Consider the following 54,472-nt stretch of genomic DNA (forward strand, 5'->3'; position numbering starts at 1 on the left):
TTTTTTTTTGCTTTGGCGGTTTGGCGGGGAGAGCCGAAGCGCGAGGTGGGGAGATGGTCTGCGCGAGAAGCCCTTCTTGAACGAGGGACTCCCTACAGGTGTAGCAAGTTGAGGGAATAAAGTATCCCAACTCTCAAGCCAAGAGGAGGCCTTAGCAGGCGACACGGGTTGTCAAGGGAAGGACATCGTCATGATCGCCGACCGACATCGCAGTGACCACAAGATTATAATTAAGATGGTAATTTGGGCCAGTTGGTTCATGATCGAAGATAGGCGTCGAAAAAAGGACAAGAAGAGACGTAAACACTGGCGCACTCGCAACTAATGTTTATTGAAAAACGAATTCCTTATATAACCGTGAAGAAAACCCTTCGTTACGACTAGGCACGGTGTAGACCCGTTTCTAGAAAATCAAATTCCTTTGTTGATAAGGTCATGGACGCGTCACTTGTGCACATTTTGCCTGTTGAAGTGCCAGCTGAACGTTCTAAGGACACACACACACAGACGAACAAAAAAGACAGACACACCGCTGGACTAGCAACTGTTTTAATGAAATCTTAAAACGTTCAGCTGGCACTTTAACAAAGCATGAACCAACCAGCTCAGTTTCAAGCCTTCACATCTTGCCCTTTGCTTTGATTTCAAAAGCCTCGTGGAGCTCCCTGGATATCTTATCTGGGTATCTGGCTACAATTTTTCTGTCTTTAAATGACGGGGAGCAATGGCAGCAGTTGCAGTGTGTTGCCAGATGTCCAGATGGGGTTGCTCGTGTGGCCGCGTCATGTTCACGTGCGCGATCGTCGGAGCATCGGCCAGTCTGACCGATGTATACTGACCCCCATGACATTGGAATTTGGTAAACAACTCCCGTTTCGGGTCAGTATACATCGGTCAGACTGGCCGATGCTCCAACGATCGCGCACGTGAACATGACGCGGCCACACGAGCAGCCCCATCTGGACATCTGGCAACACACAAACCAAATTCTAGAGCCCACCTCTTTGCTTGAACATAAAGAGGGTGAAAATAGGACTTCACCGATACCAATATTCCGTAGGATAACGCGAGAAAACGAATTTTAAACTGAATAAAACGATAACCAAAAACCACCTCGTGGATATCTGTGAAGCTTCGATGGAATGTCGTGACGACAACATGCCCGTAAGAGCAGCGCCACAACGGGAAGTACGGTCATTACTTAGGTCTGAACGTAGTACCGAGGCGTTTCAGTGAAGAAAGCAACAGCAGAGTTGGCCACCGTTCGTTTTAGTATCAGGTGGTCTTTCCGGCAACGCTTCTTTGGGGTGGTTTGGAGATTGTGTACGTGCGATGCGATATTCACGCTACGAAATGTCTGTTTAAACGGGCCCGCATGCCCACCTTTCCTGATCACGAGATAGCCGCCTTCGTCGACCGCAACTGATAACGAACTCGATCACAACTACCGTCGTTGCTGAAAGGCGACGGCCCGTATACGGCTCAGCAAAGCGGCGCGCGTAAACAAATCCCTGCGGCGCTTTTCGGGGATGCGGGAGGGAGCCAACGTCCAGGAAGATACGTTTGAAGTAAAAGAGTGTCAGCAAGATCCACGTAAATACCTGTTCGCACTGGGAGCAGAACCGCACAGGCATTGCGTTCTTGGTAACCGCATCGGGAACGGTCTTTTACAACCGATTTTATGAACCGCTGGGCCTCTAGACAATCGCAACTCGATGCTGACGAGACGCTCGGCAGAGAAAGATTGGACCGGCATTGAGTCGCTCCCAAGAACTCCTCTAACTCGACATGTGTTGGCGTATCATGTCGAAATAAAATGGTCATCTAAAAAAAGTGTACGTTCCCAAGTTGCGAAGGCAATTCATATGGCATTTATTTGAGCTCTATAGCACACACACACACAAAAAAAGGAGATTGAATCGAGGAAACCCAGTTAAAAATACCCATGGGTTCCAATTGGAAAGTCAGTTGGTACCAATTGGAATCTGAGAAATCCCAGTTGGAATCACAGAATCCAATTGGTTTTGGCATTACCAATTGGTGACTCCAATTGGAATTGAGATTTCCAATTGGAACCTAATCCACCCACTGGCCATTCCAATTGGGATGCATTTTTCCAACTGGTCATCCCAGTTGGGATAGTTGTTTCCAATTGGTATCCAGTGATACCAATTGGGTTACATTTTTCCAATTGGTGACTCCAATTGGAATTGAGATTTCTAATTGGAACCTAATCCACCAACTGGCCATTCCAACTGGGATGCATTTTTCCAACTGGTCATCCCAGTTGGGATAGTCGTTTCCAATTGGTATCCAGTGATACCAATTGGGTTACATTTTTCTAATTGGTTATCCCAAATGGAATGTTTCCCTTTAGCATCTCTTTCGTGAATGGTAAATAGTCTTATTGGGATTTAAACCAATCATCAGACATTCCAATTAAAGGAGGACACTATTCAAAAGGGTCAGCCTTGAAAATTTTTATCTGTGTATACATAAATTGTACAAAAAAATTAGTTGTATTTATTAGGAACGCACTGGCATTGTTAGGAAAACTATAACTGGGAACTAAACTAATGTAGTACGCAACATTCTTTTTCAGTGCAACTGAGAAAACAAATTTTTTTAAAGTAATTTATTTTATACTAACATCACATTGAAAAATCAAATAGAATTTTATATTTGTAAAAAAAAAAAAAAAAAAAAAAACTCACCGTTGCGTTGCCCATTAAATTCCAGTTAGCAAAAACAATGAGTGAGCCTTTCTTTTTGTGCCATTGCAAAACAATTTTGCAAAAGTGAAATTTATGCCAAGAAGTGGACTGGAGAAAAATGTGTTCAAAGTGCTTGAACCTCTAGCTTTTCTTTAGCATTGGTGGACCCAAAATAATTTTTAACAAAATAGCTATGCAGTCAAAACAAATCAAACTTTCTGGGAATATTCTCTAGATGTTGGGGAATGTAAAAATGGCCTTTTTCAAAAATATTTTTTTTTTTGTATCGAAGGCATTGAAGCAATCTTCTAAAATTTCTATTGAAGAGTTTTAGTTGATCATTTCGATGCCTCCAACAACGATACCCGATACTCTACATTTCCTTTGCGCATGCATTATATCGGGTATCGCTATCGGGTCTGATCGGATCACCTGCCCATACTTTTTTAAATCTCAAAATGAGGACAATTTGTACATGAAAATTGAAAGCGGAAGGATATTTTTATTTGTTTTGTATTGTGTTGTAATCGATTTCTTAAATATCGCGTTAAACTTTTCTCCCCCCCTAAAATCGGCGGGAATCGTTGGAAGCATCTGTGCACACTGGGCAAACAAAGATGGCGTCCGCGTGTGATCTCTATGCGCCATGGAGAATAGAAGGGTAGGAGAGGGCATGACGTCGGCCGCGTAGCCTCCACAAGCCATGCTCCCTTGACGCCTCGCCTCTTTCTCATTTTCCTCCTTACTCTCCTCACTTACCATGCCGACGTGACCACATCACGTGACCGTAGCTAGCCTTCGTCTTGCTATGGGGTACTAGAATACACCACAGTCTAGACTTCGATCTGATAGAACCTACCGGACGGATCGCGCGCAAGCTTGCAAGGCGTCCTTCTACAATCAACCATCCATCTCACACGTGACATGTCACGCGCACCAATCGGCAGAGAGATCTGCGGTCACGCTGGGCACAAAATCGTTTAAACTTTTTATGACTAGGCTTCACCAATATTGCAACGTGCCCCCTCCTAGTACTTCTAACCTCCTTGCTATGCGCACATGGCTCCAATCATACCGATGGCACGCGCTACATCTGTTGCATGGTTACAGTAGAGATTCAACAAGTCATGTTTTATTGCTGCGAGTGCTGAGTAGTATGGTTATGCCGCCTCGTTGGAGCGCGAAGGATGGATAACAAAGTTTAAGGGCGCAAGGTAAGGAAACTTCTTTGTTTCTTTTCTTGATGCTTGCTGCATTGCAAATAGGCGATTTCTGATTAATAAATATCCTGAGACACTCCTAGCTATATGGTCAGTGCAGGGTAGGAGCCTGAATGAATGAAGCTCTACAAAACAGACTCTTTTGAGCTGTCCACTTGAAAGTCTTTGTTACCCAGTGTAATGAAATGTCAGTGAAAAAAAAAGTGTTTTAGGCGCATCTAAAAAAGAAACTATGGATTCCTCCTGAAAGCACTGACTTGCCACAGTTTACCTTAATATCCATAATTTGCTTTTGAGATTATGTCTTAATTTTACTTTTTGTATTAGACAGAGTGAACACATTAAGTGTCATGCTTTCAGAAGTTGTAATTGTGGTGTGAGCAGTTACTAGCTAATAATCTTGAGTGCATTGTTAATGAATTACAGGTTTCAGTTTTCAGTGGAAAATGGAGTAGGTGTCAATTTCAGTGGGAAAATGAAGTACAGGTGTCACTTTTAGTGGGAAAATGGTGGCTAACAGCTCTCGAATACATGCAGCTGAATGGTGCCGTTACCAAAAATGGGTCCCATTCTCGTAATATTTTTTGAAAATTAGTTATAACTTTTAATTGAGATAAATTAGTTCTGAAACTTTGGCATTTGGTTTCAAACCGCTGACGCTACATTTGGGGGGAACGCTGTACATAAAGGAGCCGTGTAACAATATTATGTTGAATGTTTCTCACTCTACACAAGCTTAATGGCACCAGTGAGACTTGAAATACTCACACGCAATGCCACTGACCAGGGAGCTTCTTTTTTGCCGCTAAATTTAAAGAGTAAAAGCGAATACCTCTCTTCATTCTCTCCTTTGGTTGTGGGGATAGTGTTGTCGTCATAGTCAACAACATCAATCCTCAGGAGTTTGCCATAAAGCTTTGTGATACCCGCGGTGACAATATTCAGGTGTGGCTCTTACAGTGGACATGAGCACAGCGTGAGCATTCTATTTGAGCTTAAGACAATACCTCGACACGCACTCAAGTAGTGGCGGGTGCTCAGTTACTGCGACGACAGGAGTAGCCGAACCTTAGCAATCTGTGGAATTCATTGTGTGCCCTGTGCTTTGCCAACTACAGGGTGTGGATATGATAAACATAGGTGGCATGTAATCAGCTTCAGATCATGTGGTCACTTGCTCTGTCTGCGAGTTTAGGAGGTAAACGCTGGTAGTTTTTTTTTCTTCTGAAACTGCCATGCGTGGATAGAAAATCTATGTGTTTTATAGGTTGTAAATGTCAATGAATAATCAAAAGCTGTATTTACTGAAAGTACAAAGTTTGTTGTACTGCCCCTTTAATGACGCGTCGAGCATCATACAACTTTGACCTCATGTGAGCCAAGTGTTTACCCATTTGTTGTAGGTCTAGACTTTGCTACATTCTTTCACAATGCTTCTTAGATATGCAACTTAACTGGTACACATGTTCGACATGCAGGAGGCAGAGCTGAGCATGAATGAGATGGCTATCCTGTCATCAACTGCATCCAAGTTCCGCTGAACATCGGTCTCAACGTTCAATCTAATATTTAGGTATCCTGCTAGTCAAAATAAAGCTTTCATTTGACATATACTCTTCACTGTTGTGCATCCTGTGCATATAATGAATGTCCAGTAAAGCTAATTGGTTGTTCTTGCTTCAAGATTTGTGCCAGTGAATGCTAAAAAACAAGCAAGTGGGCCCTTTTTGCAGTTTCGAGTTTGAAAGTCCCAAAACACAACTTGTTACACTTCCAATGGGGAAAATACTAATTGGTATTTTTATAATTGGGAGTCAGAAAATAGATGGTTATGGTTCCAATTGGAATACAACCAATTACGGTTACGGTTCCAATTGAAAAAAATGCCAATGGGTATTTCTCCAGTTGGGAGTCCGAAAACACAGATGGTTACGGTTCCAACTGGAATAGTACCAACTGGTAATGGTTCCAGTTGGTAAAATTCCAATGGGTTTATTTCCAATTGGACAAATACCCATTGGTATTTTTCCAGTTGGGAGTCCGAAAACACAGATGGTTACGCCAGCTGGTACCAATTGGAAAAACCAATTGGACCCGATGGGTATTTTTAACTGGGAAGTGTCCCTTCTCGACGAGATCGTTCGTCACCGCTGCATCTGAAAACAAGCTAGGTACAACGAGGGGAAAGACTGGCCTTCTTACCCCAAATTAGAGGTCAGGGTTCAAACTATTCATTCGAGGAGGGTCCACAGAGGTCGCGTGGGCGTATTCCATTCATCAAGCCAGCCGATCGAGTGCAGATGGTCTTGCCCCGGATCGTCGAAGTGTTTTGCTAAGCCTAGCGTCTGTGGTGGTCGCTTGGTCGGTGGGTCCTTGTCGTTGTAGCTTTTTCAGGTATCCGTGGTTCTAGCGTTTGTCTCCGCCGCGGCGTTCAGTTTCAATTACTTTTTTTTCTTCTTTTTTCTCGTTGGGACGCGCACAGAGAGCACATAGAAATGCACGTTGGTCGTTGCGACGACGTAAGCGAGCGATGTAGCCGGCGATGTAAATTTGATCATAAAAAGTTCGTAAAGCTTTGTGGCTGTCGTAGGCGTGGTCGTAGGATCTCATCGTGCGAAAAACTTGCGATAATTTTGCTTCGTGAATACGGCACTTTTCTCAGGTTTTGCTGTAAGATCGTTTTGTGAATAAGCTCTGTTACCTGTTGCGGACGACGAAGACAAGAGAGACGGGTCGCACAAATACGACTCTAGGCAGAATCGCTTCTCGGCCATCATGGCCTGGTGATGTAGCGGCGTGGCGGCATCTTCGTCCTTATTAATGTCATCTAACCACCGCTCTCGTCGCGTTGGTCGGCTACCATTTCACTCGAAGCCGCTCCGCCGGCTCCGCAATACGCTACTACAGCCGTCGGGTACTTCGACTATGCGAGATTGTAACACGCTGACGCCAGCAAGTGGCAAGACTCGTAACTACGGTACGCTTGGCCCTCCGAGGCATGATGACGTCAAGACCGCGCCGGATCTCCCGAGATGCATCGCGCTCTTCGACGGCTGATTTTGAAGCGCTCGCCGAAATCCAGGTATTTAGAACGAAAAATACAGCCATCCGCTTGAAATATGACTATGCGATTACCAATTACAGGTTAATCTGATTCCATTTGACTTATCTTTAGGTGTTTCCTGTATATTTTAAGTTTCAATTCAGTATCCCTTTAAAGGGATACTTCAACGAAATTTGAAATATTCCTGTCGTGTTCAAAAATAGGTTGAATATGATCCCAATATCCGTAAATGACAATCGCACGTTTGTATTTTGAGCCTGGTGGCTGTATTTTTCGTTATAAACGGCCCACTCTGGCAAGCGCTCGGAGAAGGCCCAGCGGAGACCACGTGACATCCAACGCAATCGTGACGTAGGTCGTCTCAAGACGAGCAAAGCTACGGCGAGGCTGACGTCGAGAGGATGGCCTAGTCGTTCCAGCCACCGAAGCGGCTGCTTTTGTACGAATTTTGAGTGACGGGTTAATCTTCTGTAATCTTGTAGGGGGACAATAGCGGCTTCTGCGACACACAAAAGGCATTTTCAGGAAGAGGGGAGTTCCTCCTGCCCCTCTTCTCTTGAGGTGGCCGGAGGCGAGACAACCTCCGTCACTAGCTGTCAAGATTCCTAGACGGGCATTACAAGCGAGGCGTTGGCGACATCCACCAGGTACTTTTTGCTAATCGTTCAATTCGTTTTAAAATTACTTTTCGTGACTTTTTTAGCAAGATATTGGTATGTTCGATGTGATGCTGCTCCTTTGAACACATATAGACCAAAAAATGAGCGCCGAAATTTCGTTGTAGTATCCCTTTAAAGACACAACACTTCTGGCCAGATGCCCAGATAAGATATCCAGAAAGCTCCACGAGGCTTTTGAAATCAAAGCAAAGGGCAAGATGTGCACAGGTGACACGTCAATAACCTTATTGACAAAGGAATCTGATTTTCTAGAAACGGGTCTACACCGTGCCTAGTCGTGACGAAGGGTTTTCTTCACGGCTAAATAAGGGATTCGTCTTTTTCAATGAACATTAGTTGCGAGTGCGCCAGTGTTTACGTCCCTTCTTAAGTCCTTGTTTTTTCGGCGCCTATCTTCGACCACAAGATTGCTGCACGTGCCGCATCAGCTGGAACCACCTTACTTGCCTGGAACGGATGCTACGTCACAACGCATGGCGCCACCGCTCTCGAACGCCTACGAAAGGGACGCGGCCACTGCCGTCAAGCGCACAGCTGACACGCCGCTTCTTTTTGTCGGCAATCAGGTTGGTGTGTATTGCTGTGACGGTAGCCTAAAAACAATAACAATAGATTTATTGTTGTCGTGCCGTGCCCTTAAGTTGTTTGCAGTGAGATGTTAGAATATTGGAAGGTGCTCCTATTGCTGCTTTCGGGAGACTTAGAGCAAAACCCGGGACCAACGGCTGTTGAAAAATCGCTCGAAAAATTGCTGCAAAGACAAGCTGTCATAACTAGAGAATCGGGCTCAAATCAAGTATAAATTTGAAAAAAAAAAAAAGACTTCAAGGCCGTGGAATTCTGCGACGAAGTTGTCCATTGCTTACAGAATACTGTGAAAGAAATTCAAGGAGAGTTAGTTGAACTGGAAGGTAGGTGCCGCAAGAATAATCTTGTACTCGGTATCCCTGAAACGATAAACGAGTAAACGAGACAGAAAAAGACGTAAAAGATACGGTTATCAAGGAACTGTTTTTCGAAGGGTTAGGAGTAAGGGTGACGTCTGTTGAACGAATTCATAGGCTGGGGGCTAAACGTGGAAACAACACTAGGCCGGTTATCAGAAAACTATAGATTATAACTAGGGCTCCGTGTTTTCGGAGTTTATTTTTCGTGAAATTCGGAGGGTGTTTTTCGGAGTTTATTTTTTAGCGAAAATTCGGTGTCTATAGGACTTTATTTTTCGTAAATCCCCAATTCTCCAAAATTCGGAGATTAATTTCGCAGTGTTTCTTATTAAAATAATGAATAATAACCGGATGTAAACGTATGCCAGATAAAACATAAAACGCGCCTGTATCAATTAAGATTTCTTCAGTTGAATTTGGCGTTGGTGTCATTGGCAATACTAATTTGTCCCACGACAAAAGTCGCACACAAGTGTGGCTTCAATAAACGTCGATACCTTAAAATCTATAAACTGCCGGAGGTAGCCGCAAGGAAGCTCGTAGTCATCCCATCAATCTATCCCGCGGCCGCGCGAGGTGGAGTGCTTAACGATGTAATAGAGAAGTTTCATCTGCCCCTCTTCCGTATTTTATACAATCTCTATGGCCCATAGTTTTCACTGTTACCCCCAGAAACATACCCTCTCATTTTTTTAAAACCCAAATCCCATGGCCCATACTGGAACCCAAAAGAGTTGCTTTTGTCGTGACACGAATGGTACGATGACCTGTTTCCCTGAACCAACCTTGACGAGACAAGCCGTAAGACCCCCTTCCGACAACGGTCCGAGGCTTGAAAGATAATTATGGTGTCATTTTCCCAGGACCATTGATCCTACGCTGCTCAAATTGTAAAAAAAAAAAAAAAAAAAACATCTTTTTTTTTTTTTTTTGTGGAAGAAAGGGGGGGGGGGGGGGGGCATGGGCACCTAACAATTCGGAGTTTATCGGATAAATCCGAATTGACAAACATTTTACCGGCGGGTGTTTTTCGGAGTTTTTCGGATTTATCCGAAAACACGGAGCCCTAATTATAACAAACAAAAAATGGAGGTCTTACAAAACCGTTCCAAGGGTGAATCATCTCTGTCTCGAACGACTATTCGAAAGAAACTCTAGGAATACGAGAACTTCTAAGGGCTAGCGCGAAGGCAGGTAAAGATAGCGGTTCGAAAGTCAGGCTACTCAATGATTCATTCATTCATTCATTCATTCATTCATTCATTTGTTTATTTTTTGTGCTCATGAACAGCTTGAAGCTTGAAGTATAATTCTACAAATTGACAATAGAAAACTTGAACGCTACAAAGATGGTTATAGATTTGTAGAGAAAACTTGAACGCTACAAAAGATGGGTTAAAAATGTCAATGCAAGAATCATTGAAACTATTATACAAGGTCTCAATACGTGTCATGGGGCAGGTTCGGAAGAATTCATTAACATAAAATGGAAGTGAAATTCGCAGAAACCTTCTCGGTACATGAATATTTATCGATGAAGTTAGGTCAGGGCAATCAATGACTCAGTGAAGGCATTTGAACAAAAATATAAGATCTCTGTCGCGTCGTCTGGTACTCAAAGTAGAACAATTGTATCGCTCTAAAAGTCTTCTATATTCAAAGTAAACAGTGCAACCAACATAGTGGTCGTAAAAAAATTCGAAAAAAACGTTTCTGGACATTTTCAATCGACTCTTGGTGCGTACGCCCAATAGAATTCCACACAACTGAGGAAAACTCTAGCTTAGACTTAATTAACGAAAAGTATAACTGCATAATACAGGCCGACATTGAAAACTCGCGTGTAATTCTGGATATGACACCTAACGTACGAAAAGACGCGTTGACAATGTTATTGACATGTGTATTAAATGACAGAGAAGAGTCTATATAAACTCCAAGATCACGAGTGCAATCCACCCCTTGCAATGGGACATTACCGAGTTGGTAACAAAAATGAAAATGCCTTAGCTTCTTAGCAAATGACATAACAACAGTCTTAGTGGGAAGAAGTGTCAGCCTGTTGAGACTACACCAATTGCTCACTGATTTTACATCATCCGTTAGTTTCACACAGTCCTCTACAGATATTATATGCCTAAATAACTTGATGTCATCGGCGTATTGCAGGATTTCTGAATGTAGAACACATGAGCGAAGGTCGTTAATGAAAACATTAAAAAGAATCGGTCCCAGAATGGACCCCTGGGGAACACCAGGGGTCCATTCTGGGACCCCTGGTGTTCCCCAAGGGTCCCAGAATGATAAGATACAAATCGATGATGCATTGTACCGCTGGGACGCTGAAAACAACTGTCGCTTCTCAGTTTTAAGAACGCAAGACAAACGACCTGCATGACAGCCGAGTAGATCTGCCAATCGTGACCTCTTGTTGAAAAACTTGAGCGCTCATAGTTCAGTAAATAAAGTTGACAAACTTGAACATGCTTTGTTATCGTATAGCCCTGATGTTGTTGTCATTACCGAGACTTGACTACATGGTGATATTGATGATAATAAGATATCGCCATTGAATTATATGGTACACCTAAGAGACCAAGGGTCGCGTGGCGGTGGCGTGGTGATCCTAGTCAAGTCTCATGTTGAGTGTAGCCCTCTGCTCAATCAAATTTCGGACCACGGAAGTCTGTTTTGTCAGATTAAATGGCCCAGTAACCTGATCACTGTCGCTGCTGTATATCGTCCACCAGGTGCACCTTATCATTCATGAAAAAGTTGTACGATTACGTGGAAGCTAATATTAAACATAAATTACATGTTGTAATAGCAGGCGACTTCAACCTGCCAGGCATCTGTTGGGAAAAACTTGCACGAGGTGCTAGCGATACCAAACATTCTGAAATTATTCTCGACCTCGCTTTTAATTTGGATTTTACAGAAGTTGTCAATCAGAGTACCAGGCACGGAAGATCTGCTGATACATCTTTGGATTTGGTATTTTTGAGAAGCGACGTATCAAAGTATGACGTCTCAGTGTACGATGGGCTATCTGATTATGATCTAGTTAGCGTGACTTCTCATTTGAGTTCAGATAGACCATCAAGAGAACGTACTGGAAAGTGTGTAACGGACTTTGAGATAGCAAGTGACGTCTACATTTTAAACTACCTTGAGATGGCTTTGTATCGGTTAGAGCGCCCCAGGCCGGTAGATGAAATATGGGAGGACTTTAAACGAATAGTTAACTAGTGCATTAAACGTTATATTCCCCTAAGGCTAATTAAAAACAAGCAAAACCCATAGATCTCCAGGGAAATTTTGCATTTAAAAAGGCAGATAAAGCGAAAGCGTAAAAAGAAGTTAGTTAATAAGCAAGCAAATTCGTGTTTATCTGATAAATTGAAGGATAGCTTACGTGCATCAAAGCAAAACTATTTTACTGTCACTATGAAAAATTTCATGAGCATCTACCCCAAACGATTTTGGCGTTATCTCTCCCACAAGAAAGCATATATCAAGTCTTGAAGTTAACGGTGAAGTCGTTAACAATCCAGAGGTTACGGTCAATGTACGGTATCGAACACTTTCAGTCCGTGTTCTCCGGTACCGTGCCTAAATTTCCTGGTCACGATGTGAGAGGCAGCGTTGAAAACAACGCACCTATAATGACAGATATTTCTATTTCAGAAGAAGGCATTTTTTATCTTTTGTTGCAAATTAAAGTGCATAAATCTAGAGGAACCGATAATATCCAAACGCATTCTTAAAACGGTACGCTGAGTGGGTTTCAAAATATTTAACGCTTATCTTTAAAGCTTCGTTATCGCAAAGTTCCGTTCCCTCCGACTGGCGATGCGCTAAAGTCGTGCCTATTTTTAAAGCTGGCAACAAATTATCCCCGACCATCTATAGGCCAGTTTCACTGACGAGTACCAGCTGGGCCCGTTTTCTCGAACGCGAACCGTGGTTTAAAGTTAACTATTGTCCCTTGATGGGGGAATTCCAGGTCTCGTGACTAGGAGAGTAGGGGCGCCGAGGGAGAAGCAGTACCTAGAAGCAAAATGGCCGCGGCGTCGCGTAATGAGGACTAATAGTTCTGCTTGGTTCTGCTGAACATTCATTTCGATCTGGCTGTTATATTAATGACTCACCATCAACCTATTAGCACGTCAAGCAAAGCGATAGTTCAGAGGGACTACTAAACTAACCGACGGCAGCATTCCGCGAACGCATCACTCTTCAGCAATCCGGTATCCAAGACATATGACGGTACATAAGCCTTGCAAGTGTTTTTATGGTGAGTAAAAAAAAATGTTTTGCGAACGAGTGTTGGTACATATTTATACTAAGACGTTTAATTTGTTACACAATGCACGCCAACTCGTGAGCAGCGATTACTTTGCGGAGAAAGGGGGTTATCCTCAAAAAGTCTTCGTTCCTGGTGAACAGCTGAGACATTGTACTGTTTTTTTGTTCGCAGTGCGCCGACAGTATGCTGACAGCATCGAGGTTTCTACATATCCCCGGTGGCCAATTCAACGGTGACGAGAAGCTTAGCTTCTCGTCACCGGTGGATCGGTTGGGCAAACAGTTGAGATCAGCAGTAATCGCAGAAACGTGCGTCGCAAGGAACACAAATGAGACTACAGCACCGGCGTTGCCAGACTGGAAGGCACACGGGAAAGTTATGCGTTGTTTATGGCGAAACATATAGAAGGAAATGTTTCTTACACTTTCGAATATTCCTCGACAAACTCTAGCATAGTAGCTAAAATTTCTTCGTATCATCGGAAGCAAATAAATTGGTCTTCAAGTACAACATTACTATATTTTGACTTAAAATACCATGCTAGATCGATGACAACCACCAGAAAAAGAGGATAAACAAAATGACTGGCTTGTTTCACCGATAGATGGCGCGTCTTATTGCCCAATCAATAATAATTATTGTTTTTCTATATCCAGCCATTTATTACAGTACCTAGGTACTTTTCCCTTCCTAGGCACCGTGGTTTACCAAAATGGGTTTACCATCGCTTCGAGAAAACCGGCCCAGCTGTAAAATAATTGAACACGTTGTCTCAATACTATTATACAACCACTTAGAAAACAATGACCTCTATAAAAACCAGCACGGCTTTAGACGAAAACTTTCAACGGTTACCCAGTTAAGTGAATGTATTCACGACTTTTCTGAATTTATTGATGTCGGGGGACAAACTGACGCAATATTTCTAGATATCTTAAAGGTTTTTGATCGAGTTTCGCATAAACACTTGACAAAGAAACGTCAATTGATGGGAGCCAGCTCGGAGTTGGTTAATTGGATAAGTGCATACCTCAAGAAAAAAAGACAATTTGTTGAAATAAATAGCACGGCATCTAGCGTTTTACCAATATCATCGGGAGTCCCACAGGGCTCCGTTTTGGGTCCGGTCTTATTTTTAATATATGTTAATGGCATTGCGCCATTGATGATTCTATTCTGGTACGATTATTTGTCGATGACTGTCTCCTTTACACAAATATCAAAACTAGCGAGGATCAAACTAATCTGGACAACACTCTACAGAAAATTGGGTCTTGGTGCCAACAATGGGGGATGGCATTTAATATTGACAAAACTGTACTTATAAGGATATCAATTAAGAAAAATATTCTACCTTATGTATACACAGTTAACGGGTCTCCTTTAAGAGAAGTGAATAGCTATAAATATCTGGGTGTAACAATTGAAAGTAACTTAAAATGGAAAAGTCACGTCAACAGCATCTGCTGTTCTGCTAAACGTACATTAGGGTACTTGAAAAAGAATTTTAGGTATGCGACTACAAGTGCCATGCTGATGGTCTACAAAACAGTCATACGACCAGTATTAGAGTACGTAAATGTAATATGGGACCCCCATCGGGGGGGGGGGGGGGGGAAATCACATTCAGAGATTAGAGAACGTACAAAGACTTTCAGCTACAACACCCTCCAGATACAAACGAACCGACTCTGTTACTGGCATGTCAAAACAACTGGACCTTATACCTCTTTCCGACCGGCGCAGGAATGCTAGACTAAAGTACATTTTCATGATGTATCATGGTCTTTTCAACATCGACTACACCCTGGATTTGAAACCCCGTATAACTCGCATTCTAACAAATAGCCAATCTAAAATGATCCAGCCGTTTCAGAGTAGAGTTAATGTATTTCACCATCCTTGAGGAGGAGGAGGGGGAAGAGAAGGGAAGAGGAGGGAGGAAGAGGAGGAGTAGCTGGGAAGATGAGGAGGTGAGGAGGAGGAAGGAGGAATACTCCCTCCCATCATTACCCTTCCCTCGTCCTCCTCAAGAGCTGCGCTCTAATTCAGCATTACAGGGTGTTGTAAACATTAGAAGAGAGGGTGTTTACCCTCTCCTCTAATGACCCCACTAGGGGTTAAGAGCACCTTGAAATAAATAAATAAGAGAAGGTCCGATGACGCCCTTCCAAGAACGTGCACCCTCGTCGGGATCCGGCCGACTCGTCAAAAGCAAACTCGTCGACGGCCAATTTTCGAATAGGCCAATTCGTAATAGTGCAATTCGTCGAAGGGCGACTTGTCGAAAAGGGCAATCTGTCGAAGGGCGAATCGTCGAATGGGTTGAATGACGGCCCGAGGTAAAAGTTCGTGGTTCCCTGTTATCTTTTGACCTACATTTTTATTTCTCTTCGGATTAGGGAAGGCGCCATTCTTAGGTTACAAGACGGAAAGAAAAATCGCAAGAGGGCAAAGTCGGTACAGTACCCTGAGAGAAGTTGAGAAATGTTCATTTCGAGATCGTTTTATAGTTTGTTTTCTTTATTACGTTTTGTAATGAGCCGCCGCAGACTGTCGCCGCGAAGCGGCGTGACTGGTTGGCCAGGTTGGTTAGCATTTCTGTTACGAGCCGCCGCAGATTGTCGCCGCGAAGCGGCGTGAACAGGTGGGCCGGGTAGGTTAACACGCGCCCCAGTTATACACGCCCGACGTGGTGATCGTCCCCTACTGCACCATGAAAGCGGCGAAAGCTGCAGATCGTTATCGTTGACAAGAAAGAGCACAATGGAGGTCTACTACCGTGCGGCGATATTACGCATTACTATAGGATAGAATTTGATTTAAAATTTCAAGAAAAAAATGATATATTATGGCTTTGAAGCAGTGGTGACCAGTTGGCCTCTTCGACGAGTTTTCCTTCGACGAGTTGCCCTTTGGCGAGTTGGCCTACTCGACAAAGAAGCCGCCTCCGTCGACGTCGACGGAGGCGGCTCCTTAGTTGGCTAACACACCTCCCCCTGGTTTACGCGGTAGAGAGGGAAGGGTGCTCGCGGGCCATGGGTTAACGCGCGCCCGTGTTTCGCGCGTACACAGATGCCGCCATCGAGATAGAGATGCCGCCCCGAGAGATTTGCCTGTTGGCTGGCTGCTTAGGGCTCTTTATCGGGAACCGACGCCATTGTCATCTCTTTGTGATTCTACACGCGGTTTATTGTTTACGCGGCCCGACGCCTTTAGTGCTCCATGACTCGGTGTTGGGTTTGTATCCGCCGCCAAAGCTAATTGTCGTTTACCGCCAAATTACGTCAGTCGCACCGCTCGTGTCGCCTTCTAATGTGCTGCCGTAGACTGTAGCCGCGAAGCGGCGTGAACTCTATTGACCTTTTTTGAGGCACATCAGAAATGCGTGGCTCCGGTTTAGGCAATAGAGAGAGGAAAGGGGGTTCGCGGCATGGGTAAACTCGTGCCTGTGTGTCGACGGCGCACGGATGCCGCCTCTTAAGTGGCCCTTTCGCGTTCGTCGTTTGTTGTAGCCCTCCTGCACTCGACGTTTGCCCTAGCGAGGATCCCACAAAATAAACCCCAGAATAAGTAACAAAATGGTATCGAGATCCTTTTCTTCGTAATTATATTATTTTTATACTTTTTAGTTTTCTCCTCACCGAGGTCACGTGACCCCAGTGAGGTCACGTCACGCCCCTGAGGTCACGTGACCCCTTGAGCTCACGTGACCCCGGTGATGTCACGCGACTCCCGTGAGGTAACGTGACCCCGGTGAGGGCACGAGGGTCACGTGACGTCCCCGGGGTCGCGTGACGGACGGCGACGGCGACGCCGCTCGGAGGGAGGAGCAGCAGGCAGGATGAGGAGGAGGGAGGAGGGGGTATACCCTCCCTTCAGTACTCTTCCCTCCTCCTCCTCAAGGGCTGTGCTCTAATTCGGCGTTACAGGGAGTTGTACACGGCTTTCATTTTTTTTTTTTGCTTAACAGATTTGTTTAAAAAAAAGCCGTGAAAGTTACACTCATGCGGCTTGTGCAGGTGAGTACCTAATAAACTACAAATAGCGCTAAAACAAGGACAGACGGAGAAGTGGACAGGACAGGCGCTAACTCAAAACTGACGGTTTTATGTACAACGAGAAAGAAGGTAAAGGAAGTAGCTTGTGCTGAAAAAGAAGAAAGAAGAAAAAAAAGTTTTTTAAGGGTTAGAAAATGATTTCCAGAAAATGAGCGACCATTCAATTATGCTAGCTAAATCATACAGAATGGGTTTCAGGGGGCCATTTTATACACTTTTGAAAAATTATTTCAAGAAAAGATTTCAAATGGTGAAGCTTAAGGGTCAACAAAGTGACCCAATTCAAATGAAATTCGGTGTTCCACAGGGATCAACTCTGTGTACTTTACTCTTTAACATTTATATTCATGGGATAGGTAATTTTAACCTTAAATCAAATCTATTCCAATACGCAGATGACACAGCCTTACTACTACCACACGAACAATATAATCTCGCTGCTCCGATTTTTCAATGTGATATAGTGGAATTAATGAGTTGGTTTAAAAATAATTATATTTTTGTCAGTAGCGACAAGACTAAACTGATGTGCTTTCGAAACCCTCATAAACATGTTCCATTTGATGTTCCTATATTTCTTCATGATCGACAGTGTCGTCAGTGCAACTGCCAAAGAATGGAAAATGTTAAAACAACACCCTATCTTGGTCTGCATTTCGACGAACATGTTACATGGGGTAATCACATTGAACAAATTACACAAAAACTTCGTGTTGTCTCAGCATATCTTTATAAGCTGAGAAGTGGCTGTGACATCAATTTGAGGAGAGAGGTGTACCTTTCACTGGGGGAATCTGCACTCCGTTACGGTATAACAATACACGGAACATGCGCTAAATACAAACAACACAAAATCGATATTATCATAAATAGATGTGTTAATAATAAAGTATATGGGTCTAAATATGAGCCTCTTGAAACTGAAGAAAAAATGAATGCAGTCGGAATATTATCTTTTGAAAATGTATTTAAATTTGTTGTTTTAACCAGCCACTATTTCTCCAGTGAGTTCAGAGACATACCAAACAGAATAAAAACACTCCGACACACAGAAACCTATGACATTCCAAAAATATATACGAACTACGAAAAAAAACAAAGACAGTATTTTGTTCCTGAGATATTTAAAAACTTACCTAAAGATCTCCTTAACCTGTCACCCAAGAAGCAGATGAAAAAGAAGATAAAAGAGTGGTGTTTTTCTGTCTAGTGATGTAATGAACGATGAAAGATGTACATACGTAGATACTGATTTGTGGAAATTGTTTGTTTGATGTTTCTTCGGTTACCACTGACTGAGTTTATTATTGCATTCGATGTTACTTATCGCATAGACTTGTTATTAGTTCGTTACGACTGACTGATTGTTTTTCATTGTTGCATCTGTTGCATTTCGCGTTCAATTTTGTTAATAGCACGTGAACTCTCGTAACTGCCTGTACTATATTTGTACTTTTCTCTCCTTTTTTTTTATCCTAATCGTATAGGATGTTAAGTGCCGTATGTGTATGTGATTCAATTAATTGTGAATTATATTTATGTCTACAAGATAAACATAATTACTGCCATGTCCCGCATACAAGCGTTCGACGCTTAAGCGGGCTGGATTGTTTTCCTGTTTTTGATTGAAAATAAACTTTATTCTTATCCTTATCCTTATTAACTTTGACGGTCTGGAGGTCATTCTCGAACCCAGTGGTTCTCAAACCATTGAAGTTTCGCGGACCCCTTGTGGATCAGCGAAGATTAGAGAGGACTCCGTTCGCGGTGAGGGGAAGGGAAAGATATGGGTTAATTATGAAAGCGATTTAATAAATGGATATAGTTAAGGCCTAGTGTGAAGTAGACTTCTCTTATTGACATATACACGAGAAAACTCACCCGAAAATTGAAACGTTTCATCTCAATCTGAGAAAAGGAAAACTTTTATTGCGGGCTTCACTGATGAGGCTGGGCTTCGCGGACCCCTAGGATGCCTTCGCGGACCCCAAAGGTTCCGCGGACCCCCATTTGAGAACCACCGCTCTAACCCTTAAATTTTTTTCTTCTGTCTTCTTTTTCAGCACCAATCCACTTCCTTCACCTTCTTCTTTCTCGTTGTATATAAACCGTCAGTTGTGAATTAGCGCCTGTCCTGTCCACTTCTTCGTCTGTCTTTGTCCTAGCGCTATATGTAATTTTGTATGTCTATCCAACTAGCCCGCCAGAATATTTTGGTACCTATTAAATAGGAGAAAACGTTAAGATGGTGTAAAAAAAAAAAAAAAAAAAAAAAAAAAAAACAGTAGCGGCAGCAGAGCGTGTGAAACACGCGACCAGCTGCGACGGCAGGCAAATAAACTAGTTTCTGCCAGTGCGGCTTCTTGTGACATGGGTGCTGACAGATTCATAGGCACACTGAGGCACTTCTCCACGCTTGTAGACCACTTAACGCCCATGAACTCCGAAGGCTTTGTGGCCCACTCTCCGAGCCAGCTCCCCTTTGACTTGCTCTTATTGATTCTTGCCCCGGAACATCAACCGTAGCTTTCGAGTTCATCCAAGACTGTTTCGATTTGTCGCTTTGAAGAACATACAAAGTAAACATCATCTGCGTACGCCAGGAGTTTCAGAGATGCTCCTTCCAGCTTGAGAACGGAGATCGACTGGTGGTGCTGCACCTTGAGGCACAATGGCTCCAGCTGTAGAGCGAACAAAATTGGTGACATGGGGCTGCCTTGTAGGATAAAAAGCTGAACCAAAACTGGCTTTCCTTTCTTCCCATTCATTAAAAGCCGCGTGGTGGTGCTTTTGTAGCACAGCGCTATCAAATCTCTCATCACATCGCCCACCCCACATCGTTCCAAGACCTTCATGAGAAACTCGTGGGACACTCAATCAAACGCTTGACTGAGATCTGTCTGTAGCACCGTTAATGGTTGATGACCTTCGGCTGTCGCTTCACAGGCAAAACGCATGACGTGAAGGTTGCGATAAATAAACCGTCCTTTCAATCCATAGCTTCGGTGCTCTCCGATGACGTTTTTCAGTCCAGTGTCCAAACGCCGTGTCAATATTTTCGTCATCATCTTGTAGGGTGTCCTTAACAGACTTATAGGACGGAAGTTTGTTACTTCGGGAATTTCGCCGTAGGTTCGTGCTTTTGGAATCAAAACAGTGAAGCTCTCTCATCGATGGTGGAAGTAGCTCTCTTTTTTTATGTCTTGAAACACTGTCAGCAGAATGGGGCAGAGGAGGATTATAAACATCTTATAAAACTCAGAGCTTATTCCGTCCGGGCCCGGGGTCTTGTTTGCTGGCAGATTCTTGATTGCCCAGCTCACTTCTGCTGTACTAATCGGTTGATCCATGCGGTCCTTATGTTCCTCTGACGCTCGCGGCAGATCGTCGAGAAAACTATCGGTGATGTCATTATCGGAGTCTTCTCTTCGAAATAACTCACCGTAGACGGCTGCAAACATTTCTTCAACTTCTATTTGCCCTTTCGCTATGGCATCAACTTTTCTTAGTGTCAGAATCGTATTCATTTCCCCTCTTGTTCCTTCCAACGTTGCGAAAATTTTTGTCGGCACCTCTTCTTCGTTTCACATCCTGGTACGCTTCGGACTGCAGCACCATTTAGCTTTTCGCCCAGTAACTTGAGAAGTTGTGTTTTACATTATTTTATGTCTTCCAGAAAAACTCCAGGGCTTTGTTTTTCTTGGACAATTAGTGTCTTGAGGGACTGGACCAACGCCCTTTTCCCTAGCGTGCGCTCGAGCTGTCGTCTCTGCGAAAAGTCAGTTGCGAGCTCCTCATTTAGCGGAGTTTCATTGCTAAGCTTTAGAAAACATGATTGCGCTTTGAAGACAGGGACATAGGAAGAACAGACACCACAGAGCGCTAACTTTCAACTGATTTAATTCAAGAGCCTCATTGCTAAGCACCTCAATCTTTTCTTTCATGATCGAAGCAAATTCTTCGTCTTGTAAAATGCTCATGTTAATTTTCCAGCTTCCATCACGTGCCTTGCTGCGAGTTTTCGCTCCAGGTTTGAGAGAAAAGGAAACGAGATCATGATCAGAGAACGAGACTGCCTCAGCCATGCACTCCTCCACTTGAGTCAACATTTCGCTTGAAAAGTAGAGTCTGTCATGGCGGGCGTGAGATGTTTCCTGCCAATGCGTGAAACGAGGAGACAAGTCCTTCAGCGGGCTTGTGACGTCGACAAGGTCAAACTGCTCTAACATGGTTTTTATCTTAGTAGCACTCGAGTCGCTTGTCGTAGCGGGGTTAGAGCGGTCACGGTTAGATCACACACAGTTGAAGTCTCCGCCTAGAATGACTTTCCCAGTCGTGCCCAAGATTCGTATCAAAGACTTGAAAAAAAAGAAAAAAAAAAAGAAGGCGGTCAGAAACATTATTCGGTGCATAAACCGACACTAGACCCACTAGTTCATTTTTAATGAGGCAGTCAACTCTGCTGACGCGACCGTCTGCGCTGGGCTCACAATCAACAACGGAAAAACACTTTTTCTTTTTGACAAGCACCGCCTTTCCTCCAGACGCGTTGCCAAGAGTCAATGTGTGGAAGCACCAAAACACGTGCCCAAAGCAGGGTGTCGAACCGGAACCGAACCGAACCGAAAACCGGAACAGAACCGTTATTTTTAGCCGAACCGGAACCGAACCGAAATCTTCGCCGCCATCTTGAAACTGAACCGGAACCGAACCGAAAAAAAATATAACGGTAACCGGTTCAAAACGGTTCAGGGTAATTTCTTTTTTAAATTTTTTGTTAGTATCACAAAATGAACATATGGGAATAAGAAATTGGCGGCTGTATTTCTATTGATCAAATTGTCATATACAGAATTGCAACGTATGGAAAATTACGAGTTTTCGTGGCGCTCTTGTATTGGCATTACGATTAACAACGTGTCACGTTGTCACGTGACGTCGTTGTGTCAATACATGTTGTCAAGTAATGTCACGTGACCTCGTGGCGTCACGTGACTCACTGCGTCAACTCGATTTAATTTGAGGAAGTCACTATACCTGTTTTCACCTCAAGAACCATAGTAAAAAAAGTCCGGCTTCTCGCGGGGCATTACTGATTTCGCCCTTTACGTAAAAGAATTGAGATATAGGTAAGTGATTTGTAGATTAGTTTTATGATGTCTTATCAAGACGCACACGTTCCAAACGCCAAAAGCATCGCTTTTTCCTCCGACAACCAAATCTCGTAAGATCTACTTCGTGCCGCGTATGAACAATGCGCAAAACTTGCTTTTTTCTTGAGGTGAAAACGGGTACAGATGTATTAGCCTTGTTGACCGCGTGACGTAACATGACATCACGATTTTGCCCCGAGTCACGTGACACCGTGACGTAAGCGATTTTCATAACACCTAGTCGAGTGCACGGTGTTCTTGACAGTCAGCATCGTCAAACATTCGGTACGGCTGATGTCAATTAAATATGATAATAGCCCAACTCTAAAAATATCTGAAGCTCAGTCCAAGTTTTTGCTTTCCAGACCCTAGCCGCCTAGAGCATGACTGATGAACACTGACGGTATATAATTAGCGTCAGATCACGCGGCCGCTTGTTTAAATTGTGAGTTGAGGAGGGGATCGACAGCTGTCTCTTTCCTTCATTTTTCCTGCATCTGCTATTGCGAGGAGGGGAAAACTAATGCATATTTTCGCAAGCTATAAACGTCAGGGGTTACTCCTTAGCAGTATTTGTTGAAAGTACAAAAAATGTTGCACGACCAATTTTACATCATTGAGGCACCCAAACATTTTTTCGTTGCTGCTGAACTGCATCCGAAAGATGTCCCCGAGAATAGAAGTACTGAAATGACTAAATGCGACTTATTAATATGACGTTCTATGGAACTACATGTGTGTACGGAAGGAATACTTAAAAAAAAAATTTAGTGACATCAGAGGGACAGCCGAACAATGGCAGTCGCTGTAAGTCTCACACGAGCGTCGTTCTCAAGTTATTGCCCAAGTTTCGACCCTCTCTGTATTTTGCTTAAAGAAGCTATAAAAATATTTCTATACATCATTAAATTCAACTCAGGATCACTTCCTAACGTTAATTACCGATTGAACTTGTCTTTGCTCTTTTTCTAGGCAACGGCAGTCGCCAAAAAGTTAGAAAAATATGAGCATCATTCATTCCCTCAACTCGGAGCCAGAAGCGGCCACGTGGCCTGGTGCCTGTTTTATGCCGCCAACGTTAATTATACGCCCGCGCTGGGGTTGGAAAGGAATAAAACGCGTGCTGAGCTCCAGGCATTGTTAGAGTTCGGCTATTCTCATTACTGCAGTGGTTGGACACGAGCTACTGCACAAGTGTCCACCAAGGTATTGCTTGTTATGAGCCGATGTACAGTGCTCACGCAGTTCTCCTGTCCAATCCATGAGCCGCGCTCGACTGTCGTCAGGCGCGTGGGTTTGATCCCAAAATTACGACATCAATCTTTGCGAAGGCAAGACTAAAAGAAATAGTCTCATTTTTGGCCTCGCAATTTTACCGCAACAAAGAAGCTTCTGAATCAGTGGCGGCCGGTTCGAGTACACTTGGGTCCGACTAGGACCAGTACGCCTCGGAAAAGTCATGAACATTCCAACCCGATATCGTTTTATGACCCCTTTAAACTTCACGGGGTGCACAAAAAAAGCAGTGAAGGGTTGCTGTTAACAATTGTGACAACTAAAATTGTCGAATTAGCACACACGAACGGAGGAGACAATTTCTCAGAAATACTATCAGCCTTTCCACTCCGGTGAAGAAGGAAGACCAGCGGAGCTGTACTATGGTGGGAATGAAGTAATGGCCGGCCGCAAGTCGGCAAGCGAGAGTGGAAAGGCTGGAAAGGTTGCGCCATCTATGCGCGACGGCGGCAACCAGAACACAAGCAAGTCGATTGTCTGGTAGCCGTCGTCACTTATAGATGTCGGTAGCTGTCCAGAGTTTAGTGTCGCCATTTGTTTGCTGATGGACACGTTACTGGGGCAACTAGCCCTTAATAGCTCCGCTGTAAAAAGAAGTGTGTGTGTGTGGGGGGGGGGGGGGGCAGAGGGGGGTTGTTTTAAAGGCATACTGTGTTGTAAAGGTTCCTCTTCCCCGCATCTTTGGCGCAGACCAAAAAGCGTGACCCCGGAAACTACTTTGTGTGCAAAAGTCTCTGACCAAATAGCACGTTTTTGTCGTTCCAGACGCTCGCGCCGTTCCTCACGACGATGCACCAAGAATAGTAATACGTGCTTTTAAAATACTTGGCTTTAACTGAGCTTGAACCTCCTGCAGCATGCATTTTGCACCATCGAATTCGATTTTCTCAGCAAGAAGAAATGACGATGACCACCAGCCTATAGTGTGATGATGTCACGTGCATACCATGTTAAGCAGTTCAGCTTTCTGGTGAAATGTGATGTTTGCAACACTAGCAATAGATGTCCTAATTGTAAAGTTGTGCAATGTTTGTAGCAGTCTCGCGATGATTTACGGCAGCCTAGAGAAATGTTAGCGCGCATGACTATTCAAGCATAGGGTTCCAAAGTGAGGGCCAAAACAAGTGGAGGTAAAACCGAATATAACATTAGCCTCCCGAGGCAATATTTCACGAAGTTTCGAGCTCATGGAAGTTGATAAAATGTGATTTATACTAAAATCTTAAGAATCTTTGTGTGTCCTTCGCCCTATTTATGTAAAATTATAAATTTCGTTGCGTGCATTTTTACGCATATCTTTTTGCAGTAAGGCGTTCTGTAAGAGATTGTTTAGAAAAATAACATTAATTATCTCTCTATTTTTGAACATTTAATGTATTTCACTTCCAATCTATTAGGCGAGCACAGAGCCCTCTTTGGCGTACCCTGCAACCCAATGTTTCACACTGCCAATCAGCAAACAGAAAACACTTTTACGCAGACTCCAAAGCTCGCGTAGTTTCGAGTATCGTCCTTCCGCGTCGGTCTCAAGCGGTTAAGGGAACTTTATAAAGTAAAATTTATTGATCGTCATAAAATATATTTAATTACTAACTCAATGTTTGACAACATTAATAAGTGGCCGACCACCCTAAAGCAATGCCCCCCAAATTATCTGAAAAATGTTCTGCCAATCTTTTCCGGCGTTTTTATCCTCGACAGTCACGTTGTAAGTGATATGGGACAGCCTTACACACATTCCTGATCTTGAAGCTAATTTAAATAACTATGTGTTCCTCACGCATATAACTTTTCAAGCATATAGAAGTCTGTTATTGCCTCTTTTATGTGGGGAACATTACTTTTATGTGCCTGTGGGCTGGACAAAAACAAAGTAAACAAGGGCGCGCGGCGGAACTATGACGATTACGCACGCAAACCGTCAGAAAGTGTCCAATTAAGTAGCTGCCATGTCGAGTAGAACGTGAAATACTACTTCGTTTTACTTAACAAAAAAAGAGTCTTGGAGGACGCTTAACCCTCGACTTTAACATTGGAACGGCGATGCAAACGAGGCCTTTACGGGCCTCGTTTGCATCGCCTTCTCATTTGCCATGAAAGCGTGCCTCGCGTGGCCCAGTCAAGAGCGTCTGACTCGCAACCGAAGGGTCGTGGGTTCAAATCCCACTTAAAATTCTTAATTTTTTTTCTTTAAGGCAAAGGAATTACTTTAAAAACTGAAATCATTTGAGAGATACGGCGAACTTTAATTCGCATTACATGTCATGTTTTAATCACTCTCATTCCACGCATGATGTCACGTTTCACATGAGCATTGTGGGTTGTTTGAAATTCTTGCGCGAGGGCATGTAGCTCTGACGTCATCACCCTATCGACCAACCAAGGTTTTCTAGTCACGCCACCGACATCGGGTTTTCTGCGACATGAGCTCCTTAACACTATCGCGTTAAAGTCATCAATTAGCAAGGGTGATGCTCATTTGCAAATTAAATTGGCCGGCATCTCGTCAAGAACAAACCTCAACAGCCAGGTTATGCCACCTTCTGCTGTATGAGAAAATTTTCACTTGGACTAGCGCTATTTTGGGGCAGATTCGATCGGAGTGCGAAGGTGCGTATAGCTTAGGGTGAACAATTGCGATTACTCCTTGCTGCATGATTAGTCGCATGCATGCGGTACTGAGTGTAAACAATGTTTGGTTAGGACAACAAGCATTTTTATTGCCGCTCGGTGTTCCTATACAAAATAGTACGAAAGGAATTATCCTAAAGCTTTTGTAACATTTTGAAAATTTCATTGCTTTTAGCTAAGTTGTGTCTTCATCTTATACATATATATTGTGAAGTGTATTTCGTAAACAATATCTGGTAATATATATGGCCACAAAGTGCTCATTTTATAAATTTATGTGATGTATTTAATCCCTTGGTTCAAAGACAATCATGATTTCACTTTTAATACTGCGACACAAAGTTGTATCAATCACGGTTATTTTAGGCGACCTACCACGCTTCGCGACAATATTTTATACCGTGTAAATAAATCAGCTTGAACTTTGGAATTTTACTTAAACACGAAGAAAGGACAAGAAAATGCCGTATAGTTCTAAATTTCAAGCTGATCTATTTACAGATGTACCAACAAGCTCACCTTTTCACTCTTGTACTTAAACATTTTGATTCAGGAAAAATATGTGTTACTGGTAAACAAAGGGATGTTGAGTCGTATGAACACGACGTTGTGCGTTAATGTAGATTTTCTTCTACTCTAGCTTCAAAATTAAATAACTGAACTTCACATTTTGGTACCTAAATACAGAAGTAAATTGCACGGACGATCGAAGAAGCTATATAGTTAATCGTTTCACGGCGTAAATAGTGTATATGGCCAGAACAACGTGGAAAATATATTCTAAATTTAGCGGTTCAAACCGGTTCGAACCGGTTCGAACCGGTTTGAACCGTTATTTTTTGCTCCCCGGAACTGAACCGAAACCGAACCGAAAGCCGTGAACCCGAACCGGAACCGAACCGATAAAAATTTCGGTTCGACACTCTGGCCCAAAGTACTACACGAAGTCTTTTGCTTGCTCATGCGTGGAAATTCTCGTTTCCTGATTGAAAGAAATTTCTATGCGTTTTTTTTTTCAGCAGACTGAGTAGCCATTGCTTACGTTCCCCTGCAACAGTACTAATAGCGTTAAAGGCTGCAATATTCAATGAATTAAAGTTTTTAACCATTCAATAAAGTGTTGGAGTTGGGATGGCTTACACGTTTGGCAGAACGTCGTCAATCTTCGAAGGCCATTTCCTAAAGTGCTGAAGCATCCCCCTCTGTCAACCGTGGTTGGCCTTGAGGTTCGGTACATTTCGTCCAACGCTTGTGAGTCACAAGAGTAGATCGTTGATCAGCCGCAGTCATACGCGCTGCAGTTTTTTTCGTTCATCGCTCCCCCTTCCTTTTGACTGGCGCTTCCGCTCCTGTGACTTCGACTTCCGGGTTACCATCTGCCTCGCTGGCCTTTCTGTTTCGCTGCCCCTTTCTTTCGACCAGTTATGACTTGTCGTTTTCGCGAGTTCTCTCCCGTCTTCGGCGACAGCGTGTCTGTCACCTTGACTTCTGCGGCACTGCTTGCTGGTGGTGCTGAATTCGCTGCTCCGGCGACGTCAGATGACAATTCAGACACCTTTCCCGTCGAAGTCCCGGCAATGATCTCCTCCATTTCATCGTGGTCCATCAAGTTATCGACGTCCTGTGGTTCGGTTGGAGGCCTCGTTTTTTCCGTGTACGTCTGGATGCAGTTGTTCTCCTCATGTCCATAAGTGCGGCACGTCCTGCACCACGGGGTGCGACACTGCTTGCGCATGTGTCCTACCTTCTTGCACCGTAAGCACTGAGGTGGGCGGCCTGGAATGGACACCAGCGCTGGCATTCCGAGGATGTTGATTTGATGCGGGATTGCGTCCACTGTGATACCTTCCCTGAGCACCATTGTGACTGTTCGCGTTGTTGTCTCCACATTCTCAAAGCCTGGTTGCCTCCACTTCTGGCGCACGATTGATTTCACTTTCCCGTGCGACTCGAACGTCTTTTGCACAGCTTCGTCGGGAACGCGGATGGGAACTCAGTGAATTTTGAATGGTTTGTCACTCACATTCGGATCGATGACCAGGCAGGTCTTGCCCTTGACGTTGAGCACTGCTGCATGTAGCAGCTTCTCTTTCGCTGCCGATTTGTGCAGGGTGAGCAGCCAAACGTGGTTGTACTGGAAGGCACCGAAGCCGGCCACGTCATTCATGTCAACGACGTCCTTCAGATTGTCGCGAAAGTCGTTGATGCGAGACGGTCTCGCTGAGGGGAAACCGTGTAGAAAGACTGAATTAAAAGAATATCGACCTGTTCGCAGCGTAGGCAGGATAATACGGTAGTCCTGGGGAGCCAAAGTTTCCGAAATGCCTGCTGATACCCAGCTAGGGTTAGCCGTAGAATGCGCTCCGCTGGAGCTCATGATTTCTTGACCGTTCACCTCGGCGTTAGAAAAAAGAATCCTCCATCACTCCACCTTGGCTTTCTGGCGTTTTCTATCTGTCTTATTAATGCACACACAATAAACGAGATGTATCCAATCTCCCCGGCCATTTATTTACTTATTTATTTTCAGTGCCTAGCAAAGGCCAGATGCCTAAGACGGTAGAGCACCACGTCACATTACAAAGGTGAAACCTCAATGAAAATAATGTCTTCCCTAGTGGATTCATCTTACCGGACTGACTGTAGAGATTTTCGGAATGTTACTTCCGTGAAAATGAGTTGCAAGAAAAGGACATCATGCTTCTCGAAACTGATAAATCTGGGAAATTTGCTGTATTACCAAAGAATGAGTTCCGAAAAAAAAACAGACTTAGCCATAGAGGGGTTGTTTAAGCAGTTCAATGGAAACCTAAAACAGATTAAGCGGGAAATTGTTAGAATAATGAAGGGCAGTGAATTTCCTGCCTTGGTTTCCAAAATGAATGGAACCTCAAAACACACTTTTGGAATCAAGTTTTTCTTGAAGGAACATAAGGTGAACCTTCCTCTTCGAGTTGTGGTGAATGAGAACGGCACTTGGCAAAAACTAGTGTCGTCCTTTCTTCAGAAGGCCTTGAGTGGTTGAGATGTCGGAAGTCCATTGACTCTACGTTGCTCAGATGACTTAGTGACAGAAGTGGAGCCTTTTCAAGGTAAGCACTGCACTCTTTTCTCGATGTATATCAAAGACCCATATTATTCGCTAGAACCCAAGACGTTACTTGAACGCGTAGGTCAGTTTCTTGAAAACAATCTTGTTAGATTCCGGGCGGCGGAGAAAAGCTCACCGGAGAAAAGCTCACCGGAGATAAGCTCACTGGAGAAAAGCTCATCGCAAAACTGGCAGAAACGGAGAAAAGCTCACCGGCCTCTGAGCGGATGCGGAGAAAAGCTCACCGGCCTCTGAGCGGATGCGGAGAAAAGCTCACCGGAGAAAAGCTCACCGGAGATAAGCTCACCGGAGAAAAGCTCACCGCAAAACTGGCAGATACGGAAAAAAGCTGACCGGCCTCTGAGCGGATGCAAAGAAAAGCTCACCGATTTTTTTTTTTTTTTTAATTTATCGGATTCTGCGTCAAACGTTGCAATTTAACATAATTCGCATTCGTCACTTCATTAAAATATGTCCATTTTTTTGCAATATTCTTGAAGTTCATTGGGCATATTTACTAATTTATCAGAAATTAGTAATCACGCATTCTATATATTAATGAAGCCTCTAGTATAAAATCAGAACATCGTACGCCGGTAAAAAAGAGCAATTTATTGACAAGTGGCAGTGTGCCGTCGGTAGCTCTGTCAAATAAAGAGGTTTGTTCTTTGCGAGCTAATATGAATAGCGGTGTGTGTACTGTTTCAGTTTCAAAGATTGTTTAGTGCCTAATAGATAAGTAGGTGCTGATGTAATCAGTGTCGGCTACGCTGTTTTCTTTCTGTCAATTTCACTAACAAAACTTTAGTTGCAGAACAGATTCGACCTGTCGTGTTTGTTGTTTTCACTCCGTCGTCGTCCTTTGAGCGGTTTTCATCATGTGTAACGTTTACCAACTCCACCTATTCGCTACCTTACAGAAGACTACTTCTTATATAGGTCACCAGTAACAACGGTGCCAGGGTGCAGTTCTGAAGGTCATGGGTGGCTCGCCGTAGAAGGACACAATCCCACAAAGGCAACGTGTGGAAACACCAGCACGAACGGCTAGAAAACGTGCTTCTCCGTGAAAGAAAAAAGTTTCGATATCCTACTGACTGTTTTGTCCTATTTTCAAAGGTTAACAAAAGCTTCAAAGAAAATTTCAGGCACCGCGTTGTTGCGCATGCACTTTTGGATTTTCGACATTTACAGTTTTGATTTTCAGGTTGCAGGCAGACATTATTAAGTTTTCGAACTTTTTCCTGTTCTTCAAGTTCATAAAGTTTTGAGTTGGGCCTTCGTTGCCTACAGAGTAAGCCACAGAAAAGACTCGCCCGCAATGATTAATTTGGGAGCAATATACCCAACAAGCTTAACGAAGAATACAAAAAATGACATTTTCTTTTTTACAAAGCTGACGAATTTTAATCAAAATAAATTGATATATGTTACGCATGATCCAACAGCCTCCATATAAAAATAAAAATAAAAATCGTTGAGCTTTTCTCCGCATACGCTTAATGGCCGGTGAGCTTTTCTCCGCATCCGCCGGTTTTGCGGTGAGCTTATCTCCGGTGAGCTTTTCTCCGGGATTCTTAGATTCCAGTCACATTCTGGGATTGGGGTAGCTGACTTCCTTAGGATTCTTGAACTATATTTAAAGGCAACTGTGGTTCAACACAATAATCGAGATTTCATTCAGAAACGTGGAATATGCATAGGATCGGCAGTTGCTCCAATTTCGTCAGAGATTTATTTAAGTTATCTAGATCTAAAGCTCCATGATGTCGTCCGGAATCGTTCTCCTAGCGACGTTCTTGTAAGGCGATACGTCGACGACCTTTTGATCTGCAGTACCGATTCTAATTTAGCGGCATCACTTGAAAAGGCTGCTCTTTACAGTTTTCCAGAATTAAAGTTTTCTGTAGATAGACCAGAAGGGGGTAACTTGCAATTTTAGATGTACAGCTGAAACATCCATCCAATTTGTGCTCGGAATACGGCAAGCCAAATGCCAAACCTCTCCTTCCATTTCGGGCGGCGGAGAAAAGCTCACCGGAGAAAAGCTCACCTCAATACCAGCAGATGCGGAGAAAAGCTCACCGGCCTTTGAGTGGATGCGGAGAAAAGCTCACCGGTTTTATTTTAGCTTAGCGGATTCTGCGTCAAACGTGGCGCAGAATCCGCTTCCATTTCACAGTTGTCAATCAAAACATGTAAAGGCTGGCATAGTACGCAATTTGGTCAACAGTGCTTTGAAAAAATCATGTTCCCATTTTATTAAATCTGCTCTCAAGCGCCTGTTTGACCGTTTTGAAGCCGCTGGGTACCCTCAAGATTACGTGTTCATTCAGTTGCTGTTTCTCATCTCCCTCAAGAAGTGTCAAAGTGTTCTTCAACCCACAAGGCGTGTAGTTCTTCCGTTTTTTCACCAGATTTCGCATAATCTTAAATCCATTGGTAATAAGTATGGTATTAGCACGGTTTTCAGCAATGATTACAGACTGAATCGGTTGACTCCGTTTGCTTCCGCCAGAGCAGGGTGCACTAAAAAACACAAAGAAAAAGAGGTCAGTTGCGTGTCGGGAGTAGTATACAGGACCCCGTTTGATTGCGGATCATGCAACATAGGACAGACCAAGCGCTGTATAAACGATCGTCTCACCGAACACAAACGTTGTGTCAAAAACAAAGATCCTTATTCGGAAGTATCAAAACATGTAGTTGAATGCAATAATTGTCTACCTAACTGGAACTCAACAACAGTCATCTTATCCGAAAAGGATAATCGGAAGCGTTTGATAAAATAATCTATAACAATCATGAATCATGGGAATGCGGTAAATAAGCCATCCCTGACAATAGATAAAGAACAAAGAAAGTTCCTACAATTTTGATGTCTGCGCGTCTTGTCAATTGTTCTGTTGAGGCCTTTGTCCGATTTTAAGTCATTTCGCTTTATTGTTTCCTGGTCGTTTGTTCGTAGCTTCCTTCCTGTTATAGTGTTGGGGTTTCTTGGGGACTAGTGCACTTTAGTCCTTCTACTTTGTTTTTGTATAAACGACTTCATGTTATAGTGTTGGGGTTTCTTGGGGCTAATGCACTTTAGTCCATCTGCTTTGCTTTTGTTTTTGTATAAACGATCTCACCACTTCTCAGTTCCTTTGTAATACCTTTTCTTTTTTTTGTTGTTGTACTGCTTGTGGCACGGGTTTACCCAATTCTCCCTCTCTTTCCTTCGTCTCTTTTGATTTGTGTAGGATTGGACGCCTATATAAACACCCTTCGTTGTCAAATAAAATTCAGCTGTGTTTGAGACTTTGTGTTTGTCCGTCCCTTATTGTCCCAGTCTCGGTTCTTTTCGAAATGTTTAATATCATTCTGATACTGCCGATATTGGCGCTGGACCGTGAAGATGGGGCCACTATTACTGTGATGTGGCCGGTGTCGGCGGAACATTACTTGGGTCGGCCAACGCCAGGCTTATATGCAGTATCCAGCGCCGTTTTCCGGTAATTTGTCGGGTCTGAACCGGCTATATTGGCCGGTATTAGGGATTCTTGACCTTTTCTAAGACGAAACTGAATCGGTCAATCGCTCCGGCCAATCGCGGCGGCCGCCGCTGTTGCCACGGGCCGCGCCGAGGGCGCGCCGGGCAATCAGCGGCTGCAACAGTGTTTTTCCGTACAAACAAACGAAAAAATAACCTCTTTTTGTAGTAACTTTTTTTGGAGATTAGTACAAAACGGGGTGCGCGTGATGCTTTCTATAATCTTTAGTTTACAAGGTTTGCGGCACAATTAATATTGTTTTTATACAACCATGTCTCAGCGGTGATTTCAGGTACCGCGTCCCGACCTAGGCGCATCCAAACTTCGGCAGTAATTTGCGACGCGTCCGCTTGGGTGTCGGGGGTGGTATCCTTGAAGCAGTTCCTCGAGTGGACGATGCGAGAAAAATGGCGGCGCTGCGATCGCTATTAGCTCGGTTCTCGAGAACGGATCGGTGCCAGTCTTTTCAAAGCAGGCTCTATGGCAGTTTCCCAACTGATCGGTTCTAGTTACTTTAGCTTGGCCCAAGTCCACTGACACCGCAAACCGATATTCGCCCATCTCTGCCCAGAACTCAAATGATATCGCCGATTCTGGCCCATTTTAGAACAAGCGCTAACCGATATTGGTCCAATATTGGGCCAATGTCAAAACAGGAAACTGGGCCAATATTGTGAGCAATATCTCCCCGACGCTGGCCCAGTGTCGGCGTGCTGCCTGGGCAATAAGTAAATAGATCGAAACAGATGCATAATTTTTCGCACTCGTTGACACATTTTTTCAGTCATTTGCATGACAAAGAAAAATAATTTACATTGTCACTTTAAACAAGCCTTGCTATGCGGAAAAAAATTAAATAATGCGCGGTGTATCTATGTTAGCAAGAGGTGCTACAGTGAAGATACGATGTGCGACACTGTTAGCGCGAACACGACATAGTGCTTGTTTCACTTTAAAAGGCTATCGGCGGGCACCAAAGATTACTGCTATAGTTCGCCAAGTGACTGTTTAAAATTTCGTAGACTCAGATGCAACCACGGCGCGAGAATATCTGCCTTCGTGATTTAAAAACACAATACAGTCATGTCTCGTTAACACGGTCGATCGTTCCCATACAATTCTAACTCGTTACGTTAAATACAAAAATCCCGGAGTACGGACTATGGACAGCCAGTTTGGGAACGAAATGGGTAAATACCTGTTTTTATATTTTTTTATTGTGGTCTTTGTAAAGTCTTACCACAAACGTAAAAACAAAAAACAAAAAAAACAAAAAAAACAGCAACAACAAAATAATAGACGAAAAAGGTTGGTGAAGCTCTTCGGTTTCAGAATTCACCCAGAGCTTCACCATTGTCAGATAAGACCTGGGCATTGACAGTGGTTCAAATTTTCAGGGGTCTCCAGTCTGAATCACTTACTCATCTTTCCCTATCACAGTTGCAGATGACAAAAATGAACAACATACCACCTTCCTTGTTTATTATTTGTGCTCTTGGCCTTGATTCATGGTTATGGATGACATTATGAAGAATTGTTTTGGGGAATAAAGATGTCCATATTAAAGAGGAAATACCGCAATAGGAAACAGAAATGTTTGTTTCTATAGCACGAAAACACGATAATTATAGTTTCTATATGCGTTACATAGAAGCAAACCGATTGTGAAGTAAATATGCAGCCCTGTCGGAGGTATGTCTAAAATATATTTAAATGGCGATTGGTTGTGGAACCTTAAACACCAACCCGAATGTATATCATGACAAAACGTCAATTGTTCAACTTTTGCAATAAAGCAATAAAGCAAATTTTAGTTGGTCAGATATTGTCCAGCAAAACTTGACATCTCCAAGTAGTTTGAATTCTAACTGCCAAAGATCCTGGTATCACTGGTTCTAAGGAACAAATCCCCCCCCCCCCCCCCACACACACACAAAAAAAAAAATAAAGGTAGCATACGTGAGACGTAGGACAAAAAGAGAAGAAAAAAGGGGACAACACAGACACAGCTTTTTTCTTTTCTTTTTGTCCTACGTCTCGGGATTTACAATGTTGAAACTTCACCAGCTCGCTTGCATCTTCTCTGTAGCATACGTATTTGTTTAAAGGTTGTTGGGCACCAGCAGGCTAGCAACTTCTCTGAATAAAGTGGATGCTCAGAGGCTTCTGTTAGTCTAAGATCTTGCTCCATAAAAAATCATGCAAGGAGAAACCTGCTCACGCAGTGGACAACACCGTATCTCGAGAAGCACAGCCGAAATATTTCACGCCTTGTTGAAAGCTCGTGTCATTCTGACTAGTCCATGCAAATAAAAAGTTAACACAATGCATTGTTATTTGGGCAAACTTATTTTTGCTTTCTTACAGACCTGAGCCCAACTCTTTCGAAACGTATTGCTTAATACTGTGCAGACCTTGCTGTCTGTAGACCACTTTGGTATTTCCCATTTCTCTTGGCCTCTTGATGAGCTTCCGATACCTGTCGCTTGCGCCGTCAAGTTGAACCAGGTTTTCTTGGTGTGGCCACCGAGATCCTATGATGCCCATGGGATGGACCAGCCACTTCATTGTTCTTTCTAATTTTTTTTTCTGTATGTGTGTTTTCTATCCTTTCAGAGCCTGCACAAGGATGTAATAACTCATTAGTTTGTCTCGTCGCAACACATACACTTTCAGAAGAGAAACAGGGTTATGAAACGTGGCATAGGCCTGCTCCTAAGCTTAAGACTATTCTTTTGTTTTTGTTATCATCCTCTTTCTCCAAGCTATTCTCGTTTTAAATTACAGTTGAACGTAGATTAGACTGCATAGATCACGAAGGGAGAACCTAGCACACTGATGGTTACATGTTCAGCTTGATAGGTTGGCCAGCAATCAAGTGCACTTCACAAAAACGTGACCTCGCAAGCTACCTTTCGTTTATTGGGGTTCCCTGTCCCTGAGGCTTGTTGGAGTGAGTTTCATGCCTTGAGAATCTGTATGGATAAACAAATAGAAAAACACAACGTAAATGTTGCTATGTTATGTGCAACAAAAAAAAAGAAGAAAAGCCTAACCCGTGTGTTAATTGTTTTGAGGGGAGTGCCTTGGTAGATGTAAAAACTTGCAAAAGAATTATACATAGAAGGACGGATACCACATCTCACGATCAAACTCTGTTGTCTGTATTCTGCCCTTTTATGTGCAAATCTTTCGAAACTAAATTGTTTTACTGTCCAGATTTCTATTTATTTCCGAAGGAAATAAAACATTGTAAACTAGTCTAGAGCTGTCAAAGCATCTACATGAGATACACTAATAAAAACAGGCAGATATTATACGACCTGAACTGTGTTAAATATTATAAGACTGTCAGAAAAATATTCACATATGAACTACAATTAACTGGACGGGGATTTACACTGTTGTTCACGAAATCGACGAGAGGTAAAGGAGGTGGGATTTCGTTAGCAGTCTACAGATCCTTATATATTTGCAGGATGGTCTTCATCCACAGAACCATGTCCGAAAAACGCTCGCCGCAATGTGTGCATCGCAATGAAATCACGGTGGCATTTTGTGAACTTCAAAAATTAAACGATATATTCAATTACCTAAAAATGTACATAACCCTCAAAATGGTGCAATTTTTTGTAGCTGGAAGATCAGCATAGGTAATGTTTCAATTGGGGTGAAAACTTTTCAACTTACCGTCGTCAGTTGGGATCCAAACAAGCGGGTGCTTCTTCTCCCCGGTGCTGCTTAGGCAACATATTGCGTAACCGGACGAATGAGGTAGTTCAAAGACACGAAAAGCTTTCCACTCGCCCGAAAGTGCGAGGCTCGCACAGAGCGATGATCGGCACGCCGATGCTTGGCGCACCGAAGGCGAACGAAAGCGCGAAAGCACCGAACAGGTGCACGGACGCCACCGCAACGGTCCACCGGTTTCGGAGCGCCCAGAGCACAGCCACAGCCGCGGCTGTGCACAGGCAGCGGTTTCGTTTTAGAAGTGCAAGAAACAGAAAAATACGAAATTTAGGAAGTGCAATGTTGACACGAGCTTTAAAAAAAAGATACGTTATACTTTTAGGAACATGTAAATTGTATTTCGTGAAATAATATGCATTTTTGGCTAGAGCTAAATGAAGTTTGGTTCATTATTCTTTTCTTTCGTTTTTAGTAATGAGCGCCTCCCACGACACCAGCTGCTGTACACCTTCATGCCTTCATGGTGTCGCCATCCGTGTTCGCGCCGCGCAGCTCGCTTTCTGTCCGGAGGTTGCCTGTACTACGTCTCCTGCCTTTGCCCCTTTATCTTTGATCCGGCGTGGCTCCTGCAAGCCGAGAGGAGGGCGAGGAGGGTCCGGTGTCCGGTGTACGACTGTACGTGCGTCATATCGTGCGGAGACAGACGGAGACGCGGTCGATATTGCAGACGGTGTCGAGAATGGAGGCCCCGACGTTCAAAGGTTATTTCGAGAGCCCACTGGCGTGCTTCAGCCAACTCCAGAAGGCGCAGACTGAACCACTGTCCGAGGAAGAGTTTGCTATCTTCCTTGGATCATTATTTACAGATTTTGAGGATGCAGACCCCGCGGGTGACAAAGAGGATGTGGCTGAGAAGCTCTTCAAGATATTTGATCGAAACCAAGATGGGAAGCTCGACTTTTCCGAATTCGAGGCCATGTGGGAACAGTGGGTAGTTCCCATGCTCCATCCCAAATGCGCATTTGTTGCCGTCGACGTTCAGAACGACTTCATCTCTGGGTCGCTGTCCCTCAAGAACATTCCTGCCGGCCGAGACCCCGAAAGCGTTGTTCCGGTGATCAATGACTTGACCGAACACCTGCCCTTTGATGTCGTCGTCTACACCTTCGACTGGCACCCCAAGGACCACATCTCTTTCTTCGAAAACAAGCACCGCCGGGCCTTCCACCCGAGCAGCAAGGTGAGCGCGCAAGATGCCAGGGTCCTGGACACTGTAGTCTTCTGTGACCCTTGTTCTGAGTCTGGATATGTGGAGCAGACACTCTGGCCGAGCCACTGCGTGCAGGGCAGCTGGGGTGCACAGCTGCACAAGGACCTAAGACTCGCAGACAAGGCCCTGAAGATCTATAAAGGTGAAAAGACAGACGTAGACAGCTATTCTGCCTTCTGGGATAACGCAAGGTGCTCCGAGACCTCGCTGCACAGTGAGCTACGTAAGCATGGCATCACTACCGTCTTTGTCTGTGGCCTCGCGAACGACATCTGCGTAGCCTTCACTGCTCTGCATGCGTTGGAACTTGGCTATGGTACCATCTTGGTTGAAAACGCCTCCTGTGGGACGTCAGAGGAGGCGGTGGAAAAGATGAAGCGCAAGCTGCAGGACCAGCTTTGCCTCTTCGTCGACAGTTCGGAAGTGGCCGACCTAGTGTCTGGGAAGAAGAGGCCTTGGCGGCTCGGTCTACAGCTGGCGAAAGCCAGTGCTCCGCAAATGGGCTAAATCGGGCATGTCTTTTGCTTTTGGGCACCCTGCTTTGGTTATAATTGCATACTTCTTTCAATTGTGACAGGAGCACACTTAGAAATCTTGCTTGAAGAGCGAGTGTTCAGGGCCAGGGAAATTTATACTTAATGTTTTTATTGAGGACTAGCATAATGTAACATCTGTCATAAAGGTTTTGTTGAAAATAGGAAGGGTTGATTCCCAAACCCTTACTCTTAGATACGGCTCTGTTTGATTTGTGTTGAATGTTAAGATCAGGTGGTGCCACGATTATTTTATGTACAACTTTGACGATGTTGCTTCTTCTCGCATTCACTCCAAATAAAATCCCGCATATTTAAGATGCCCCTCATGTCTTTCTCATTCACATTCCAAAGAAAAGACACGAGCCCTTACAACTCGAATGCCCCTCGTAAACTTAATTCAAATTTTCAGTGTTAAAAAATGATATAACTGTCATGAACTTGCCTTGTTGCTTACAGATTTGAGCAGTGCCTCCATAGCGGGCCAGTCACACCGGAATTTAGAGTGCAGTGGCTCCTTCCCAATCTGGAAAGTTATGGGGTGTTCGAGGTCAAACCCCGACTCTTCTGGAGACTCGGACACAAGTTCCAGAGATACAGTACTCACTCTGTCGAGGGTGTGTTCAGAAAAGGCAGCATTCATGAGCAGTTTGACTATTTCCTTTGCATTTGTCATTCAATAGGCATAATTGAATTGAATTGAATTGATTTCCGCCACATTGGTGCCGAGGACACCGGACAAAAAGCCTCCATGAGGAGACTTGACAGGGTCCGGTGCCCTTGTACGTACAGGACATCGTTGATAAATAAAAGTAAAAAGGACACAAGAATATCTATCTAAACAAAGTGCGCATACAGTGATTTTTTGTTAAACAGTGAATATCAACACCACTGTAATTAATCTGTTCAGCAGTTTAGGCAGGTTATGAACAAGGGATTGTAATTCATAATCGGTGCGAAAATGAGGAACATTCCAGAACTCTTTGCGACGGATATTGATGACGAATTCGCGTTTGGTTAGATTTGATAGAACGGATAAAAAAGCAATGAACTCTACAGATGAGAATAAATACGAAGACAACAAACGATAGTCATAAACATAAGATACTTTCATAACATTACGGTTTGAAAACAATGGTTCGGCATGAGTATCATAGGGAACATTCGCAATAAAACTTAGCATCTTTTTTTTTTTTTTGTAGAATCATTAGTCTATTGATATTTGTTTTAGTGGTGGTGCCCCATACCAGGTGGCAATAATTAATTTGCGAACTAAACAAAGCATGATAAACTTGAGTTTTAACATTCGTAGGCAATAGAGACCGACAGTGACCGATGATAACGCCCACTTTTTCCAGTTTGTGCGCTAAATATTCTATGTGATGATCCCACTGCATAAATTCTGAAAAAATCACACCTAGCGTTTTATGATAGCTTACTATTTCAATCTGACTGCTACCAATGGTTAGAGCATAACTAGTATTAATGAGTTTATTTACAGGTCTAAAAACAACAGCCATAAAAAAAAAAAAAAAAAACTTCTCCAGCACATTGTTTCTGTTTGTAAAAAGTTCATCAATATCCGTCGCAGAGAGGAAAATACTCGTCCCATACACCGTAAAACGAGAGCTTATCAAGGAGCGTTGTATGATTAAGACAGTCGAATGCTTTACTAAAATCAATAAAAAGCCCCAGCGTCAATTGTTTCTGTTCTATATTACGCAATATAAGTTTCTTTTGAGATAATAATGCACATTCTGTGGACTTTCCCTTCCGAAATCCGAATTGAGAGTACGTTAACACTGAATGTTTGACAAAGAATTCGTCTAAACGCCACAAAATAAATTTTCTAGCCCTTTAGAAAAGATGGTCAGTACAGATATCGATCTATAATTCGTAACTATATTTTTGTCCCCTCCCTTGTGTAACACAGAAACGTTTGCGAGTTTCATGTTATTCGGAAATTGGCCAGTTGACAAGGCCAAGTTAAAGATATAAACTAATAATGGGGAAAAGACATCTATCACAAATTTAACAGGCCTTATTTGTATGTTATCTATGTCATGACTTTTGCTATTACTCAATCCGATAAAGACACGAAACACTCCTGATTCGTCCGTAGGTGCCAGAAAAATACTTTCATTTACCCTATTCACGATGAACGAGGACGCACTCTCATTGTGTGGTTTTGAATGTATGTTCGGAAAGTGGCGGTTAAAATGCTCCGAAAGCTGTACCCCTGATACGGTTTCACTCGCAATTGAGAGTGAATCTATTTGTTTCGTATGTTTTCTGTGTTGAAGAACTTTGTTTATCGATTGCCATACAATGACAGGACGCCTTTTGTGCGAGTCATGAAATAGATGTTTATGATATTCTGTTTTTGATTTTTTTTAGAGCAGATGTAAGCTGATTACGATATTTTTTTTTTTAAACAGTAAGATCCCCGTCATCTCCTAAAGAAAGGTACACCTGATGTAAGCGATTTTTTGTTCGTATCATTTGTAAAATTGCTGGGGTAACCCATGGTTTACGTATTCGCTTTCTAACGACAACCGTTTTATAAGGAAAAGAAGTGACATAAATAGATTTAATTATATTAAGAAACTCATCATTCGCTTCAAGGCAGTGCGGTGATGCTACCCAAAATGCAAGGCAGTGCGGTGACGCTACCCAAAATTAAACCATGTTTGTCAGAAAAAGTGAAAGCCGTTTACAACTCCCTGTAACGCCGAATTAGAGCGCAGCTCTCGAGGAGGAGGATGGAAAGGTACTGAGGGGAAGGTATACCCCTCCTCCTCACCTCCTTATTCTCCTCCTCCCCTTATTCTTGAATCTCTTCCGGGGGGGGGGGGGGGTTACGTGACCTGGGGGGGGGGGGGCGATGGTGTCACGTGACCTGGGTAAGGAGGGGGTCACGTGACCTCGGGGCAGGGCCGGCCTTAGAGCAGCAAGCGCCCTGGGCAAACTGCAGCCGTGGCGCCCCCCCCCCCCCCACACACACACACTATTTTCGCACCCAACATCACGTTGTTAGCAAACATGCCACAGTGACCCAGTGCAAATGGTCGCGATTTTCTCGTTGTCTGTCGAAAACCACATCCTAGAAACGAACGACGTTCGCGAGCATTGAGAGTTTTGTCGGCACCGTGTTCAAAGGTTCTAGAATAATTTATTTCTTAGATTACCCGAACTTCAGCTGTGGGTTTGCAATAGCAAGCTAACGTCTGATGGACGCAGAAAATAAAAGCACAAGTTAACCATGTAAGTACCCTAGAGGGCAACCTTCCGAGCCTTCAACATCGCAAATTGGGCTACGTCTTGTGACATATCGAGGCTAGACGGTATCCTGTTTTCAATGGACAAAATTGACAATGACGATATCCTGTCATCTGCCATGGTTGATCTGCGGTATGTCTTAATAAGCTTTAATTTCGAGAAACTCCTCTCAGCGGTGGTCACTGACACTGGCAAAGTGGGGAGGATCCTCAATGACACCCACGTATAAGGGAATTTGTCACATAGATGGTTGACCATAATGAACTGGAGGACATCCTGGCTAGCACTGCATCCAGTGGGCAGAAGGCTGCATAGCTATATCAGCTCCCCGCAGAGATCTGTACCGTCCATGTCTGCACTTTCTAGGTGTCGCAGACTCTCAGTGCATGGTTTAAGTTTAAGTTCTGCTTTGTGGGGAAGCCAGCTGAGGCCGTAAAGGAACCGCCACAAGCTCACGTGCTGCTGCATTTGCGTGAAGCGTTCTTCAATCGACATCTTACGGTGTCAATCATCTCGTAGAAGAACTCTTGCTTGAATTTTGTCTCGACATCATCAACCTCGTCTTGGCACTCATAACAGAATCGGCGCTTTTTCCGCCGACGTGGAGGGGCCCGGTTTCATCACACTGTCAACACCCATGCTCTCGGGAAGACCGTTCGCAGTTGCCAGCTGCAGTTTCGTAACCGACATCGCGATAATTGTCGATGTAGTCGCTGAATGCTTTCATCAGCTGGGTGGTTGCTACGATTTCCTTCGTTTTGCATTGCATGTCCTTGCTGACAATATTAACTTGAAAAAAGAATGTCGTACCACAGAACAATGTAAACGAGAAACTTAATTTTCGTGAGCTGCCCAGCAGGAGTTTGAGGTTCACGTCGGACGCCAGGGTCTGCCTGCTGTGATTCGGCCCTTCTTGCGCAACGTTATTAATTTAGTTGTTTTTAGCGGTTTTCGGGATTCTTGCGGGCGGTTCCTGAATTTCGAGTTGGCAACATTGATCGGCATTGCGAGTCCGGAGTTGTAGCTGGTCGCTCACACACACACACACAAAAAACGAAAGAGCTGCGGATCCACATTATATTTTCAGTCGGGTTGAAGCCTCTGTGCACAGAGACTCACCGGATGCTGAGGGGGCATTGGCTCGTTTAGCTTACTGCTAGAGACTCCACAGCGTTCGTTGCCCAAAGTGCAGCTCGAATATCGGGAGGAATCGGGTTCAATTTACCCCCGGTCAGACCTCCTGAGCGGAGGCATTCTTCGGCTCAAAATAACTTGGCAAAGGGCGAAGCCTATATTGTCTGCGAGCCAATCAGAGACTCTGAGCGAAGTACGTTATAACTAAGAGCAAAATTCCGTTCCAATAGTCCCGTGACTTGCTCCGACACACTGATTTGCTCGCCGATGAGTTTGGCGCCACCGTTTAATAAGCTGCACTAAGAGTGCGGCATGCTGGCTCCATCGCTTTTCGCGAGTCAGGTTTTACTCCGCTCGTAATTTGAGAGCTGTGCGGAAGTGATCGCTTGCCTAGTCGTTCATGATTCATTCCATGGCACTTTGAATCTCACGGAGGAGAGGTTCTCTGTAGTAAAACATCTGCAGGTGGCTACGAGTTGATGGACGCCAGTTATAACAAGAACTCAGTCGTTGGTTTTGCGGCCGAAATGCCAAACGGCCAGCGCCACCACCTTTTTCTACATAAAGGGGGGGGGGGGGGCGGGGGCGCCCTCCGCGATGCGGTCGTTTTTTGTTTTTAATTTTATCCCCTCGTGGTGTGAGCCCTGCATGACCTGGCGGCCCTTTCGGCGCCCCCCTATGAATGGCGCCCTGTGCGGCTGCACAGGTCGCCCACCCCAAAGGCCGGCCCTGCCTCGGGGGGTGTCACATTATTCGGGGAGGGGGGTCACGTGACCTCGGGGGAGGAGGGGGTCATGAGACCTCGGGGAAAGGGGGTCACATGACCTCGGGGGGGGGGGGGGGTGTTGCGTGACCTCGGGGGAGGGGGTCACTTGACCTCGGGGAGGGGGGTCACGTAACCTCGGGGGGAGGGGAGTCACGTGACCTCGGGGGGGGGGGGGGGTCACGTGACCCATTATGGGATATTTCCCATAATGCACCGCGCGGTTACGCCGACGGCGACGCCCACGCCGACGGCGACGGCGACGCCGCTCAAGCCGGAAACGGGCCCCTAAGAGCTGCACTTTAAAAGAAGGGGGCTAGCCCAAACACAATCCAACTGACCTGGTTCAAGAGGGTATCAACATATTGACCCTGTGGGATGTTTTCCAAAATGACTTGGACGATTTGTGGGTTGTTGAATAACATTGCTCGGGGAAGTAGAGGCTGTTTCTCGCTCTATGTTGCATAGAAGACAGATCATTTCTTTTGCCATTGAAAGATTCTGTCCGCTGTTCATGCCCACTGCATTCTCTCCAGAAAAAGTTTCAAGTCGTGCAACTCCCGAATATATGGTGCAGAAGGCAACGCCCGTAATTCGATTTTCCCTGGGAAGAGGTATTAGATTTTATCACGCTTGTGTTTCTTGAGCGAATGTAAAACATATGGTGCAAAATATGAAGAATCATTAAGAATCTCTTTTTTCTTGAGCGAAAACAGTTTTTCATTCTTGTTCAGGTAATACAAAATTAGAAAGAATCAGCTGGTTCACTCAAGAACTGTGTAATTTGAAAACGAAAAAAAAAATGTAGATGACATATTGTAAACGACTATTGTTGCAGGTCCAATAGTATTTTGCGAAGTGTGAGTTTGAGGAATTGTTTGTGGGTACAAAATGTAGTTACGTATTTAGAGTGGTGCGCTATGTATTTGTTATCATGGGCTGATATGATTGCACAATCATTTTTTTCTGAATATTTTCAGTATCAAACTCTGCAAAAATTAGGTCCTCAAAAAATTAATGCTGTCAAAGATTTGTCATTAAGCTGAATAGGCTAGGGTAGCATTTTTGTCTGAAGTGCTCAGCATATCGAGTTTATAACTATTCATGGCTATTTTTTTTTGGTTTTTGGTGTAATAAATTAGAAGTAAAATAAAACAGATATCTCAATGATTAATAATAATAATCTTGATTTTTGAGCTTTCAAAAACCAGGAGTTAAAAATGGCGAAGACCCAATCGGTCTTCACCAACACAATAAGCTGAAAACAAAATGCTAAAAAGTATTTAAAAGTAATACTTCTAACCAAACAATATAAATGCATAATATTGTAAGGCAAACACAAGATCACCCAACTGGTGGTTTACTGCAGTCTACCTTGTAAGGGCTTGACTTGCACAATTGGCAAAGAATTGTGAAGAAGCAAATAGTGGTATGGGCAAAAGTATGCAAAAACTGCAACAGTATATTAGAGCGCAGCTCTTAGGCGCCCGTTTCCGGCTTGAGCGGCGTCGCCGTCGGCGTAACCGCGCATTGCATTATGGGAAATGTTCCATAATGAACCGCGCGGGATCCTTACGCCGTCACTCATGACGTTACGTGTGACGTCACGAGGGTCCCGCGCGGTGCATTATGGGACATTTCCCATGATGTAACACGCGGGGAGGAGGAGAAGGGGGAGGAGGAGGAGGAGGGAGGAGGGGTATACCCTCCCCTCAGTACCCTTCCCTCCAATTCGGCATTACAGAGTGTTGTAAACTTCTTTCATTTTTTCATCTGATTGCTTAGAGATGGGTTAAAATGGATGCTGAGTTCATCTTATGGCGAAAACTCAATCTAGGGATCCTTAAAATCTAAAATTATAATTTTCTGAATTAAAAACGCAACCAAACATTGCGACAAGCCCCTTTACTGAAATATCTCTAGAGAAAGGGACATGTCCCAGTTTTTAGTCGTATTGTAGTAGGGAAAAAGGCTGCACACAATTATAACCTTGGGTTTTCCAGGGTGAAGGCGTGCAGAGTGAGTTTGCACCCTAAGAAAATAAGCTATGTACAAAAAACTCTGCGGGACAAACTTTCAAGATCCCAGGAATAACATTTAATACCCAACAACTGATTGGATTTTCGGTTCTATATTTTTCTCCACTAATATTTTGAAATGATGTTTGGCACACCTTAACTGGCATCTTTTTAAAGAAAAAAGCCTGCTCTCTGCTTATCTTTGAACATGATTCCCAGCAAAGGTTCATTTTGAATGCTGGCGAGTTGCATGTCCTCAGAACTTCGAATTATTTTAGGTCACCGTCCTCTACTGCTTTGAAAAGCTTTAAAATTTGGCTCTAGAATGGGAAAAACCACAAATGTTGACATGGTAACCCTGGAGCCGGGGAAAACGAGGGACGTAGGACAAACACAAAACTTCAAACACAGATAAAATTTTATTTCACCGTCACGTCCTTATGTAGACCTACGACCAAGCGACACAGACATAAAAGGTTTGACAACAAAGAAAACTACGTACACCCAAGCGAAGCAGACACAAAAGGTTCGACACAAAGAGCTGCAGAACCTCGAACATATGATATCAGCAGACACCTTCTAACAAAGAACCATCAGAGGGAGGGTGCAAGAGATAACCAGCCGCAGTCTCGGGTTTTTTTTTCAACCATGTGCAATGTACACCAGCTCGTTTGTGCCCTTACATTTTGTTCAGAACAATCAACTTTGAGGGCAATGAATGAGTGCATATCGTGTGCACCTTGTCTAATGCCACTAAAAGAGATATCCACATTGACAAATTATCATGGGAGCCATGTGCAAACATGCAAACGTTGCGAGTATCATTCTGAACAATCTGGTATTTAATTTTATCTCTGACTCATACGTGTAAAAACATTAGTTGATTTCACAGGCAATGTACACCAGAGCATCATTGTGCGTGGGGAAACACATTTCTTCAGAGCATTGCCGGTTGCGTGCAACAAATTGTTTAAGGTGCAAAAAAAGTTTCCTTTAATGAATGTCGAAACTATAGAATATGTCTGTGGCTGTCATATAGTTTAAATAAATGCTGCAGTGTTTTGATGCACCTTGTGGTCAGATGTCAACAGCTTTGATTTTATTTCTGAAGTGCAGATATATACCAAGATTGAGATGTAGCGAAATAATTTACAATATCCTCGAATCACATCATGCTTTGTAATTTAGGAGAGCCTTTAATTCTGCCACAGAGATGTGTCTAGGAACAACTTTTTTCAACGGAGAGTCATCGATTGGAACAGACTCCCCAAAGCTCGTTGACTTAGACTTCCTTGAAAAGTTCTCTGTCGGCATGACATCACTACTCCTCTCCGATAACATATGCAACATATAGATATACAGCAATTTATCCCCTGTCGCCCGTACCCACAAACTCAACAACCATTATGACACAAACCTGTCTTCATCTCTCTCTGTCACGAAGCGCCCATGTATCCCACTGCTCTTTTAAATCAAATTTCATGTTCACAATATTTCATGCTACTGATGACTTATCAAGCTGTTCACTTTATATTAATTTTTTTGACTGCACTACTTTATGTTACTGTGTACTTCTGAAGTTGTTCAACTCATGATGTTTGGTTGTTTTTTTGCTGTACTACCAGTACTCGAGTGTTGCCTTGGCCTCTGTACAGGCAGCCTACAATTCTCTAAATAAATAAAAACAATATAGCTGCTTTTCAGCTTATGAGGGCCCACTAACTGAATCACCGTCTTTTACAATTTAAGGGTGGTTTCGATCAGATTCAGGCAATTAGGAGAAGTCACATTATTTATATTGACATAGTTCAAGTTGAGGTATTCCTATATGTCTTAAAAATAAGCCCAAGAAATCGTACAGTAACAATGCAATGTTTTTTTTTTTTTTTTAAGGACATACGTCTACACGCAGTTACAGAAACTTTCATACCGGTAATCTGAGAAATGGTGTTTTGATAGCTTCTTTTGTCATATAGTATTGTCCAATACCGGACTTTGTTTTCTTTGTTGTAGAATATAAATTCATGCTTGGCAGTGGACGCACTAGATTCACTGTTTCATTTAAACTTGTCTTGTATAGAACAGGCATATTTTCAGCTGTTGATTTCATTGAGAAAACATTTATAAAACCCAAGAGTTCATTTGGTACTGTCATCACAGAACAGGAGTGAGCAAGCTCGCTGAATTCCCATTTCTTGTTCCAACGTGCTTGACTGGTACAATGGGAGGCTTTCTTTGTGCACACTTCCTCAACAAAAGTTTAAAAGATTATCTGGTGTTGCGTGTGTGACACTTACCAAGACTCTGGATGCGAGGAGTGGTGGACCTCCTCGTTGTAAAATAATTTCAAAATCACTTTGTGGAATTTGCTTCCCGAGGGTAACTTCTAGAATCGTGCTGCCCTGCAATGCGTCCCTCGAGAAGAGATAGAAGTTCATGTACTTTACTTATCTTTGCATCCCACCTTGTAAAGTAGCCTTCGGTGTAACTCCCTCTGGCCACTCAGATTATCAGGCATTGGACTCATATCAGGCGCAAGGGCCGAAAACATTACTGGGATTTCCCGCTGAGCAATCATGAAGGAATTCTAAGATTATATAGAGTGCCACTTTTAAAAAGCTTCAATGACATTATCACAATCTCGCCTAAGAGTGAAGATATGGCACCCTGCCATGATGAGCGGTCGGTCTATTTCAGCATCTCGATTTGCGGTGGCACAGTACAGTATCGGTGCACCGTGATCACTCTGAAAATAAATTCAGTGTGCATTTTTTGACATGCATATCCGATATGTGCTGTGACTGGCACTACAAACTTAGCAAATATGCAGTCATTCCAGAGTGCCGTTTTAACCATGGTGTGCATTGGTGAGAAGATACTCTGTACCCAATTCGGTTACACGTCACCTGAGCGAATGGAGTTTGAGCGAACAGTGACATTTAGGCGAATGGACGTTTTAGCGAATAACGGGGGCGCGTGTTCACACCCCACCCCCTTTCTGGTGCTGGGCTTGCGATGCTTCGCGGTGAGAGTCTGGGGCGGCTCATTACAAGAATGTGAACCCACTTGGCCCACCGAAAACGCCGCTTCGCAGCGGCCTACTATTTGCTAAAGTGTCATCCGGTGAAACGTGGGCGTTCGCTAAAACGTCATTTGATCAAGTGAGTGCCTCACGTTGAATTCAGCCCTCAAAAACATTTGTGGTACGTGCCTTGCTTTTAAATTACTATATTAAAAATAGAAGAGCTGGCTTCATAGTACTTTTTTTTACATGGAAGCAGGGCAAACATACAAGCTTGTCTGTTTCAGCCAGTTGATTCAAATCCAGCTACCGTAGTCAATATTTTCCTTAGTGCATGCGCAGAATTTGTAACCGCTATATTCAAGGTATAGTGGTGGCAATATGAGCTAGCTTAAGAGAGTTGAGATTGGAGCGGTAAAAATGCTATGGGGGAGTGCTGAGTTAAGCTGTTAGGTAGGAGGCTGGATAGACTGACACTATTCTGTCGAACTGTGGCAGTCCGTTCCATGACTTTGCATGCCGGAGACATTCCATGCTGAAGTTTTCAACCTTCGGCTGGCGTCTCCATATACTAGTGTCTTCTTGTATGAGGATGTGATGGGCACATACCATGTTCCTGAAGTCCAAATTCAGACTATTTTGCTCTGCATTGTGTATCTCTTTTACGTTCTCAGCTTTACGGGCAAGAACAAGATGAACCAGGCGCTGCACATAGAAATTAAAGGGATACTACAACGAAATTTCGACGCTTATTTCTTGGTCGATTCGTGTGCAAGAGAGCATTATCACATCAGACACACTAATCTGTTATTGAAAAAGACACGAAAAGGAATTTTAAAACGAATGAAACGATTGGCAAAGAGCACCTGGTGGATATCGCTAACGCCTCGTTTGTAATACCCGTCTAGGAACCTTGACAGGTAGTGACGGTAACTCTCTCGCCTCCGGCTACGACGAGAGAGGAGGAGAAGGAGGATCTCCCCTCTCCTCGAGACACTCTTTTGTGTGTCCCAGAAGTCGCTATTGTCCCTCTACAAGATTATAGAAGATTAACCCGTCACTCAAAATTCGTAAAAAAAACAGCTTTAGGGTTACTTGCGGTGGCCCGATCGCTAGTGAGCTTCGGCTGCTTTCAGCGGATGCTACGAGCCATCGGGGCCTATCCAAGGCTGTTTGAATGTCACGTGACCATAGAGAGGGGGCACAGCAACGCGCGGAAAGCGTATCACGGGCTACGTCCACAGAATAGGATTGGCTAGGATAGCTCGCAGGGTCCGCTGCGTCCGGACGTAAGGTCCCGAGACAAACTACGTCCCGATTGCGGCGGATGTGACGTGCTCCCCGCTGGCTGCTCTCCAAGCGTTCGCCAGAGTGGGCCGTTTATAACGAAAAATACAGCTATCAGGCTCAAAATACAAACGTGCGATTGTCATTTACCGATATTTTGGATCATATCCAGCCTATTTGTGAACACGGCGGGTATATTTCGAATTTCGTTGAAGTAAGTCTTACTTTCACTGCAGATAAACTATCACCCTCAAACATACTAGTGCAGCAACTTCTAAAAAACAGATGGAAAGTAGTAGACTGCGTAGGAGTATCTAATGCCTGTGTGCACACGCAGTGCGTGTAAAATTATTATGTGTGACTTGAAAATTACTTTGAAACAGGCAAGCTCTTCTGCCAGGGAGCCTATCTTTTATAAAACGCTGGGATACTACAATAAAATGTTCAAGGGAGCATTATCACACCAGACACACCAATTTCTTGTTGAAAATGACACAAAAAAGAATTTTAAAACGAAATAAATTATTAGCAAAGAGCACCTTGTGGATGTCATTAACGCCTCGTTTGAAATACCCGTCTAGGAACCTTGACAGGTAGTGACGATAACTGTATCGCCCCCTGTTACGACAATAGAAAAGCTGAAGGAGGAACTCCACCCCTCTTCCCGAGACTCTCTTTTTGTGTGTCCCAGCAGGCACTATTGTCCCCGTATAAGATTATAAAGGATTAATTTTAACCAACCAAATATACCTCAACAAGTAGACGTAACAAACTCAAGAAGTAGGCAGGGCACTCGGAGCAAACCACAGCAGAGCCACGACGGTAGCATCACGAGCACTCAATGGCCCAGGCTTCCGACACGCAACAGTTTTGCAATGCTAGGACACACCGAAAGATCAAGAAGCAGGAGCAAAAACCTACAAAAACAAAACAACGACCACCGAGACAGATAAGCGAAAGACCAGAACGAAAGGCCACGGTAACCCCTCAGGAAAACCTCACCAGCCCTACAGAAGACGACGACATCACCCCCCTTGGACAGACGGAGCTGGAGAACGATTGAATCATCTCCTTCCCCAGCCGCAAACGAATCCAACACCCAGCTTTCGTCAACCCCCGCAAAGTACCCTAAGAAACAATATGTGGTCGTGCTATCCGCAGCTAAAGAAACGTCGTCACAAATCAACATTGTTAGAGCAATGAAGGCAGGCATCAACCTGGACAAACCCGTGATTGAAACAAACACAACACAAAATGAAACCAAAATGGAAATACTTAGAAAGCTAGACTCCCTTCAAAGGGAACTACAACAAAGAAATGAACTATTTTAAAAGGAATTCCAAAAAAAAAAAAAAAGGACACAATCATACAGAATATGCAACAAGAACTCCAGAGAAGATATACCCTTTTTGCTGAACAATTCATCAACCTCAAAATCAGACAAAGGCAGCTTGAAAACTCGCTCAGTAAATTAGAATTCGTACTTAATTCTTTAAGAAAAAGACTCCAATCCAGTGCATAAAGTCTACCGTAAGTTGAGGGGGGTCCCTACAAGAGGGTAGGAGGGGGGGGGGGGGGGTTCTGAAGAGATGTACTAGATGCACATAAAATAAACCCCACTGCTGACTCTGCCCACGCTGTACCCGGAACCCTCAAATTGCTAATCCCCAAATGTCCGATTTCTGAAAACAAGCTTTTTTTATCGCAAGATATGCTTTTGATTTCACTCATGCTGGGGCTGCGGAGGGGGGTCTCAGACCATCCGTTAAGTTCAGTGGGGGGTCCGAGACCCCCTGAGACCCCCCAGATTTTAAGCCCTGCTCCAATCACCGAGCCCTGATGCCGAAAGTAGCCCATACAAAGTAGTTATCACAGAGGAACCCAACCAGGGCACTGAGGCAACTAAGAAGCATGAATAAGATCAAACCACCGAATTAAAACTCCCCAAATGGAGAAATAATAATTTGACAATGGAATAGCCGCGGCTTGCGTAAAAAGGTCAATTTATTGAAACAATACATACAGCAATCAAAAGAACAGCCACACATTATACTAGTACAAGAAAGTAACGGAGTCTTCGACATACCGGGCTATGACCTTCACCCCCAATCCAGTGTCACAATTGGGACCTCCTAAAACGGAACCGAGAGAACCCCGCTACCCCCCCTTCCTTCCCCCCCCCCCCCCCCCCCCCCCCCCCCGAGGGACGACTATAACATACACTCATAAATCCATTACACTAATCACCTCAATTCTCAAGAACAAGAGCACGTAGCAATTAAAAACCATAAAACAGATATAATAATCCTAAACGCATATTCGACACCGAAAAAAGAGTTCAAACACTATAAAGAACTACAGGGTGATTCAAGGAGAGGCCATGGCTCTTTAAATCGACTGCGAAATTCGGTTTCTTATCCTATCGCGCTACGACTTTGTGCAGCGTCGCCCACAAGTGGTGCCTTTTTTTTTTTCCTAAAATTTGCAAAAAGCGAGTTTACCTGAGGAAAAAGCAAAGAAAGAAAAAGGCTTAGCTCCTATGGAAACGCAGCGAAGCCACCGGTCTTCAAACAACACGGCGCCGTTTCGCACGGGAGACAAGAGATGGCGCAAGCGGTCGCGACGCCAACTACCGCCAGCGTACGAGCATACGACGCCGAGAGCCGGCATCTTTAGCAGACAAGAAACTGCAGTTCCTTGTTGTTACCGCGCCTGTCTTTTTTTCTGCGACTGTCGCCGCCTGCGGAACGCGCGCCGCCTTTGAGTCGAAAAAATCGTCCGCTAAAGACGCCGGCTCTAGGCGCCGTATGCTCGTTCGTTGGCGGCGTTCGTTGCGCCATCTCTTGTCTCCCGTGGGACGAAATAAGAAAAGAACTTAAAGAAACCGTAGAAAATAATCCTGACCTGACATGGGTGCAGGGACTAGATAAAATACAGGGCAGCTACAAAAATAACACCAAATGGATAGCAAACAGCGAAAAAGCGCCGTACGTAGACTCACAACTTCTTAGCTTATGGGACAAGCAAAACAGGATTGTTAAAATTTTGAAAAAAGAATATATCCAAAAAAAGCTCTCAAGAAAGCCATCCAGAGAATCGCAGAGGAAGCATACAATTACGCAAATGAGTTAGCACAAGAAAATTGGCTCCAAACTTGCGATCAACTAAACGGCCTACTACACACCCCGAGAGTATGACAAATCTTTCGAACATTATTAGGGCAACCTAAAACGAAACACACTACAAATAAACTATGCCTCCATTACCAAACAGGGCCTAAAGAAATAGCAGAAAAATTACTGTACACATTCGACCCTAACAAGGACAGATTAACTTTCCCTGGCACAGAAGCAGAATATAATATTGAGGACGCGGAAGGATTCAACTGCCCATTCTGTGAAGGGGAGTTAAGAAGCGCACTTAGTGAATTCAAACGAAATGCTGCCCCGAGAGAGGATGGCATAACATACGAAAGGCTACAAAATCTCCCAGACGAACACTTCTACTTAAAGAAATTAACATAGTAAGTTAACTTATCAACCCAGTGAAAGAAGGCAATCATTATACCAATCCTAAAATTAGAAACAACCGAACTCCATCGACAACTATCGACCAATTTCCTTAACATCCTCTGTAGGAAGCCAATGAAAAAAAAAATGGTTTTAACGAGGCTAGAATGGCTCGTGGAAAGTCAAGAATCCCTACTGGAGACAATGATAGGATTCACAAAACATGTAAGCACGCAAGACATGATAATCAGGATCAAACAACAAATACTCGATTACCCCGAGTATGGTAAAACCCCGAATACGGTAAAACATGAGCAAAGCGTTCGACCAAATATCACGCGGCTATATTAAAGAACCTAAAAGAAATAAACCCCGGACACAAGATGTACAACTACGTGAAAAATTTCCCCTCTGACCGAAAAATTAAAATAAGACTGGACGACTACTCCTCAGACAGCCACCCGATAGACAGAGGGACACCCCAGGGATCCATTCTGTCACCATCCCCCTTATACATAGCAATGAGAAACAAAACATATACGCAGACGACATCACCCTCTGGACGGCTAAAGGATCTGCAGGAGAACAAGAAGCAATGCAAAGGGGTATAGAGACAGTGCAAAGGTACGCGACCTCCATTGGACTTACATGCTCTGCAGAGAAATCTGAATATGTACTAATAACTTGATCCCCTGGAAATAGAAACTCAGAATATAGAGAAATGATAAGTTTAACAATAAAAAACGAACCATTGGCAAGAAAAAAACACATAAAAGTGCTAGGATACCATCTACAAGAAGATGGTAAACGTAACTTCACCTTAAATAAACTCATAGCACATTCTTGGCATGATCCGCAGGATCACTAGACCGAAGAGAGTTATCAAAGAGCATGGATTAAGGAAAGTCATAGAAGCACTAATATACTCCAGAGTCATGTATCGCTTACCATATATCAGCCTCGCGAAGACACACAAGAGAAAACTCGAAACAACTCTGCACAAAGCCTCTAAGCTAGCATTGGGCGTACCCCGCTTTACAGCCACATACAGAATAAAATATGGGGGCTCTTCAAATCACTAGACGACAGAGTAGATATCCACAAACTAGGACAAAAACAAAGACTGGAAACATCGCTTCAAGGCAGAAGAATACCAACCAAGCTAAAATGTGAAACAACAAACCTTTCTCTTATCCCACTGGAAACTCCCCTATGGGAACAAATACTTAGAATCTATGTAGACCCAATCCCCAAGGACATGCATACAA

The 54,472-nt window shown here is 43.7% G+C and overlaps 2 protein-coding genes and 1 pseudogene across 2 annotated transcripts; 1 reads left to right on the forward strand and 2 right to left on the reverse strand.

Moving 5' to 3' along the window:
* Positions 1–27,233: 27,233 nt before the first annotated feature.
* LOC120848589 lies at positions 27,234–27,993 on the reverse strand (annotated as a pseudogene).
* A 9,021-nt stretch (positions 27,994–37,014) lies between these two features.
* LOC8028509 (nicotinamidase) lies at positions 37,015–38,183 on the forward strand. The gene has a single exon (XM_029980231.4). The coding sequence runs from the start codon at positions 37,129–37,131 to the stop codon at positions 38,164–38,166; it is 1,038 nt and encodes a 345-aa protein (XP_029836091.2). The 5' UTR covers positions 37,015–37,128; the 3' UTR covers positions 38,167–38,183.
* Positions 38,184–47,524: 9,341 nt separating this feature from the next.
* On the reverse strand, positions 47,525–49,953 carry LOC120848588. Its single transcript, XM_040220574.1, has 6 exons — positions 49,921–49,953; positions 49,018–49,137; positions 48,016–48,132; positions 47,851–47,952; positions 47,684–47,788; positions 47,525–47,599 (listed from the first exon to the last, which is right to left on the reverse strand). The coding sequence occupies exons 1-6, from the start codon at positions 49,951–49,953 to the stop codon at positions 47,525–47,527; spliced, it is 552 nt and encodes a 183-aa protein (XP_040076508.1).
* Positions 49,954–54,472: the final 4,519 nt, after the last annotated feature.

The sequence above is a fragment of the Ixodes scapularis genome, unplaced genomic scaffold (assembly GCF_016920785.2).
Source record: "Ixodes scapularis isolate PalLabHiFi unplaced genomic scaffold, ASM1692078v2 ptg001458l_1__unscaffolded, whole genome shotgun sequence".
Taxonomy (NCBI): Eukaryota; Metazoa; Arthropoda; class Arachnida; order Ixodida; family Ixodidae; genus Ixodes; species Ixodes scapularis.

What these genes read in the sequence shown, in the direction of transcription:
- LOC8028509 (XM_029980231.4), top strand. Translation starts at nt 37,129, where the DNA reads ATGGAGGCCCCGACGTTCAAAGGTTATTTCGAGAGCCCACTGGCGTGC.
- LOC120848588 (XM_040220574.1), bottom strand. Translation starts at nt 49,953, where the DNA reads ATGTTTGAGGGTGATAGTTTATCTGCAGTGAAA. An exon ending in TTAGGCGAGATTGTGATAAT is followed by an intron (nt 47,953 to 48,015) that starts GTCATTGAAGCT and finishes ATGATTGCTCAG; the next exon opens with CGGGAAATCCCAGTAATGTT. An exon ending in ACCGAAGGCTACTTTACAAG is followed by an intron (nt 47,789 to 47,850) that starts GTGGGATGCAAA and finishes GACGCATTGCAG; the next exon opens with GGCAGCACGATTCTAGAAGT.